Source organism: Malania oleifera, chromosome 7, assembly GCF_029873635.1.
Source record: "Malania oleifera isolate guangnan ecotype guangnan chromosome 7, ASM2987363v1, whole genome shotgun sequence".
Taxonomy (NCBI): Eukaryota; Viridiplantae; Streptophyta; class Magnoliopsida; order Santalales; family Ximeniaceae; genus Malania; species Malania oleifera.
The window spans coordinates 84,921,768-84,993,856 of NC_080423.1; the positions used below are offsets into that span (position 1 = coordinate 84,921,768).

At 36.0% G+C, this 72,089-nt stretch overlaps 2 protein-coding genes and 1 long non-coding RNA gene across 5 annotated transcripts; all 3 read left to right on the forward strand.

Annotated features, from left to right (window-relative positions):
- The first annotated feature begins 28,408 nt into the window (after window positions 1-28,408).
- LOC131159840 (tropinone reductase homolog) lies at window positions 28,409-35,599 on the forward strand. 2 transcript variants are annotated; one of them, XM_058115025.1, is made up of 7 exons: window positions 28,409-28,537; window positions 28,639-28,846; window positions 28,967-29,056; window position 32,533; window positions 34,322-34,447; window positions 34,540-34,652; window positions 35,218-35,599. In XM_058115025.1, the coding sequence occupies exons 1-7, from the start codon at window positions 28,449-28,451 to the stop codon at window positions 35,392-35,394; spliced, it is 804 nt and encodes a 267-aa protein (XP_057971008.1). In that variant the 5' UTR covers window positions 28,409-28,448; the 3' UTR covers window positions 35,395-35,599. The 2 variants fall into 2 exon arrangements, with proteins under 2 accessions (XP_057971008.1, XP_057971007.1); XM_058115024.1 differs by lacking the exons at window position 32,533; window positions 34,540-34,652; window positions 35,218-35,599 and having other exon boundaries at window positions 28,967-29,059.
- A 4,315-nt stretch (window positions 35,600-39,914) lies between these two features.
- LOC131159841 (uncharacterized) lies at window positions 39,915-41,794 on the forward strand. Its single transcript, XR_009137871.1, has 3 exons — window positions 39,915-40,034; window positions 40,146-40,188; window positions 41,598-41,794. It is a non-coding gene; the product is annotated as an uncharacterized LOC131159841 (long non-coding RNA).
- Window positions 41,795-62,054: 20,260 nt separating this feature from the next.
- LOC131159839 (tropinone reductase homolog) lies at window positions 62,055-71,995 on the forward strand. 2 transcript variants are annotated; one of them, XM_058115022.1, is made up of 5 exons: window positions 62,055-62,292; window positions 62,394-62,601; window positions 62,722-62,938; window positions 63,031-63,143; window positions 63,709-64,090. In XM_058115022.1, exons 1-5 carry the CDS (start codon window positions 62,204-62,206, stop codon window positions 63,883-63,885), a joined length of 804 nt encoding a protein of 267 aa, XP_057971005.1. In that variant the 5' UTR covers window positions 62,055-62,203; the 3' UTR covers window positions 63,886-64,090. The 2 variants fall into 2 exon arrangements, with proteins under 2 accessions (XP_057971005.1, XP_057971006.1); XM_058115023.1 differs by lacking the exons at window positions 63,031-63,143; window positions 63,709-64,090 and adding an exon at window positions 71,815-71,995 and having other exon boundaries at window positions 62,094-62,292.
- Window positions 71,996-72,089: the final 94 nt, after the last annotated feature.

The window sequence follows — 72,089 nt, forward strand, 5'->3', positions numbered from 1 at the left end:
TTTTACACACCAAAATGTAGGTTTAGGTATCTTGCAATGATGATGCAAGAACCACAACCCTTAAAGTCTTCCCACACAAGATTTATCAAATGAAATCAGTGGAAGAACTTTAATACTAAACTCTCAAATAAAATCAGTCAAACAAGAACATAGGTGAGAGTTCTAGCTAGTAAGATTAAGCACACTAAAGTTAGAGATACTCACAACACTTGAAAGATCAAGAAATATGAAGTTTTGAAGTGTATAAGAGTAATATAGGCTATAAAATGATTTTTGAATTTGAGAGAATTTTGGCCTTAATGATTTTGCTAATTATTCCAAATGAAGGGGTATTTATAGACTTCCCCAAAAATATAACCGTTAGGGACATAGGAGGAATAATTAGAAAACTTTTAATATTATTAAAATAAATTAACCCCGTTTAAAAAATATTAACTGCAGTAAAAACATGGGACAACCCGAGAGCACTGGTCGACCAGGGCAAGTTCGGTCAACCCAAGTTCTAGAGGTTTGGTCGACCGGGAGTAAGATGAACTATGAGTTCAGTCGACCAGACTTGTAAATCCGAAGTCTTTTTTGTGAGGTTTGGTCAACAAGGACTAAAATGAACTAACTCGGTCGGTTGACCGAACTTATAATTCCAAAGGCAATTTTTCCTTCTTGCAAGGTTCGGTCACCCAGACCGTTGAGTTCCCACACGTGGGAACTCGGCCGACCAGGTTGGTGGTATTCAAAATATGATTGGTCGATCAGGTGGTTAAAATGTTGACTCCTGGGGAGTTCGGTCGACCAGGGTCAAATGAACTATAAAAGTTTGGTCGACCGGGCTGTGGTCAACCTGTTGACCCGGTCCTGGTTCGGTCGACCGGGTGATATTGAATTGGAAGGTTTGATCGACTGAACATGCATGTTTTGTGCATTTTGGTTATATTTTAAGCATTCAATCACCCATTTCAAATGATCATTCATATACGTGCAAAAGTGAGTGTCCTAGGGTCATTTTAGGCGTTTTTGAGTGCACCGAAAAAATTTAGTGTTGGTCAACTAAGGGTATTCCCCAAGGTCTTTCTATGGTCTGTGTAGGTACCTAAAGTCCAACTAGGGTCGATTTGAGCTTACCTACCTACCATGCATTATGCAAATTATTACAAGCCATAGGGGTGCACAGTCCATAATTAATTTACATCCCAAAATAAAGAAATAAAATAATGAATACAAATACACAGCACAATTCTTCATTTTTTGGCATGAACACTGCACGCCATCATGATATGTCTTTTAGTTCGAAAGTGCGCACAAGGTGAATATGCATGCAAGTCTTAGTACAACCATCAGTAACAAGAGTATTTGTCATAATCAAAACTGGGTGTGACCAATCTGGTTAATACACATATCAACTAAAATATTACAAATGTCAAAATAAGTAACAAAATACCATAATACAATATATATATTAGGATACTAAAGACACCATAAAAGGTAGTACCATATGCATAATGTAACGCTATAATACTAAACATATAATATACTAGCATAATACTAAAATGCTAAACTTACCATAATAAACAACATCGTCTATATATTAAAATAATAAAAATACCCCAATAAGTTATATCATGCCTCGAACCCGCAAATGGGTCCCAGGTGTGAATATAGTAACCTATCCGGTCTCTGTATCAATTAAACATACATGATACAATAAAATAAAAGGGTCCGACCCCGTATGGTACACGGATGCCCTATAAACATACATATATACATCCATACTCATCAAATACACTGCGGAAAATGTTTCATCTATCCATATAACATACCATACCAGAGTCTATACAACACTAAGATATAAAAACCCACACCACACTAAGACATACAATTCCATAATTACAATACATACTCCGGGTGCCTACAAAAACCATCATGACAACCCGGTTACAGGCACTAAAAGTAACTAAACGACACCCCCGCTTCCGGATGCTAAGATGCTAGTTTCGGCTATCCAAAGGACCTAAAAACATTTGTATATACATTCAGGGTGAGACATCTCTCAGTAAGAAATAAAGCAGGTTATATCAATGTGTGGCATACCAGTGTTATTTTATGTAAATCATAACACCATACAATACGATACAATTCAAAACATTTCCATATAGTTCCATGCAGTTCTAGTATTTTCACAAATTCATTCCAGTACATACGATACCAAGCATACAGTCAATGTCGTCACACTAATACGCAACTACTCTATGAAACTCGAAACTTCATAGCGATTACGTAGCCAATACGGTGTAGATCACACCCATCGGTGACCAGCCGAAACACATTTGTGATATTTCACACCCTCGGATATAGAGCCGGACACTCTCGCCCATGTTAATGAACCGGTTCATGACACAGCATATGGTAATCAGCTGCCACATAGCTATTTCAGCGTACAGTAATTAGCCGCCACTAGCTGATTTCACAAAACCTAGAATCATTTTGGAGCTCACACTCCTATACATATCAACGTACGGTAATTAGCAGCCACATAACTATTTTACAAAATACTTGAAACAATTACATATAACCATACATTCCACACTTATTTGGTTTACGGCAAATCATATCATTTCCAATTAAAACATACAGTTTTATAAAAATATGGATAACAGTCATCTCAATAATACAGTTTAAACAAAACAAACGATTTTCCAACCAAGGCAAAGATCATACCTGAAATCCCCAAATTTTACCGAAAACTGTAACCCAAAAATCCCATATTTTACCCAATAGATTTTCCCAAATAAGCAGTCAAAACATACATACGATCGTAGCCTACAAGCTTACCGATCTCGATTTCGAAAATAAACTAATATAAATAGAATCCCCTTTCCTTAACCTAAATTCCAACTACGAATTCTACGGTCCCCAAAACTACGAACTGAGACTCCAAAACCTATAAACCATAGTATAATACATGCTTACAACTCATACTACCACACATATTTCGAATCAGAAAAGAAAATCAAGCCTTACCTCGATTTTGGTCCAAAACTCGAAACTGCTCAAAATGAGATTCCGAACCGCTAGAAATGTAGAGAATCCTTCCTTGATCCTCGCTGTAACGTCGGATTTATGAGTCAGGTGACGAATGATGAAGAAATCTAGAGAGAGAGAGTTCTTCCAATTCTAAAGAGAAAGGGAGAGGATATTCTTGAGATAACTTAGTGATTAAGTAAAGGAAAGTGATATTTATAGCCCTTGACTTGGCCACCCTTGTCCCTCGTTGACGAGCCTCTGAATTTCATCGATGAGGACAGAAGGGACTTCGTCAAAGAACCCTGGCCTCGTCAACGAACTCTACTCAATTTACTAATTTACCCTTCTTTTACATAATTAACCCATATATCACGGTTCGGGTTCTTACAACCTCCCCTCCTTACAAAAATTTCGTTCTTGAAATTTGCAATCTCTCATTACAAACTCAATTATACTACCGAATACATACATACTCTAAGAAGAACCGATGACCATTTATATGCAGTCTTGTTACAATACATACATACCTCCATACATTCCCTCACTTATGGTGGAGGAATACCGTGGTTACATACATACATGGTCTCGAGAGCTTACAATAATACAAAACTCTCCCAGAGACTAATCACACAATACTAATATGATAACAGAGTACTACATACATACATACATACCCATACCAACCCTGCTTTCTAACTACTACTCAGAACAACTGCGGATACTTTCGGCGTATTTATGTTTCTAATTCCCAAGAAACTTCCTCAACCGCGTGATTCAGCCACATTACCTTTACCAATAGTATTTCCTTGGTATGCAACTTCTGAACCTTCCAGGCCAAAATCTGAACAGGTACCTCTTCATATGCCAAAGTATCCCCAATCACCAAAGACTCGTAACTAATAACATGCGACAGATCCAACACGTACCTTCTCAACATGGATACATGAAATACATCATGGATCCTTGAGAGCACAGGGGGTAGTGCAATCCGATAAGCCACCAGACCCACTCGTTCTAGAATCTAGAATGGTCTGATATACCTTAGGCTCAGCTTGCCCTTCTTCCCGAATCTCATCACTCCTTTCATTAGAGTGACTCTCAAAAATATCTTACCCCCCACTTCGAACTCTAACTCGCAGCGATGAACATTTGCATAACTCTTCTGCCGACTCTAAGCTGATTTAATTATATCCCGAATCAAACTCACCTTCTCAGACGTCTGTTATATGAGTTCAGGTCCTAACACCTGACGTTCACCAACCTTATCCCAAATCAGAGGAGATCGACACCTCCGACCATACAAAGCCCTAAATGGTGCCATCCCAATATTAGCTTGGAAGATGTTGTTATAGGCAAACTCCACTAGTGGCAGAAACTGGATCCAACTACCACCTAAGTCTAATACACAAGCTCGTAACATATCCTCCAATATATGTATCGTCCTTTCCGACTATCCATTAGTATGGGGGTGGAATGTTATACTGAAAGTAAGCTTCATCCCCAGGGCTTCCTGCAAGCTTTTCTAGAATCGAGAAGTAAAGCTCGGATCCCGATTTGAAATGATAGGCACAGGTACACTGTGCATTCTAACTATTTCTTGCAAGTACAGGTCCGCTAGCCTACTCAAAGGGTAGCTAACCTTCATCGATACTAAGTGAGTAGATTTTGACAACCTGTTCATGATTACCTAGATAGCATTATGCCCGTGAAGTGCTAGTGACAGTCTGGTAACAAAGTCCATGGAAATATGCTCCCATTTCCATACCGGAATAGCTAAGGGCTGCAACAGCCCCGCCGGCCTCTGATGCTCATCTTTCACTTGCTGACACATCAGACACTGCTCCACGAACTGGGCAATCTCCCTCTTCATACCACTCCACTAGAAAGACTTGTGCAAATCCCGATACATCTTCGTACTACTCAGATGTACCAAATACAAAGAACGATGCGCTTCCTCCAGGATCGTCCTTCTGATCTCGTCGTCGTTTGAAACACACAGCCTGGTCCCAAACCTTAACACACCTCTCTCGGAGATGTTAAAATCTGTAGCTAACCCCTGCTGCACTTTTTCCACCATCTAATCTAACTCCGCATCATTAGCCTACACAGCTTTAATATGCTAAAACAAAGTCAGCTGGATTACCAAGCTAGCAATGAAAGCCTGATGGTCACCAAACACCAACTCCACGTCAAGGCTTTCTAGATCCTGTCTAATATAATGTTGAGCTACAACTACAGGTACTGCTGTATGCTTTGACTTCAGACTCAACGCATCTGCTACCGCATTAGTCTTCCCCGAGTGATAACTAATCGTGCAATTTTAGTCCTTGATCAACTCTAGCCACTGCCTCTGCCTTATATTCAGCTCCCTCTATGTGAAAAAGTACTTGAGGCTTTTGTGGTCAGTGAAAATTTCACACTAAACACCGTACAGGTAGTGTCACCAAATCTTTAGGGAATAAACAACAGCAATTAACTCTAGATCGTGCGTAGGGTAATTCTTCTTATACTCCTTAAATTGTCGAGAAACATAAGCTACTACCTTACCTTGTTGCATAAGCACACATCCCAAACCCTTCAGGGACGCGTCGCTGTAAATCACAAAACCGCCATCCCCCAAAGGAATGGTCAAAACTGGAGCAGTAACCAAATAGTGTTTCAACTCTTTAAAACACTGTTCGCAATCACTGGTCCAATCAAACTTCACCCCCTTCCTGGTTAATCGTGTAATAGGTCCAGACAATTTAGAGAAACCCTCTACGAACCGACGATAATAACCCGCTAGTCCTAGAAAATTCCAAACCTCCTGCACACTCTTCGGTCTCGTCAAGTCAACCATAACTTCAATCTTGCTAGGATAAACTGAGATACCTCCCTTAGACACCACATGGCCTAAGAACGCAACCTGATTCAACCAGAACCCACACTTTTTCAGCTTGGCATACATCTTCCTCTCTCACGGAATCTATAGTACCAACCTTAGATGGTTTTCATGCTCTTCCGAACTCCTTGAGCATACAAGAATGTCATCGATGAACACCACTACGAACTGATCCAGGAACTCATGGAAAACCTTACTCATCACATCCATGAATACTGCCAGAGCATTGGTCAAACCAAAGAGCATAACCAAGAACTCATAGTGGCCATATCTGGTTCAGAAAGTAGTCTTCGCTACATCCTCAGATCTAACCCTCACTTGATGATACCCTGACCATAGTTCGATCTTGGAAAAAACATGTGTTTCCTACAACTGGTCAAAGAGATCATCAATACGAGGCAACGAGTAACGGTTCTTCATAGTCACCTTATTGATCTCACGGTAATCAATGCACAAATGCATCGACCCGTCCTTCTTTTTCACAAAAAAAATTGGAGCTCCCTAGGGCAAAACACTCGGTCAAATAAAACCCTGATCCAGTAGTTCCTGCAACAGCTCCTTCAACTCTCGAAGTTCTGTTAGAGCCATTTGGTATGGAGCTTTAGAGATCGGTGCCTTACTAGGCAGCAACTCTATTGTGAACTCCACCTCACGATCCGGAGGTAAACTGGGTAAATCTTCAAGAAACACATCCGAAAACTCATTAACCACTCGAATATCCTCGAGCCTCAACTCCTCTCGTGGCAGTTCCTTCACGCAAGCTAAGTACCCCTGATATCCATCCAAGAGTAACCTCCTCGCCTATAATGCCAACAGAATCTGTGGCGTCGAACACACACATGATCCTACGATTTCATCCTCTTACTTCCCAGGAGGTCTGAACACTACTACCTTCCTACGACAATTAATCACCGCAAAAATGGAGAATAGCCGATCCATCCTCAGTATGACGTCAAAACCAGACATGTCGTATACTACAAGATTTGCTGGTAGCAGTCTCTCCTGAATTACAATTGGGTAGTTTCCTAACATCTTACCACAGATTGTTACACTCCCAGTCGGCGTAGCTACAGACAACCTCTCATCCATCGCTCGGGTTTCAACCCCACACAACTTCACAAAACTAGTAGATATAAATGAATGGGTTGCTCCCAAATCAAATAAAACAATAGCTCTATTCGAAAGCAATAACATGGTACCTGTCACCATGTTCCCAGCATGTTTCGCATCTGCTGGAGTAAGTGAATACACTCTCTCCAGAGTCATGGTTGCTTGGTAGTTTCCTCGAGGCATCTGATTACTCCCATGGTTTTGGCTCTCTCCGCGGTGCCTGACAGCTCTGTGACAGGTGGCTCAATTTGCCACAATTGTAGCAGTTACCCCAGAACGGCTAACATTCACCATCGTGTCATTTACGGCACTTGGTGCATGGTGCGGAGGATGGATCCCCCTAACAACCCTACCGCTCGGTGTTCTGCCGATAACCTGAGCTGTAGTTCTTCTTCTTCTTCCACAGTCCCTGCCAAGGACGATTTTGAGAACTAGAAGATACCAGCCTCTTCCTCTGATTTTGCACTAACTCATCTCCCCGAAGGTTGGTCTCAACTATGGTGGCTTTATCCACCAAAATAGAGAACTCAAAGATCTGCAACATTCCCACAAGACGGCGGATGTCTTTCCTCAGACCCCTCTCAAACCTCTGAGTTTTCTCATACTCGATCGAAACCAAGTACGCCGCAAATCGAGATAACTCAATAAATCTGGCAGCATAACTCTGCACCGTCAGGGCACCCTGTTTCAGGCCCAAAAACTCATCGGCCTTCGCATCGTGAGTGGAAATCGGAAAGTAACTCTTAAAGAATACCTCCTTGAAGTGGCCCCATGTCATACCCGATGGACCAACTCTCTACTTCTCAATCAGACTCACCGCAGTCCACCAGCGCCCAACCTCTCCAGACAGCTGGAAAGTAGCATAAAGGACTCTCTACCTATCTGTGCAGTGGAGGACTTCTAGAATCCTCTCGGTCTTCTCAACCAAGTCCTTCGCTAAAATCAGATCGAGTTCTCCTATAAATGTCGGAGGGTGCATGCATGTGAACCTCTCAATGGTACACCCCACATCAGTAAGAGAGCATTCGCGTCTCCTAACGCTTCGCCCGATCTCTTGCATTACTTGCCTTGTCAACCCATGAGGCACACAAGGAGTCTCATCACTTGCAGTTCCCTCGGAACCGCTTTCCAAGTTATTATCCTTGGGCTCCATTCTGAAAATAGAATAGGAATCAGTTAAAATTCCTATATCGTACACAGCTAACACAATCAATCACCTAATCATGTTAACTACCAATCCCCTGGGTCTAGGCCTATCCCATCACACTGACACGAATCCATCAATGGTTTGTCGTGCTCTTTTTGAAATTGTCATTCTAGGAAGGACACAGAACACCATCAATGAGTCACCGTCTAGCAACAACACAATCCTCGACCTACACTACCCATTTCCTATATCCTATACTCTGGTACGTACACATCAATACTCCTAACCAAGTCTACAAGACCTAACAACTTGGTTAGCTTTGATACCAAGCTATCACACCCCGAACCCGCAGATGGGTCCTAGGTGTGAATATAGTAACCTATTCTATCTCTGTATCAATTAAACATACATGATACAATACAATAAAAAGGGTCTGACCCCATAGGGTATACGAATGCCCAATACGCACACACATATACATCCAAACTCATCATATACACAGCGGAAAATGTTTCATCTGTCCATATAACATACCATACTAGAGTCTATACAACACTAGATATAAAAACCCATACCACACTAAGATATACAATTCCATAATTACAATACATACTTTGGGTGTCTACAAAAACCACACAACCCGATTACAAAACTCATACCTAATCAGGCACTAAAAGTACCTAAATGACACCCCCGCTTCTGGATGCTAGGATGCTAGTTTCGGCTAACCGAAGGACCTGGAAACATTTGTATATACATTCGGGGTGAGACACCTCTCAGTAAGGAAGAAAGCAGGTCATATCAATGTGTGGCATACCACTGTTATTTTACGTAAATCATAACACCATACAATACGATACAGTTTAAAACATTTCCATACAGTTCCATAAAATTCTAGTATTTTCACAAATCCATTCCAGTACATACGATACCAAACATACGGTCAGTGTCATTACACTAATATGCAACTACTTTATGAAACTCGAAACTTCATAACAATTATGTTGCCTATACGGTATAAATCACACCCATCAGTGACCAACTAGAACACACTGGTGATATTTCACACCCTCGGATATAGAGCCAGATACTCTCGCCAACGGTAATGAACCGGTACATGGCGCAGCATACGGTAATTAGCTGCCACATAACTGTTTCAGCATACGGTAATTAGCCGCTACTAGCTGATTTCACAAAACCTGGAATCATTTTGGAGCACACATTCCTACACATATCAGCATACGGTAATTAGCCGCCACATAGCTGTTTTACAAAATACCTAGAACAATTACATATAACCATACATTCCACACTTATTTGGTTTACGACAAATCATATCGTTTTCCAATTCAAGCATACAGTTTTATATAAATATGGATAGCAGTCATCTCAATAATACAGTTTAAACAAAACAAGTGGTTTTCCAAACAAGACAGAGATGATACCCAAAATCCCCAAATTTTATCGAAAACTATAACCTAAAAATCTCGTATTTTACTTGATAGATTTTTCCAAATAGGCAGTCAAAACATACATACAATCGTAGGCTTCAAGCTTACCAATCCCGATTTTGAAAATAAACTAATATAAACAGAATCCCTTTACCTTAACCTGAATTCCAACTACGAACTATACGGTCCCCAAAACTGCAAATCAAGACTCCAAAACCTATAAACCACAATACAATACATGCTTACAACTCATACTACCACACATATTTCAAATCAGAAAAGAAAACCGAGCCTTACTTCGATTTTGGTCCGAAACCTGAAACTGCTCGAAACAAGATTTCGAACCGCTAGAAACTTAGAGAATCCTTCCTTGATCCTCGCAGTAGTATCAGATTTATGAGTCAAGCGACGAACAGTGAAAAAATCTAGAGAGAGAGAGTTCTTCACGTTCTAAAGAGAGAGGGAGAGGATATTCTTAAGATAACTTAATGATTAAGTAAAGGAAAGTGATATTTATAGCCCTTGACTCGGCCACCCTCGTCGAATAAATGGCACCCTTGTCGACGAGATAGTGATCTCGTTGACGAGCCTGAGATTTCCGATTTCCCAAAATTGCTCAGCTTCTCCTCGTCGACGAGCCTCTGAATTTTGTCAACGAGGACAGAAGGAACTTCGTCGATGAAACTTGGCCTCGTTGACGAACTCTGCTCAATTTACCAATTTACCCTTCTTTTACATAATTAACCCATATATCACGGTTCGGGTTCTTACAAGTTATATATGCTAATATACTAAAGATACCATAATAAGTAATGCCCTATATAGTAAAATACTAAAAATAGCTTAATAAGGAACACTAAATATAAACATAGTAATCATATCACAATATATGCCATATATACTAAAGATACTATAATAAGTTATCTATATTAATATACTAAAGATATCATAATAAAGATAAACTAACAAAATACTAAGATAAACTACTAATAAACTAAAGCACTAAAATATCATAATAATAAACTAATAATATTGAACCATAACAATAATAATAATAATAATAATAATAATAATAATAATAATAATAATAATAATAATAATAGATATTTAATATCCCTCAAAATAAAAAAAATATATGAATATTATTGAAACAATAATTACAAAATAAAAAAAAAAAAAACTTACCATGATAATAAAAAAAACATGTGTATGTGTGTGTGTTCATCTGTTTGCTGGTGCGTGAGTGTGTGAGTGTGGTGTTGTGTTGTGCAACAGTGTGTGCAAAGTGTGTGTGTGCATGTGGCTCACCGTGGGTGCTAGAATGGTGAGGATGGTGGTGCATAGAGAGGGCTCGCGGCTGCCGGATGGACTGTAGGGAGCTGCTGCCGTGGTGGATATGGAGATGGTCGTGCAGTTCACGGCTGTGTGAGGCTTGAGGCAGCAGCCGAAGCCGGATCTTTGGCTGGAACTCTTGGGTGGCTTGCAGCAGTTGGAAGTCTGGGGGTTGTTGTGGCTGTGAGTTGCAGTAGCTAAAGTAGCAGGGTCGCTGGGGTTGGCCGGAATTGAACGTGGCCAGCTAGAGACGACGGAGGATGATCCGCTGCTGGTACGAAGAAGCCGGCCAGTGACGATGAGGGAAGGCTGTATTTGTTGGAGCTTTTGGCTTCAGGTGCTGTCGGCCGGTGTGGTGACGGCCGGTTCATGCTCGGCTGGTGCTAGAGCATGAGGTGTGCTTGGCTGCTGGAGAAGATGGCTGCTGCTGTGGTGGCCGAGGATGATGGCTGGAGTAGAGGCTTGCGAAGGAGGTGTCCTGGTCGGAGCAGAGAGGAGTGGCCAGTTGGCAACAGTGCTCCGACTGAAGGAAGTCTTTAGGTCTGTTGGTGGGAGTCACGGTGGCTGAAGGGGAGTTGCAGAGAGAGAGAGTAAGAGAGGGAAAGCAAAGAAGAGGGGGGGGGGGGGGGAGAGAGAGAGAGAGAGAGAGAGAAAACGAGAGGAAGAGATGGGACTGCCGGCTGTGGGGGTTTAGGTTTTTTTTTTCGTTCGTGCGCCCCCGCCCCCCTTTTTGTGTTGCTTACCCTACTATTTATTAAAAACAAAACCCTTAAGCTCCTTCTTTTCTTTTCTTTTTATTTTTTTTATTTTTTTATACTTTTATGGTAATAATAAATATGGTAATAATAATAATAATACTAATATTGCTAATGATAATAATATATTAATAGTAATAATAGTAATGTAATAATAATAATAATAATAAGGTTTGAAAATAATGATAATACCAATAAAAGTAAAAATAATTATAGTATAGTAATAATAAAATAGAAATAATAAGAAAAAAATTTTAAAAAAAATAATTTGTTATATTTGGCTCGGGCAAAAATAAGGTGCCTACAAGTTTTAGCGGAGTTGGATAATCTAACGGACTCTTGGATACTTGACTCGACATGTTCTTATCACATGACTCCGAACAAGGAGTAGTCCAAAACTTGCAAGTCAATAAATTTTGGATCAGTTCTTATGGGTAATGATGCTTCTTGCAAGATCGTTGGCATAGGAAATGTGAAGAAAAAAATGTTTGATGGTGTTGTAAGAACATTGTGTAATGTAATACAAATACCCGAGTTGAGAAAGAGTTTAATATCTCTTGGTACTTTGAATTGTAATGGCTTCAATTACAAGTCTAAAGGTGGAGTCTTGACAGTATGGAAAGCTAATCTAACTGTAATGAAAGGGCAAAAACTGGATGAGAATATTTACAAGTTGTAGGGAACTACCGTTGTAGGTAGAGTTGCAGCCATGGATGCTGAATCAAATGAGATCGTCTTGTGGCATATGCACCTTGGGCATATGGGAGAACATGGAATGAAGGAACTACACATGAGAAAACTCTTGAAGGGTTTGAAATCATGTCAGTTGGAATTTTACAAGATATGTGTTCTTGGAAAACAGAATAAGGCAAAGTTTAGACTAGTTATTCACAAGATGAAAGGAATTCTTGAGTATATGCATTAAGATGTTTGGGGCTCGATAAGAGTTGCATCAAAGGGTGGACATGTGTATTATGTAATTTGCATTAATGATTACTTACGAAAGGTTTGGGTTTACTTCTTGCATCACAAATCTACTACATTTTTCCAAGTTTAAGATTTGGAAGGGTGAAGTAGAAAACCTGATAGGGAGGAGAATCAAATGCTTAAGGTTGGATAATGGGACCGAGTACGCTAATTCTCGATTTATGAAGTTTTGTGCGAAGCAGGGCATCAAGAGACATTTTACAATTCGCCGGACACCTCAACAAAATGGTGTGGCAGAACGGATGAATCAGACTCTTTCCGAAAGGGCTCGATGTCTTAGATTGAATGCAGGGCTACTGAAGAACTTCTAAGTTGAGGTAGTTAGTATGACTTGTTTTTATGTAAACCGATCACCAAGGGCATCACTAGCGGGTAAAATGGCAGAAAAGGTTTAGACAGGAAATGCAGTAGACTACTCCGGATTGAAGGTATTCGAGTGTCCAGCCTATGTCCATGTGTCTAGTGAGGAGAGGTCTAAGCTTGATCCAAAGTCTCATCGTTGCATATTTTTGATATCCAGAAGGTATACAGGGGTATAAGCTATGGGACCCAGTGGTAAACAAGGTGGTGATCAATAGGGATGTAGCCTTTGATGAGAAGGCTCTAGTAAAGCATACTCAAGAATGTGATGAACATAAACAGGAGCCAGAAAGCTGGGACAATGGTGAACACATTGTGCGGGTGGAGTTGGAAGCTCAAGGCAACGAAAATGATCATGGTCATGTGGTTGCAAGGAGCTCTAACTTGGAAAGCCAGCAAGTGACGATATTTTGTTAAGAAGATCCAGACACATTATTTGGCCTCCACCAAAGAATGGGTTTGAAGAGTTAGTGTCTTATGTTTTTTTTACTAGTTGCAATGATCTAACTACATTTCAAGAGGCAGTGCACGGTTAGGAGAAAGATAGATGGATGAGAGCAATGATTGAGGAAATAAAGTCACTATGTAAAAATCAAACTTGGGAGTTGGTGGAGCTTCCAGATGGGAAAAGACCAATTAGGTGCAAATGGGTGTACAGGAAGAATGAGGCAATTTCAAAAAAGGAAGGTGAGAAGTTTAAGGTACGGTTGGTGGCAAAAGGATACTCATAGAAGAAGGGGGTAGATTATGATGAGATCTTTTCTCTAGTGGTCCGACATACTTCTATTAGAATTGTGTTGTGGTTAGTAGAGCTCATTACGATCTTCATTTAGAAAAAATGGATGTGAAGACGGCATTTCTTCATGGTGACTTGGAGGAACAAATCTACATTGTACAACCGGAGGGATTCATTGAACGGGGAAAAGGAAATTTTGTTTGCAGGTTGAAAAAATATCTTTATAGGCTGAAATAGTCTCTAAGGCAATCATATAAACGGTTTGATTCTTACATGATGAAATTGGCTACAAAAGATGTGAGTATGATTGTTGGGTATATGTGAACAAACTTGATGACAACTTACTTATTTTCTTGTTCTTGTATGTCGATGATATGTTGATAGCTGCAAAGAATTTAACTAAGGTGAATAAATTAAATGACCTATTGTATAAGGAATTTGACATGAAGAATCTTAGTTCAGCTAAGAAAATACTTTGGATGGAGATTCGCCAAGGTAGGATTGTAGGGAGATTATGGCTATCTTAGGGCGGTTATGTGTAGAAGGTGTTGGAGAGGTTTAGCATGGTTGATGCAAGACTGGTAAGTACACCTCTAGCGAATCATTTTAAGTTGTCTACTTCAGATTGCCTAAGTTTGAATGAGGAAATCCGGGACATGTCAACGATCCCCTATACTAGTGCTGTAAGGAGTTTAATGTATACTATGGTGTGTACGAGATCGGATTTGGCACATGTAGTGAGCGTGGTGAGCAAGTTCCTCTCTAATCTAGGAAGGCAGCATTGGGAAGCTGTAAAATGGATACCCAGATACTTGTGGGGAACATCGAGATATGGCATCATGTTCGGCAAGCAACAGGGTTGTCCTTCAATTATGGGGTTTGTTGATGCAAATTATGATGAAGATATGGATGACAAAAGGTCTACAACGGGATATGTGTTTAACCTTGTAGGAGGATCGGTATGTTGGAGATCCATGGTACAGTCTCTGATAGCATTATCCAAGACTGAGGCGGAATATATGACTGTTGCCAAAGCTGCAAAGGAAGCCTTATGGCTTATTGGTTTAGCTAGAAAGCTAGGGTTATAGCAAGATGGTGTGGTATTGCATTGTGATAGTCAAAGTGTCATTTATTCGGTGAAGAATCAGGTATACCATGCTAGAACCAAGCACATTGATGTGAGATTCCACAAGGTTCAGGAATTGATTGCTTCGGGTGAACTTGTGTTAGAGAAGGTTCACATTTCTGAAAATGTAGTGGATATTGTGACTAAATCAGTTACTTTAGAGAAGTTCAAGCATTTCTTTGACTTACACCATGTTTCCAAGTGATAAAAGGGAGACATACCCAACTAAGCGTTTTCAAGTTCAAGATGGAGCAACTCATGTTTTTCAGGATTCTCCTAAGGGGCGTATAATTGCCAAGGTGGAGATTGTTATTTGTGGCTCTTATACTTTGATTTTTGTAAGCAAAGAAGGAAGAGATAAAAACATGAACGGGCAGCATAGCAGAGATAGTCAACGAATGCCTTGTGTTTGTTGACAAGGGGACAACAACGGTTTGTTGATGAAAGCTCTAAAATTCGTTGACGAGAAAATATCAAGAGCTGGAAATCTCTAACTTCTGAATTCATCAACGAAAGCCTATTCTCGTCAACAAAGTGTCTTCTGTGGATCATCAGCGAAGCCCTGTACTCATCGATGAAAGACGCTTGGGTTGCGAGCAGTTTTTCTGAATTTTGAATTTTTGAACGTCGGGTGGTTAGGAAAACGGGAGGAAACCTCCGAGGAACTTCTATATATGTTATTTTGGGCATATATTGAATAGAGAGTGATCATTTGAGAAGCATATTGTGTACATTGTGATTTCCATAGTGAAATTTGTGTGTCATTACTTCCGTGGATGTAGGCTTTGTCGAACCATGTAAATCGTGTTGTTGTTCTTTTTTCTGATTGTGTTAATTACTTGTTGTGTGTTTTTCCACTGTGAATCTTCATTTTTCGATCCATATTACAACATTCTGTAATGCCATGTTCCCTCTGTTTTTTTTTTTTTTTTCCCCCTTAATCATTTTCATGTTGACTCAGTGGGATCATAGTGCCAACATCATTCATCTTATCTTTGGGAAATATGGATTTGTTTGAAATATAGGAAAAAATTAATAAAATTTTTATTTAAATTAATACATTCAATCCAAAAATTTCTAATCTATACTCCCAAATACTTCTTTTAAGTTTAAATTTGCTTTCTCATGGACTTTATTAAAGCCTCCTACCTTGTCCTAATTTTTAATTTCATATTAGCTGCAATAGTTTGAATAAACTTAGGATGTGTTTGGAAATGTGTTTAGTAGGAGGTGAATTTTAGTTTTTCATTTAGATTTTCATGAATTTATACACTTTCAATATAGTTTTGTGCTATATTTTATTCAGTTCATAAAAACTTAAATTTAAAGCTTGATTTCTAAGCTCCTAAACATCGTATTAGACTATTTAACTAAAATCTATCCTAAACAGATGTCCCCTTCTTATTATGACTTCGATTTCTTTCTTCAGCTGAATGCGTTCTTCTGTGTCGTGGCCGTGATCCCTATGGAATGCGCAGAACTTGGACATGTTCCGCTTATGTAGAGGCGTTCGCATAGGTTCGGGCCATGAGACGTAGTCCTTCTTTTTGATCTGCATCAGCAACTCTGAGCGCAGTACATTTAGAGGTGTGTAGGTGGAGAACTTGTTGTGCTGTCCTCTACTCTTTTGACCTGTTTGCAGCGCACTAGTTTCATGCCTTTTTATATGTCTATACGTGTCTCCAGATTCTCTGCCGTTGTTTCTCCTTTTCCACTCTAGATGATTTCCTCTCGTGTCCATCATCTCCTCCAGGTTTATGTATTTCTCTGCTCGAATCATTAACTCCCCCATATCCACTGGTGGTTTTTTCCCTAGGGAGTATAAGAAACTTCCGGGTTGGAGAGCCGTTGTCAGGGCGGCCAAGGCTACCCCCATATCCAAGTTGCGGATTTCTAGGGTCGCTATGTTGAAACGGTGCATAAAGTTCTTTAAAGTCTCCTGGTCCCCTTGCACCATACTTATTAGATGGCCTATTGTTTTGGCAATTCTCCGGCTACTAAGGAAGTGGCCGATGAACATTTGCTCCATCCCTTGGAAGGAACCAACAGATCCTGGTCGAAGAGTTCGATACCAGTCTCTGGCGGTACCCTTAAGGGTGGTAGCAAACGCTCGGCACGTGATGGCGTCAGGAGCCCCTTGCAGCTGCATTAACATTTTGAAATTTTCCAGGTGATCAATGGGGTCAGACAAACCTTCGTATCTCTCAAAGGTGGGCATCTTGAATCTGCTGGGCAATGGAGCTTCCATGATCTCTTTGCTGAACGGAGATTCTGCCCACTTTAGGGATGTTTCCCCATAGTAAGGCCTGATTCTGCCCTCTTTCATCATCTTCTCTATGTAATCTATCTTCTTTATTCTTTCCTCGAGCTCGGTGGATCTTTGTTGGTTGACGTCCACGCTATTTGCATCTTCTACCTTCTTGCTGGGTTGAGTTTTCTCTTCTTTCTCCCTTAGTTCGTCAGCTTGTTTGTCTGCGCTGGGTTTCTTTTGCGGTTGGGGAAGGACGTGCCCTTCTTGACTCTTCTGTTGTAAGAGTTGGTTGAGCATGTCCTTCATTTCCTTCTGGAAGGCAAGGAACTCCTCCCTACTGACACTAGATGAGTCAGATGTCCATTGGATGGATTGGGATGGTTCTTTGTTATCAGGGAAGGAGGTGGAATTGCGTGAGGTTGGCATTGCTTGAATGTTTGAAAGTCAAGAACAAGATAATATCGCCTCCTAAAAGTAACTTCCCACAGACGGCGCCAACTGTTGCGGGGTAAAAAAATAGTTGGGATGCTCCTTCGACTTTCGTTGACCTGAAAGAAGAAAAAAACAAAGGCTTGGAGGACCCGGGGTGTACTCCGGGGGATCACTCCGATGCCTAAGTAAGAGGAAGGCTTTTAGGAAGGCTAAATGCAGTAGTAGAATAGTGTTATGTCACTTACCTTTGCCTGTACTCCCAATCCCTTCTTATAGGGGCTTGAGTTGACCGCTGGTTGGCTCAGATTTATTGCGTGGGGGCGCGAATCGCTCTCCGGCCATAAATGCGCACGCCTATTACTCGGCTTTTAAGGGCGTCGGCGTGAATCTCTCCTCCTCTTCATTAGGTCGGAGCTAATCACTCGTCAGAAAGTCAGACCTGGAGAAAGTATGGGACAGGCGTTGACCTTCCCTTATTAGCGTGATTTGATATGGGCATATCACTCCTAAACATCGTATTAGACTATTTCACTAAAATCTATCCTAATACTTGGTGGAGACCGGACTTAAGAGAGACTCTGCGACCTAATAAATTAGTTTTGTGCCAAAAGAAATCAAACACAACCATCATTAGAAATTAGTTGTGTGGTGAAATAAATCAAACACTACCACCATTAAAAAAAATATACGCAATTGTACCACCATTGTATTTTGTCGGGACAAGAAAAACTCATATTTAAATTTGTTCACTTTCCGCAACATGATCCTCGTTCAAATGAAGAAATGGAAAGATTTATCTCAAGATCTCCCATCAAGCGTATTGGGGAAGCTAATAAGGTTTTGTCACTGGTAGCATTTATGTGTTTTCCAACTACTTCATACGTCACTAGACAAATTATTTGCATAGACGGTGGATATACAGTCAATGGGTTTTAATCAAATTTCTCAAATTTATAAATAATAATAAAATAAAATAAGAACTCTTCAAAGTTTTATTGCTGATCTTGAGTCAATCAATTGCTTTGATTTTCGCATTCAATCAAAATAAGATATTATTTTGTCAATCGAAAGTTCGTTATGTTGTCTCATGTTGATGAAAAGAAAATCATAGTTAATGGACTTGGGAAAGATTAGGTGAATATGGATATCTTTAAAACACGGGAAGAAGTTTTATTTGAGTTTTGTTTTACTAATGCATATGATGTCTTGTTCCTTAGCAAAGTTGAAATTATAATTTTAAAATAGAGAAAGCTCTTTTCAACTTGTAATCAATTCTTCGTGTAACAAACTTTAGCATGAAAGTCAATTACTCTAAAAAAGGAAAAGGAAAACAGAAAAGACAAATAGACCAAACAATGTCAAAGTAAATTATATATATATATATATATATATATATATATATATATATATATATATACCCGATTTGGCAAAAGACAATAACCTCCCTCCTAAGGTCCTAAAAATTTTAAAGATCTCTTATGAGGTTTTAAGAATTTCAAAATCATCTCTTGAGGTTTTAAGAATTTTAAAAACTTCCTCTGAAATTTGTTAAAAAAAAAAAATCACTTATAAGGAAAAGTTGTAATATTTTTAAATTTTCAGGAAATGTCTCTATCTTTTTATCAAACTTCAAGGGAGGTGAGTGTCTTTTGTCTTTTTTCTTTTAAGGTTGAAGGCTTCCATTATAAAGAAAGAAGAAAATAATTCTTCTCATTTAATTCACCATCTGGAAATTACAATGCTATTTATATAATACAATGGCAGAAATAAAAATAGAAAAAATAACAAAAAAAATATAACTAAATTCGTTTTAACAAATACAACTAAAAGTTAGTTTGTGAAACATATATTGAAAACTTCTTGAGTTGCTAGAGGTGTATTTCTACAAATGAACTGTGGCTCTGTAGAAAATACAGAGGAGAAGAAGTAGCTGATACGCCCCCTCAAGATGGCAGTGGGGAAAATACATTCAACACACCAAGCTTGTGTAGAAGAAAATGAAAAACATCAGAGCCCAAAGCCTTGGTAAAAATATCAGCTGTTTGATGATGCGTGGAAACATGAAGGAGATGTTAAAAACCATCCTGAACATTATCACGAACCAAGTGACAATCAATGTCAATGTGCTTAGTTCGTTCATGAAAAACGGGGTTGGAAGCAATGTGTATTGCAGCTTGATTATCACAAAACAATGAAATGGGCAAAGAAACCAAAACACCAAGATCACGAAGCAGATTAGTAAGCCAAGTCAGTTCGCAGGCAGTGGTGGCCATAGCATGATATTCAGCTTCAGTAGAAGATCGTGAAATAGTTGTCTGCTTCTTAGATCTCCGTGAAATAAGAGAATTGCCAAGAAATATACAAAACCCAATAACAGAGCGACGAGAATCAGGACAACTTGCCCAATCAGAATCAGTAAAACCAGTGAGCTTAAGAGTAGAATGAGCAGAAAAAAAATAAACCCTGTCCAGGAGAGGATTTCAAATATCTGAGCACACGATGAGCGGCATGAAGATGAGGTAAACGTGGTGCATCCATAAACTGAGAAAGAACTTGAACAGAAAAAGCAATATCAGGTCTCGTAATTGTTAAATAGAGTAATCTGCCAACGAGACGATGATACTGCAAAGGATCATTAAGCAATTCACCATCAGACCTGGAAAGCTTAAGAAATTGAGTCATGGGAAATGAAACTAGTTTTGAACGAAGAAAACCAGTATCCTGTAAAATATCCAAAACATATTTTCATTGACAAAGAAAGAACCCTTTAGAAGATCGAGCAACTTCAAGTCCTAAAAAATATCTTAAACAACCAAGATCTTTAATTTTGAAATTGGAATGTAGAAATTGCTTAATAGCAGTAATGGAGTCCATACTGGAATTGGCAAGAATGATATCATTAACGTAGACCAAAAGAACAGTAAAATGTGTAGCAGATTGTTGAGTAAAGAGACAAGAATCAGATTTAGACTGAATAAATCCGTAATCAATAAGAGTTTTGGCAAGCTTCGAAAACCATTGCCGGGATGCTTGCTTCAAACCGTAAAGACTCTTATGAAGTCGACAAACCAAATCATTTTTCCCTTGAAATGTATAACCAAGAGGTAATTTCATATAAACCTCTTCTGATAAATCACCATGAAGAAAAGCATTGTTTACATCAAGCTGATGAAAAAACTAGTGTTTTGTGGCAGCAACAGCAAGTAAACATCGAATTGAAACCATTTTTGCAACCGGAGAGAATGTTTCAAAATAGTCAATACCTTCCTGTTGAGTGTATCCCTGTGCTACTAAACGAGCTTTAAATCGCTGAATGGAACCATTTGAATTATATTTAATACGATACACCCATTTGCAGCCAATAGGTTTGTGACCATGAGGTAATGATGTAAGTGACCAAGTTTTGTTTTCTTCAAGTGCCTGTAGTTCAGCATTCATAGCTTCACACCATTCAGAAAATTGTATAGCTTGATGATAATATTGAGGTTCAAATTGCATAGAAACATTTAACACAAATGAATGATAAACTGGAGAAAGATGAGAATATGAAAAAACAGAGGATAAAGAATATGATTTACCTGAAACATTCTGAACTGAACTGTGAAGAGAAGAATGAACTGAGTTATTATTTCTGGCCAAAGAACAATGATAGTCACGAAGATAAGAAGGAGGATGTCTAGATCTCATTGAATGTCTAAGAGGAATGGCATGTGAAGTAGATGGAGTAGAAGATGAAGATAAGGGAATAACTGAAGATGGCAAATTAGAAGAAAAATTGAATTCAGTAGGAACAATATCTAATGACTGAATAGGTAAAGGTATATCACAATTTGAATGTTTTGTAAGATAATCAGGTGGTAATGTGGCAAAAGGAAAAATATTTTCATGGAAAATAACATCTCGAGAAACAAAAATCTGATGATTTTGTAGATCAAATAATTTGTATCCCTTGATGCCAAAAGGATAACCAAGAAAAATACAACGATGAGAACGAGCATCAAATTTATGACGATTAAAAGGAAGAGTGCAAGCAAAACACAATGCACCAATAACTCGCATGTGAGAGTATGAAGGAGACTTACCAAATAAAACTTCATAAGGAGTTCTATTTGACAAAAGAGGAGTTGGTGTTCTATTAATAATATAAGCAGCAGCTAAAATGCAGTTAGACCAGAAAACAAGAGGTAAATGAGCTTGAAAACGAAGGGATCTAGCAACATTAAGCAAATGCTGATGTTTTCTTTCCACAACTGAGTTTTGTTGTGGAGTTGCAACACAAGATCGTTGATGTATAATCCCATTTGAATTATAAAAGTCTGACATATGGAATTCAGAACCATTATCAGTTCGTATAATTTTAACTGTGGTCTGAAATTGATTTTGAATGAATGCAAAAAAAAAAGATCGAAGAAGTATACGAGTTTCAGATTTAGATTTCATAAGATATATCCATGTGCATCTTGAAAAATCATCAACAATGGATAAAAAATAACAAAAGCCTTATAATGAGGGAGTTGCAAAAGGACCCCAAATATCAGCATAAATTAACTGAAAATTAAAAGTTGAGACAGATTTACTAAGTGGGAAAGATAATCTGTGTTGTTTAGCAAGTGGACAAATATTACAAGGTCCATGATTACTTGATGGAGAAAAAGAAATACAATGATGTAACATATGTAATCGTTGAAAAGAAATATGTCCTAATCATTGATGCCATCGATCATACGATTGATTTACATTATTTGAAGAAAAAGAATTAATAGTTGATGAATCAGAACGAACTTTATTTGAGAAAGGAAGCAAGTAATAGAGGCCATTAAACAGTTGGCCTAGTCCAATTGTCTTCCACAACTTCAGGTCCTGAATATAACAGAAAGAGGAAGAAAAAATTAGACAACAAGCCAAAGAAGATGATAATTTGCTAGCAGAAATAAGATTGAAATTGAATGAAGGAATACAGAGAACATCATGTAAAATAAGAGATGATGATAGTGAAACAGTTCCTGTATGAGTTATAGGAACACGGGTACCATTTGGGAGATTAACAAACGACTGAGCTGAAGAAGTTATTGTAGTTAACAGAGAAATATCACCAACCATGTGATTAGAGGCACCCGTATTTATAATCCAGGAAGTGGAAGAAGATAAAAAAGAAGAATAATTAGAAGATATACCTGTCATAGACATTGAAGGTAAAGAAGAACTACCATTGGAATTTGTTGATGCAATGAGAGCTAAAGATGATGGAGGTGAAGGATGAAGTAGAACCAACAATTGATTATATTGTTCTTGAGTAAAAGGTAAAGTATGAACATCTGAAGTGACTTGATTTGCAGAAGATTCAATTCTTTTGGATTTTTTGAATTTAAAACCTGGTGAAAAACCATGAAGTCTATAACATTTATTAACTGTATGGCCTGAAATTCCACAATGAGAGCACACAGGTCTGTCTTTCTTAAAAGACTTAGAAATATGTGATGATGGTGAAAAAGCTGTAATCATAGCAGCAGAATCAAAAATTGGAGTTGAAACAGATGTAAGCTGCCGTTGTCCTTCATCTTGAAGAAGAAGAGAAAATGCCTTGTTAATGGTGGGAAGAGTATCCATCATTAACAATTGTCCTCGTATTACTGAAAAAGAATCGTTTAATCCCATGAGAAATTGAATAGTGTAATCAAATTGTTCACGATCAAAAATTTTCTGAAGTGCTCCACATGTACTTGACAGAGAACAAGAACAACATGGAGCTGGCCGATAACTTTGAAGCTCGTCCCATAGAGTTTTCACATTTACGTTGTTGCAGATCCAGCCAAATGTTTCTTGCATTATCAGAGAATAAGACACTGGATACAATGTCTTTAGATAATGAATTCGTAATCCATGCAACAACCATGGAATTACAGTGTCCCCAAGCAGATCTAAGAGGATCATTTACATCAGGTTGCAGAAGAGATCCATCGATGAATGAAAGCTTATTCTTGGCATGGAGAGAAGTGATCATGGAGCGACTCCATGTATGATAATTTGCTTCTGTAAGAGGTGAAGTTACGAGAGAGATTCCAGGATTATCTCCATGATGCAGATAATATGGATTTGTGAAATCATCTATGGTAGATAAATTTGTAAATGTGGAAGAATTTGCGGAAGCCATGAAAACAGAGACTCCAAAAAAACACAGCTATGCTCTGATACCATATAAAGAAAGAAGAAAATAATTCTTCTCATTCAATTCACCATCTGGAAATTACAATGCTATTTATATAATACAATGGCAGAAATAAAAACATAAAAAATAACAAAAAAAATATAACTGAATTCGTTTTAACAAATACAACTGAAAGTTAGTTTGTGAAATAGATATTGAAAACTTCTTGAGTTGCTGGAGGTGTATTTCTGTAGATGAACTATGGCTCTGTAGAAAATACAGAGGAGAATAAGTAGCTGATATCCATTTCAACTTAAATTACAAGAGATATCTTACATTTTATATCAATTTTCATATGAAGTTTGAACCCGAGACCTCTAACATAAAATCTTGGCAATTAAAATAATATATCTATATATATATATATATATATATATATATATATTAGGTTGAAAAGTTTACATTCCACTTAAATTATAATGGGAGATAGTCAATTTTCATTTCTTTTGAAGCTTGAACCCGAGACCTCCAACATAAAATATCGTTCATTGAATATATATATATATATATATCAGGTTGAAAAGTTTACATTCCACTCAAATTATAATCGGAGATAGTCAATTTTCATTTCTTTTGAAGCTTGAACCCGAGACCTCCAACATAAAATATCTTTCATTGAATATATATATATATATATATATATATATATATTCAATGAACGATATTTTATATATATATATATATATATTTGTTTAATTGAAATCTGCAGTAGGTGTAGGTTACCTGCTAATGATAGCCTATCTTCTCTTAGGGTTCCAAAATTCAAATGTGATACCTTTAATACAAAAATTTAACTCATTATTTTTTTCATTAAACAATTAATTATAGATAATTAATTTAATTATATATGTGCCCTAGAAAATACTTCGAAACTTTTGTTGCCTCTAACAAAACAATATAATAGTTAAAGTTTGAGACTTTTGAATTAAAATTTTAAAGATGTGAGTCATGCTTATCTTCTTTCTTCTTTTTCCACCCTATTTAAAAGTTTATAATTTGACTAAAATAAAAGTAGTTTGAACTCTAAATTTAAAATTGTTTAAATGCATAAAATTGATACAAAGTTATTTTTAAATAAAAGAAAACTCAACGCAAAAATTTACCATTTTTAACGAAATTGAAGAAAAAAAAACTAATCTAATATTTTTATTTTATTGTTTATTTTGGTGAAAGATGTAATGTTCTCGGGCAGCATCATAAAAAATCAAACCACTGCCCAACTTTCTCTCTCTCTCTCTCTCTCTCTCTCTCTCTCTCTCTCTCTCTCTCTCTCTCAAATAATAATTAATAATTCTTTTTTGTTAGTTTAGCCCTAGTTTGAAATTTTTTATTTTTTAATTATCGATTTGGCTCATTCAAAAATCACAATTATCCAAATTGAACTGATGTATTATAAATATGAAATTAAATAATAATTTAAACTAAAAAAATTGTATTGCACTAAGATTGATAATAAATATTAAAGATGAATATTTTAAATTTAAGACAAAAGACACTCACATTTCCTGAAATTTGAAAAATATGATAGATGTAGAGATCCGGGAAATTTATTTATGGAAACAATAAAGGAATGAAGAAAGGGAATATGTTTTTTTTTTTTAGAAAAAGAAACAGTAGGCTTTGTTGACGAATCTCCTGTTTTTGTCAACGAAGGTCCTTCTGTGGTTCATCGACGAAGTTCAAGCGTCGTTGACGAAAAGATCCCGAATGACAAAAAATTTCAGGTTTAGCGTTCGTCGTCGAAGTCCTTCTTTCATCAACGAACGTTCTTCTTCAACCACAAACGTGACTTGTTCCCTAGCAAAGTTGAAGATAATAATTTTAAAATAGAGAAATCTCATTTCAACTTGTAATCAATTCTTTGTGTAACAATCTTTAGCATGAAAGTCAAATACTCTGAAAAAAAAAAACAAAACAAAAAGTAAAAATAAGATATTATTTTGTTGAGTCAATCAATTGCTTTGATTTTTGCATTCAATCAAAATAAGATATTATTTTGTTAATCGAAAGTCATTGTGTTGATGAAAAGAAAATCATAATTAATGAACTCGCAAAAGATTAGGTGAATATGGATATCTTTATAACATGGGAATGGAAGTTTTATTTGAGTTTTTTTTTTTTTTTTATATCGCCGGGTGTCCTCAGCCGGCATCTACCAGATTACCCTGAGATGCAACACAGCCAAGACTATTCCCGTGCCCCGTGATACCGGCCCCACAGCACCACAAGGGTGTAAATTTAGGAATCCAGGGAAAACTTGAAGCCGGGAGGCACATAGGCTGACCTCGTGAGAGGCACACCCAGTAGATGAGTTTACCACCTGAGCCATGCCCTGGGGCCATAAGTTTTATTTGAGTTTTGTTATGATGTCTATTGGCTCCACCACAAACGTGACTTGTTCTTAGTAAAGGTGAAGATGATAATTTTAAAATAGAGCTCTTTTCAACTTGTAATCAATTCTTCAGAGGAAAACAGAAAAGACAAATACACCAAACAATGTCAAAGTAAATAATATATATATATATATATATATATATATATATATATATATATATATATATATATATATATATACACATACATACAAAAGTGAAACTAAACACTCCCGAGATTTGGCAAAAAATAATAACCTCCCTCCTAAGGTTTTAAAAATTCTAAAGATCTCTTATGAGGTTTTAAGAATTTCAAAATCAACCCTTAAGGTTTTAAGAATTTTAAAAACTTCTCCTGAGATTTGTTAAAAAAAAAAAAAAAAAATTTTCACTTGTAAAGAAAAGTTGTGATATTTTTAAAATTTCAGGAATTGTCTCTATCTTTTTATCAAACTTCAAGGGAGGTGAGTGTCTTTTATCTTTTTTTTTTTTTAAGGTTGAAGGCTCTTATTTCAGCTCAAATTACAAGAGATATCTTACATTTTATATCAATTTTCATCTGAAGCTTGAACCCGAGACCTCTAACATAAAATCTTGTTAATTAAAAAATATATATATATATATATATATATATATTTCATGTTGAAAAGTTCACATTCCACTTAAATTATATTGGGAGATAGTCAATTTTCATTTCTTTTGAAGTTTAAACCCAAGACCTCCAACATAAAATATCGTTCATTGAATATATATATATATATTTGTTCAATTGAAATCTGCAGTAGGGGTATAGGTTACATGCTAATGATAGCCTATCTTCTCTTAGTGTTCCAAAATTCAAATGTGATACCATTAATATAAAAATTTAACTTATTATTTTTTTCATTAAACAATTAATTATAGATAATTAATTTAATTATATATGTGTCCTAGAAAATGCTTCGAAACTTTTATTGTCTCTAACAAAACAATATAATAGTTAAAGTTTGAGACTTTTGAATTAAAATTTAAATTTAAATTAAAAAAAAACACTTGTTACCCGTCAACAATAAAAAGAAGATGTGAGTCATGCTTATCTTCTTTCTTCTTCTTTTTTTGGAATACGCACGGGGTATCTACGCATCCGTTTTACGGTCCACGTGACTAATCCTGCGCCCCTTGAAGTTGACCCTACAACTCCAAAAGGAGGGTAAATTCAAGAATCCAGGGGCGGAAACAAGTTCAGGAGGGTTTGAACACCTGACCTCGTGAGAGGCACTCCCGCAATCCGCACTACCACCTGAACCACACCCTGGGGGTTTTTTTCTTCTTCTTTCACCCTATTTAAAATTGTTTAAATGCTTACCATTTTTAATGAAATTGAAGAAAAAAAACTAATCTAATATTTTTATTTTTTTTATTTTGGTGAAGGATGTAAAGTTCTCAGGTTCTCGGGCGGCATCATAAAAAATCAAACCACCGCCCCACTCTCTCTCTCTCTCTCTCTCATAAGAAAACAATAGTTAATAATTTTTTTTAGTTTAACCCTAGTTTGAAATATTTTATTTTTTAATTATCGATTTGATTCATTCAAAAATCACAATTATCCAAATTGAACTGATGTATTATAAATATGAAATTAAATAATAATATAATAATTTAAACTAAAGAAATTTGTATTGCACTAAGATTGATAATTAAATATTAAAGATGAATATTTTAAATTTAGGACAAAAGACACTCACCTTTCTTGAAATTTGAAAAATATGATAGATGTAAAGATGCGGAAAATTTATTTATGGAAATAATAAAGGAATGAAAAAAAGGAAATTTTTTTTTTTAAAAAAAAGAAACTATAGGCTTTGTCCATGAATCTCCTATTTTCATCGACGAAAGTCCTTCTATGGTTCATCGATAAAATTCCGGCGTCGTCAACAAAGAGATCTCGAATGACAAAAAATTTCAGGTTTAGGATTCGTCGATGAAGTCCTTCTTTCATCGGTGAACTTCTTCTTCAACTCGTCGACGAGGACTTCATTTCACTAACGAGATTGGCAAGGATTTCTCATTTCTTACTGACACCTAAATTCCTCACTTTCTCTCTCTAAAAACGACTATAATTTCTCTAATATAACTGCTCACGCCTAAATTATAATTTCATCGACTGTGTCATTCCCATGTCACCTTCACGCAAGCATTTTTCTAAATTAAGGGATATGGCAGACCAAAACAGGGCAGCTGACTTCACTCTGTTTCTATATATATTTGAGCGGTGGCAGTGTATTTGGGCGGAGTAAGATCAAACAATGGCGGAAGCAGAGATGAGCTACAGAGAAAAGAGGTGGTCCCTGCAGGGGATGACCGCTCTTGTCACTGGCGGAACCCGTGGCATAGGGTTCGTGGCTCAACTCAACCTCCCCTGTTTCAATTTTTTCCTTTTCTTTTCTTTTCTGGGTTTTGATCATCATCATAAATTGGACTGGATTTCTGCAACAGGCGTGCAATTCTGGAAGAAATGGCTAGCTTTGGGGCAGCTGTCCATACTTGTTCCCGTAACCAAACAGAGCTCAATCAAAGCTTGGAAGAATGGAAGACGAAGGGCTATAGCGTGACAGGGTCAGTCTGCGACCTCAATTCTCCGCCCCAGAGAGGAAAGCTCATGGACGCCGTCTCCTCTGTTTTCCAGGGGAAGCTCAACATCCTCGTATGCTCTGCTTTGTTTGGACAGAAAGAAAAGAAAAGAAGAACACTAAAGTGATTGGTGTTTGAATTGCAAGAAGATCATTGATTTTGATTATTGATTCTGTGTTTTTTTTCGTTTTAGGTGAACAACGCAGGCACAGCCATACCCAAGGAAGCCATAGATTATACCGATGAAGATTACAGAACCATAATGGGGACTAATTTGGATTCTGTTGTGAAACTTGAGATTGTTCTACCTAACTTTATCACAGTTACAATTGTACAGGTAAATAGAGAATAAATAATTGTGCAAAATTACACCAGGTAAATTCCCAAGGAAGTGGGGGGTCACAACGGACCGCTTAAATCCCTCTTTCCTAGACAGAATTTTCCTTAGACATGTAATTAACACAATATATTACTACAACTATACCCGACAAAAGTTAACTACTGAATAGATAAAAGGAAGAACACCAGAATTAACGAGGTTCTGCTAAATGTGCCTACGTCCTCGGACACTATCAATCAATATTTCTCTATTGTAGAAATATTACAAAATGAGAGAGAGAAAAGAGAGAATGTGCCTAAGAGAGAAGTAGGCAAATTTGGGGATGAGAATACAAATGGAGGTGATGGGTTTATATAGGTTAGGAAAAACCACTATTACAACCACTAATCACCTACCTTTGAAAAATTAGCCCACCATTGAAGACTTCAATGGCAATTGTAGGCTTCTAGAATGAGCCATATTTCAACAAATCTCCACCTTGGCGAAATTCCATCTCTTAATCATCTCTCATAGATTCCATAATGTCTTCAAACGCGCTTGTAGCGCAAATATTTCAATTTTCAACAATGTTGATCAAGTTCAAGCAATGTTGAAACTTGACCACAGTTACCACTTTTGTCATCATATCAGCAGGATTCTCAGTGGTTCGAATCTTCTGGATTACTACTCCACCTTCTTCCAGAATTTCTCGAACAAAATGATATCGAACGTCGATGTGCTTGGTTCTTGAATGGTAGACTTGGTTCTTTGCTAGATGGATAGCACTTTGGCTATCACAATGCACCTTGATGTGCTTCTGTTCAATTCCCAAATCTTTTATCAATCCTTGAAGCCAAATTGCCTCCTTCACAACCTCTGTGACTGCCATATACTCTGCCTCTGTAGTGGACAAAGCAACTGTTGACTGTAAAGTAGACCTCCAACTAACTGGCGCTTTTGCAAGAGTAAAAACATAGCCAGTAGTTGACCGACGCTTATCCAAATCACCAGCGTAATCGGAATCACAGTATCCAACAATACTATGATCATCTTGCTTATCCTGCTCAAATATTAGGCCAACATCTACCGTATACAAAATGTATCGTAGAATCCATTTCACAGCTTGCCAATGTTCCTTTCCAGGATCATGCATATACCTGCTCACAACTCCAACGGCTTGTGAAATATCGGGCCTTGTACACACCATGGCATACATCAAGCTACCAACAGCACTTGAATACGGTACTTTTGACATGTATTCTCGTTCTGCTTCAGTTTTTGGAGACATAGATGCATTCAACTTGAAATGAGGAGCAAGCGGAGTACTAACAGGTTTTGACTTCTCATCCATACCAAAACGCTTCAGTACTTTCCTCAAATATTGTTTTTGAGTCAAACAAAACCTCCCCAATTTCCTTTCTCTACTTATCTCCATACCGAGAATTTTCTTTGCTTCGCCTAGATCTTTCATCTCAAACTCCCTATTCAATCGAGCCTTTAGTTTGTCAATTTCTGTCTGACTCTTGGAGGCTATCAATATATCATCAACATAAAGAAGAAGATATATGAAGGATCTATCTTGTAGCTTGCAAAAATACACACAGTGATCATATTTGCTTCTTCTGTACTTTTGCCCCATCATAAACTTGTCAAATCGTTTGTACCACTGCCTTGGGGATTGCTTTAATCCATACAACGATTTTTTCAAGTTTGCACACCATATTTTCTTTTCCAGCAACTTTGAAACCTCCTGGCTGAGTTATGTAGATTTCCTCTTCCAAGTCTCCATGTAAAAATGCAGTTTTTACATCTAATTGAACTAGTTCCATATCCAATTTTGCTACCAAAGCCAATAAGATTCTAATGGAGGAATGTTTTACTACTGGAGAAAATACCTCATTGTAATCAATTCCCTCCGTTTGTGCATAGCCTTTAGCCACCAACCTTGCTTTGTAGCGAACACTATTCTTGTCAGGAAATCCATCTTTCTTTGTATATACCCATTTACACCCAATTGCCTTCTTTCCCTTCGGAAGACTAACAAGCTTCCATGTTCGATTCTTATGAAGGGACTGCATTTCTTCATTCATGGCTTCCCTCCACTTTTCTTTTTCCGAACATTGGACTGCTTCATTGTAAGTAACAGGAGTATCATCGTTTGCAATTGGAGATGCGTAAGCCACCATGTCAACAAAGCGAGCAGGCTTTCTAATTTTTCTCTTTGGCTTACTCAATGCAATAGATTCATGTTGCTGTTGAGGTTCTTGGGTTGAAACCTCTTCTACAGGCGACTCTTCTTCTACCATAGGAGAGTCTTCATTTTCTGGGTAAACAATTCTTCTATCAAACTCCACCTGTTTTGGAGCACCATCTTTTTGCTCAACACTTTCTGTTGTCACCTTTCTTAAAAAAGTAGATTCATTAAAGGTAACATCCCTGCTGAAGATTATTTTCTTTGTTTCTGGACACCAAAGACGATATCCCTTTACTCCAGAGGTGATTCCCATAAAGATTGCTTTCTTAGCCCTCGGATCCAACTTTGATTCCTTGACATGATAGTAGGCAGTGGAACCGAATACATGTAAGGAATCATAATCTGTAGCAAGCATTCCAAACCATTTCTCCAATAGTGTTTTACCACAAATAGCAGTAGATGGTAGGCGGTTGATGAGGTGGCAGGCGTATGTTACAGCCTCAGCCCAAAATTCTCTACCCAACCCAGCATTGGATAGCATACACCGAACCTTCTCCAACAATGTTCGATTCATACGTTCTGCCACTCCATTCTGTTGTGGTGTACTTCTCACTGTGAAGTGTCGTATAATACCTTCATCTTCGCAGACTTTAAGAAATGGATCACTTCTATATTCTCCACCATTATCTGTACGGAGGCGCTTGATCCTTCTGCTTGTTTGAGTTTCCACCATATTTTTCCATTTGAGGAAGACTCCTAACACTTCATCCTTAGTTTTCATAGTATACACCCATACTCTTCGAGAAAAATCGTCAACAAAGGTCGCATAGTAGTGTTTTCCTCCCAGTGAAGTTGTCTTGGAAGGTCCCCACACATCAGAGTGAACATAATCCAAAATACCCTTGGTATTATGGATTGCAGTACCAAATTTCACTCTTGTTTGCTTCCCTTTGATGCAATGTTCACAGAAATCTAGCTTGCAGGTCTTTGCTCCATTTAATAATCCTTGATTTGTAAGAAGTCCCAAGGATTTTTCACCTGCATGCCCCAAGCGTATATGCCATAACCTAGTTGCTTCTATGGCTTTATCATCAGAAGAAACTGTTGCTGCCGTCCCAATAACTGTACGACCTTGATAGTGATACAAGTTATTGTTCTTCCGAATTCCCTTGATTACCACAAGTGCACCAGAGATGATCTTCATGACTCCGTTTTCTGCTGTTACTTTGAATCCCTTTGATTCAAGGGTTCCCACAGAAATAAGATTCTTCATCAAACTTGGTACATATCTAACGTCCGTCAATATTTTGATTGATCCATCTTGATTCCTCAAGCGGACTGAACCAATCCCATGTGTGGTAAAAGGGACATCATTTGCTGTGTAGACGACTCCACCTTCTAGTTCTTTAAAATCAAAGAACCAATCCCGATTGGGACACATATGATGGCTACACCCAGAATCGAGTAGCCATATACTCAAAGAACTAGTTGATGGCGTAGCAGCAAGCGAAAGATCTGAGCTCCCATCTTCATACTCAGCCACATTTGAGATAGTCTTTCCTTTATTAGGTTTGCCTTTATTCTTTAGCTTTGGACAGTCTTTCTTCCAGTGCCCCTTTTCCCGACAAAAGGCACATTCATCTTTGTTTGGTCTGGACCTTGACTTGGATCTCTCCTTCTTTCTTCTATTCTGGCTTTGTGAACGGCCTCGAACTACTAGAGCCTCGTTGGCTCCACTTGTGCTTTCAAGCTTGTCCTTCTTCCTCAATTCATAGCTGTACAAAGCAGCACAAACCTCGCCAAGAGACACTTTATCCTTTCCATGGAGCAGAGTAGTTTCAAGAAACTCAAATTCCTCAGGAAGGGATCCCAACAACATCAAAGCCAGGTCTTCATCTTTAAAAGTCTCATCCAGATTAACTAGATCAGTAACCAACCTATTAAAGTTGGTGATATGATCATTCATAGTGGTACCCGAGACATAACTGAAGCGAAATAGTCTCTTCTTCATATGGAGTTTATTTTGAGAGCTTTTCTTCAAAAACTTTTCCTCCAGTGCCTTCCACAACTTGTTTGCAGAAGTTTCCTTACAGAATACATACTTCTGCTCTCTTGAAAGACACGATCGAATTGTACCACATGCTAATCGATTGATGGTCCCCCATTCTTTCTTCTCAATATCTTCTGGTTTCTCTTCTTCAATGGCAATGTCTAGACCTTGCTGAAAGAGAGCGTCTAGAACCTCACTTTGCCACATACCAAAATGACCGGTGCCGTCAAAAATCTCCACTGCAAATCTGGCATTTGTCACAGTAGTTCTTGCCAAAATAGACGAGTTTGATGTGGATGCTTTTGCACTATCTGCCATCTCTGCCATAAATGCTATTCAATAGTTGCCGATGCGGAATGCCAATAGCCCAAGGAAAACTTTTCTGATGTGGAAGATTAGACTAAGCTGCAACCACAGAGCATACTAAGAATAACCTTGGCTCTGATACCAATTGTTGTGTAACTTGAGATTGTTCCACCTAACTTTATCACAGTTACAATTGTACAGGTAAATAGAGAGTAAATAATTGTGCAAAATTACACCAGGTAAATTCTCAGGGAAGTGGGGGGTCACAACGGACCGCTTAAATCCCTCTTTCCTAGACAGAATTTTCCTTAGACATGTAATTAACACAATATATTACTACAACTATACCCGACAAAAGTTAACTACTGAATAGATAAAAGGAAGAACACCAGAATTAACGAGGTTCGGCTAAATGTGCCTACGTCCTCGGACACTATCAATCAATATTTCTCTATTGTAGAAATATTACAAAATGAGAGAGAGAGAAGAGAGAATGTGCCTAAGAGAGAAGTAGGCAAATTTGGGGATGAGAATACAAATGGAGGTGATGGGTTTATATAGGTTAGGAAAAACCACTATTACAACCACTAATCACCTACCTTTGAAAAATTAGCCCACCATTGAAGACTTCAATGGCAATTGTAGGCTTCTAGAATGAGCCATATTTCAACAGATTCAGCATACCATATCTGCCAATTGACACACCCTCTTTTGAAGGCATCGGGAAATGGTAGCATTGTATTTATATCCTCTGTGGCTGGAGTGATTGGTATACCTCTTTCCTCCGTCTATGCAGCTTCGAAAGGTAAGTTTAAATTTTTCAAAATTAATTACATGTTTGTTATTCACCCTATAATCGTGTTTTTATATTTATTTTTTGCTGAATGATTTTTGAAGGAGCCATGAATCAATTGACGAAGAATTTGACATGCGAGTGGGCAAAAGACAACATTCGAGTAAATGCGGTGGCTCCATGGTTCATCAAAACCTCACTCCTGGATTCATTTTCTGTAATGCCCTGTTCCCTCTGCCTTAATCATTTTCATGTTGACTCAGTGGGATTATAGCGCCAATCCAAATATTTGTTTGAAATTTAGGAAAAAATTAATAAAATTTTTATTTAAATTAACACATTCAATCCAAAAATTTCTAATCTATGCTCCCAAATACTTCGTTTAAGTTTAAATTTGCTTTCTCATGGACTCTATTAAAGCCTACTACCTTGTCCTAATTTTTAATTGTATATTAGTTGCAATAGGTTGACTAAACTTAGGATGTGTTTAGTAGGAGGTGAATTTTAGTTTTTTCATTTAGATTTTTATGAATTTATACAAATTTTATATACTTTCGAGCAGTTCATAAAAATTTAAATTTAAAGTTTGATTTCTAAACTTCTAAATATTGCTTGGTGGAGGTCTACAAGCTAATAAATTAGTTTTGTGCTAAAAGAAATCAAACACCACCATCATTATAAATTAGTTGCGCGGTGAAAGGAGTCAGACACTGCAATTGCACGACCATTGTCTTTTGTCGGGACAAGAAAAACTCATATTTAAATTTGTTTACTCTCCACAGCAAGATCCTCTTGCACAGGAAAAAATGGAAAGATTGATCTCGAGAACTCCCATCAAGCGTATTGGGGAAGCTAATGAGGTTTCATCACTGGTAGCATTTTTATGTTTTCCAGCTGCTTCGTACATCACTGGACAAATTATTTGCGTAGACGGTGGATACACAGTCAATGGGTGTTAATCGAATTTTTCAAATTTTAAAATAATAAAGAAATAAAATAAGAACTCTTTAAAGTTTTATTGTTGATCGTGAGTGAATCAATTGCTTCGATTTTATTATTTTGTCAATGGAAAGTCGTTGTGTTGTCTCATGTTTCAACATTTTCGTGCTTGTAATCAATGCTTTGAATTATCAATAAAGACCTCTACATTGCCTTGTGCTTTTACATGCTTTCTCGATGCATTCTCTACTATTTTCTTTAATTTGCCTTTATGAGGATAGACTCCAAAGAGTTTAGTATATTTATTTCAAAAAGTATTGCTTGAATTACACTAGAGTAAGTACTTATTGCAAAATACTTTTTAAAACTACTTTTTTGAAGTAAAGATAAATAACTTTTAAAAAATAATCAGAACTTACTTCTGATCACTACTTATTCATAATTCACTACCGTTCATATATGTAATAAACTTGCAAATTTAAATAACTTATACTATGATCAATTTTTAATTAAAATTTAATAAAATATTATAAAAATATTATTAAAGTAATAATATTAGAGACATAGCTTAATAATAATATTGTTGTTCATTAGAATAATATTCATAGATTATTTTACTTAGTAGAAAATATTTAAGATGTCGATTAAAAATATTAAATTATCCTAAATTTAATTATTTTTTTAATATATAGTAATTTAATTTTTAAATTATAACTTTAAATTAATTTTAAATTAAAATTTTAAATTAATTTTTCATTAGAAAATATTAAAAATTCAATTAAAAATGCCGATGAACATAAATATGAACTAATTTATTAATTATAAATTTAAAATGTTAATTATAAATACTAATGATAAAATTTTAATCAAAAAGTAAATTAAATTTTAATTAAAAAATATTTGATATTTTTTATTAAAATGTTAACTAACATAAATATTAACTACATTTTTTATTTCAAAAATATTAGAAATGATGACTATAGATATTAATTAAGATATAAAAAATTTAAAAATAATTTAATGATTATAAAATATTTAAAATGGTATTTAAAAATATCTATTACTTTGCTAATTATTTAATATTAAAAAATTCAATTAAAATGTCAATCAACATAAATATTCATTAATTTTTATTTATAAAATATTTAAAAATTAATTATAAATATTAATTTAATATATTAGCATAATTTAATAGTTATATATTAATTTGTATTGCATTATAATTTGTTAGTTGCATGTTGAAACATAATAATATCATTCACACGATAATAACATATATTAACAAAATACTTATATAAAAGTAAGTATTCAAGCACTACTTATTTTATTTTATTTTATGACTTCTTTTAATTAGTACTTATTTAAATATAATCAAATAGTGCAAAGGACTTTCAATACTTCTACAATTTAATTATTCGTACTTTGTGAGCTAGCGAGGACCATGGATGGTGAGAGTTCGCTTTGTGAGCAAGTGGGAACCGTGGATTGTGAGAATTCTCTGTGAGCGAGCAGAGACTGTGGATGGTAATGGAGATGTGTTCCGGGTGTCGAGTTAGCCGAACGTCCAACTGATGCACAGAAACCATGTCCACATTCCGGACTTTACCTAATCAGCGAGACCTAGGGGGAGGACACTGATCCGTAAGTTTGGTGCCGCACCAAGGGGTCCAAAGGGCTTGTTAGTGGTTGGAATTCCTATGTAATAAAAAAAATATTCAAAATATATATCCACACTTCAACTAAGCAGCAATCTATATTAATTAAGTTCAACTAAGCCTAATTTCAAAAACTAACAACAAGAAGCAACAAATCAAACCTTAGGTCCTACTAGGTGGGAGTCTGATTCATGAATCCTTCTCCACCAACTAATACGATCTTTCATAATATCCTTCAACAATTTAAAAACTATTAAATTCTTCCTTACTATCTCATTACAAGTGTTAGTTTTGGGCTACCTTTACCCATTCTATGGCCAATAACACTAACTAAGCTCAATTTTCCTCCCCAGAGTACTACTTAGCCTACATTGTATAGGTCCAAACCATGTGACTATCCCTCCCTTATCTTATTTACTACAAATGCAATGCTTAGCATACTACAAATATGTTTATTCCTTAATTATTCCTTTAACATTACATCACCTGTTCACCTTAACATTCTTATTTCAACAATTTTTACTTTTGGATATATTATTTCTTAGGGGTATTTGATAAAATTTAGCAATTAGCATGTAATGGTGTATGGAATTCTGAATTTGTAAACTAGGTTTTAAATATAATTGGAATCAATTTTAGAATATGAATGTTGAATTATTTTAGTTGTTTGATAATTAACCTTCAAATATATGTATTTTTCCTATTTTAATCCTTTAAACTATCAAGAGAAAACTTGTTTTTTAAAATTAATAAATATATTTTTGAGATCATTTTTATATATTTTTTTTAAAAAAAAAAAAAACACACACACACACACACACACAGATATATATACTAATGTATCTCAAATATAAAACATAAAAACATTAATTAAAAATATTTTTTAATGTAAATACTTTAAAACATAAAATATTATTTATTGTGAAACATAATAAGAAATTATTTTTTCTAATTAATACTTCAGCTAAATACTTGCTTCTTCTCCATTTTTTTTAACCTTTCTTTTACAAAAATCTCAATTTTATAATTTCTACCAATAGATATAACATTTTGATCCTTTATATATATATAAAGAAAAATCTTTGTAAATTTTAACAAAGGGATTGGGAGGACTAAAAATATATTGCATTCTTAGTCTCTTTCTATTGTGGGCTTAGATTCACTACAGAGAAGAGTTCCTTTTAGTATGCGAAAGAATATTTGGGTCTTTCCAAAATTGAAAGTCGCACTAATTGGAGATAATTTAAGCAAAATGGGGCCTTGCCAAATCATATTTTATGATCTTGTGTAGCAATAGATAAAATCAAAGCATAACTAGCAAAATAAATAAATAAAAATAAATCAGAACATCAATGAAAAGGAAGAATAAGAAGGAGAAGGAAAAGGAGAACAAGGGAAAGAACATACCAGTGTCGGATGAGTAAGGAGAATGTTGAAAAAAGAAGATAACACTAAAGGTGCTCATTTAGCAATAGTGAGATCAAAGAGGTGAGAGCTTGGAGAGATAGGGCATGAGTCGTTTGGATGATTGTGAGAGAAGAGTTGAGGTTGTGTAATTTGCATTACTTTCTAGGTGTAAAACAAAATAAAAAAAAAAACTTTTAATTTGTGCTCTTACCGAATCAACACCAAAGAGATTAATGATTCTCTTAAATTAATGCAATCCAAAGCTATTTCATAGGCTAATCAAACTTCACTAGTTCACTGAATTTTGAACTGTTAAGAGCTCAAACTCTATTTAGAGAACATTAAGCACAAAAAAACAATCCTTTAGTTTCTTAACATTTTGATTTATTCAACTTAGCTCATGTTATGACTGCCCTATAAAACTTTCTTTTTAATTTTAATGGAATTTTATATTCACACAATACATCCAAAACACTTCTCCATTTTACTCAACTTACTTTAATTCTATATATAACATTTTCTTCTATTTCTCCTTCAATTTGCATAATGAATCCAAGACATTAAAAATCTAATTGTCTATTGCTTTCTTGACCATCAAGTTTAAACTTTTCTCCAACATTCCTCCAACCATAACTAAAATTATATTATATTGATTTTGTCTTATTTTTTTATTTATCCTAAATCTTTTAAATTTTGAAGTTTCCCATCATAATTCTAACTTAAATACTACTTATCCCTAGTTTCATCAATCAAGATAATATCCTTAACAAAAAGTATATTGAATTAAACTCAAAGCATCTAAATCAAAAACTCATTTAATCAATGGTTGAACAAGTCAACTGAAGCTTAATATAATCAAATTAATGTCTTTAGGACTAGCCAAAATGCTTATTTAATCAATGTCTGAACAAGTCAACTGAAGCTTAATATAATCAAATTAGTATCTTTAGGATTAGTCGAAAAAGATCCAAGTAAAATGTATACAGTTAGGCTCCTGGAAAGTGAATTAGATTAAGAGTCCAAGTGAATTAACAAAGCCCAAAATACTTTGCTAAGGCCCATCGTGTAACGACCTAGAAAATTTTAACTGTTTAAAATTATAAGAAGGATAATAAAGAAAAGGGGAAATAGGAAACAAGGGAAAAGAAATTGGAAAAGGAAATAAGCAGGCGCTCGTCGACGGGCTGGATTTTCTCGTCGACGAGAAATCTTCAAACCCTTGTCTTCGAGTATGCTTGTATCTTCGACAAGGGTTTACCAAGAGAGGGTTTTGAATACCTGAATTTCGTCGACGAGATCCCGGTCTTGTGCACAAGTGGTGTTCTCAGGCTCGTCGATGAGTCCTGACATCTCGTCGACAAGGCCACATGGCAAGTTGCTTATAAATAGGGAGAAATTAGTTTTCAGTAGAGGAAATTTTATTTTCTTCATTTTCTCTCTCTAAGCCATGGATTCTCTGCCTTCCCTCTTTGATTTCAGGTCGAATTTAGCTTGGTTCAACGATCGAAAGCTACCATAAGACTCTTGGGAAGATTCTTTGCAATATAGGTGGAGCGGATTTTCGATTTGAGAAGTTTGTGAAACATTCCAAAACTAGGGTAAGTGTGTTATTTTGGAACTTTCTTAACAAATATTGTTATTTGGAACTTAGGAAGTATTATATGGGTATTTTTTTTAGATTTGAGGAAGTTGAGATTTTTGGAATACAGGGTCTCGTTTTGTTTGGATTTGAGCAGGAATCTCGAGGAGCCGGTAAGGGGAAATATTTTATAATAGTTTTTTAATAATTTTAAATGACTAATTTTGGGTATAATTTCTACATATTCAAGTATAATTTTTCTGAACCGTATTAGTATTGAAAATACTATTTTTAAATATATATATATATAATATTGGCAAAAATAGTGTGGTTGAAACCATTATTATTAATTAAATGATTGTGAGCATTGATGAATGATGAATCATTGAGACTACGAATATTGTTTGACTGTAAATTCTGTCTGGTTGATTATACTAGTTGAATGCAGAAACTGATATTGTGTATACTGTGGTAGAACTGTGGATGTGTTGAATGATTGGTTGTTGTTGACTTGTGTTGTGGTTCATGTAAATTATGATATAGTGTTGGTAGTGGTATGAGGAGGTCGTTATATCGTACCTGGTATAACCGTCATATAACGTTGGCAGTGGTATGAGGAGGTCGTTATATGAGCTTTTGTATTGGGAGGTAAACATTGGAAGTGGTGTGAGGAGGTTGTTTAACTATTACCATGAAGGGAGTGTTTGTTTTGTAACCTGCGTGGTTTGATTAGTCCTGTGTGGACATGTATGCTGCGTGATTGGTTTGTCCTGTGTGGACATGTATGTTGTAATTGATTAGTCATCTGTAGACCAGTCATGTGTGGGCATGTATGCTGTGTGATTGGTTTGTCCTGTGTGGACCAGTCCTGTGTGGACAGGTATGTTGTAATTGGTTTGTCCTGTGTCGACCAGTCCTGTGTGGACCAGTCCTGTGTGGACATGTATGTTGTAATTGACAGTCCTATGTGGACGATTATATATTGTGTGAATGTAGACCCTGTGTGGGTATGATTGAAGACTGTATGTTTATTCTATGTGGATTGATTGTGATATGCGTATATGTGTGGAGTTCTGTGAAACGAATATGGTTGGATGCGTGTGACTTTAATTAATTAAGCATTTAAGGTAAGTGGATTATTCCACTCGAAGGCTTGCTGAGAAAGACAAGTACTCTAATAGTTATTTGTGGATACCAGAATAGAGGGAAGCCACTTGTATGGACGGGTGACCTTCCCTATTCTCGGTGACTTTACTTGAATACATAATTCGACAGTTCACTGAGAAAGGTGAGTGCCCTGATGTTAGCACTAGAGTAGAGGGAATCTACTTGTATGAATAGGTAGACTTCCCTATTCTCGAAAATTATCAGTAAAATATTTATGAATATGGGCATGTGATTGGGTGATAAAGGAATTGACTATGGTGTGTATATGAGCGTGTTATTTCGGCTACTATTGGATTATGAATGTGTTATATGGATATTTTAATTATATATTAAACACTTCGGCCACCCAACTGTTATAAATTATTTCTTCCTTACTGAAAGGTATCTCACCCCATCGATAATTTAATCTTTTCAGGTTATCCAGGTGATCGAACTTAGATAGCTCCAGGGCGGGATAGTTTTGTAAGTGGTACAGAACGATTATGTTTTTAGTTTTTATGTTTAATATATTTTGTTCAGGTTTGTAATATAAAGAAAGAGGCTGTAATTATTATGGATCAGCATATGTAAATATAGAACTCTAGTATATTATGTTCGAGATTATTTTTATTTTTTTTTCCGATATGTGCACGGTATCAGAGACGCGTGTTGGTCTCATAACACTCCGGGCCCCACATGACAGGTCCGGAGCGTTACACATCGAGACTACAAATGTTAATGATATTGATTGCAATATATTGCATAACCATTTTAGACTACTCCAAATCAATAGGTGTGGTTAGAATTGGAAAAAGGAAAAAAAAAAGGGTAGGATGAAATGCCCATAATGATAAAAATTTTATCTCGATTTCTGTGTACGAGGTCTAAATCTCTATTGAACCACACTTTAATGTTTTGACCATCCCGAATCAGCTGATAGAGTAAAAAATGGTAAAAAAAAAAGTGAAAAAGGAACAAATACAAGGTAAAAAAGGTAGAAAAAGCAAAAAGACTTAACAATCTCCATTTTAGTTTTTCATTTAGATTTTCATGAATTTATACTATTTCAATATATTTTTGTGCCATATTTTATTCAGTTCATAAAAATTTAATTTTAAAGTTTGATTTTTAAGCTCCTAAACATCGTATTAGACTATTTAATTAAAATTTGTCCTAATACTTGGTGGAGGTCGGACTTAAGAGACAATTTGCAACCTAATAAATTAGTTTTGTGCCAAAAGAAATCAAACACCACCATCATTAGTAATTAGTAATTTATTATGGATTATAGTTAGAATTAGTAAACTCTGGTATTATGTTATATGGAGATTATGATTATGTTTTCCGCTGCGTATGTTATGTTAATTATGGATGATCAGGTATAATGCGCTGAGCCCGGGTTTAAGGGTTTGGGGCATTTCACCTTCCCTATTCTCGGTGACTTTACTTGAATACATAATTCGAGAGCTTACAAAGAAAGGTGAGTGCCTTGATGTTAGCATTAGAGTAGAGGGAATCTACTTGTATGGATGGGTAGACTTCCCTATTCTCAGAAATTATCAGTAAAATATTTATGAATGTGTGCATGTGATTGGGTGATAGAGGAATTGACTATGGTGTGTATATGAGCATGTTATTTCGGCTACTATTGGATTATGAATGCGTTGTATGGATATTTTAATTATATATTAAACACTTCGGCCACACAATTGTTATAAATTATTTCTTCCTTACTGAGAGGTATCTCACCTCATCGATAATTTAATCTTTTCAGGTTATCCAGGTGATCGAACTTAGATAACTCCAGGGCGGGATAGTTTTGTAAGTGGTACAGAACGATTATGTTTTTAGTTTTTATGTTTAATATATTTTGTTCAGGTTTGTAATATAAAGAAAGAGACTATAATTATTATGGATCAGCATATGTAAATAAAGAACTCTAGTATATTATGTTCGAGATTATTTTTATTTTTTTTCCACTACGTGAATGGTATCAGAGACGCGTGTTGGTCTCATAACACTTCGGGCCCCACATGACAGGTCCAGAGCGTTACACATCGAGACTACAAATGTTAATGATATTGATTGCAATATATTGCATAACCATTTTAAACTACTCCAATCATCAGGAGTGGTCAAAATTGGAAAAAAAAAAAAAAGGGGTAGGAAGAAATGCCCATAATGATAAAGATTTTATCTCGATTTCTGTGTACAAGGTCTAAATCTCTATCGAACCACACTTTAATGTTTTGGAACATCCCGAATCAGCTAATAGAGTAAAAAATGGTAAAAAAAAAAAAAAGTGAAAAGGAAAAAATACAAGGTAAGAAAGGTAGAAAAAGCAAAAAGACTTAACAATCTCCATTTTAGTTTTTCATTTAGATTTTCATGAATTTATACTATTTCAATATACTTTTGTGCCATATTTTATTCAGTTCATAAAAATTTAATTTTAAAGTTTGATTTTTAAGCTCCTAAACATTGTATTAGACTATTTAATTAAAATTTGTCCTATTACTTGGTGGAGGTCAGACTTAAGAGACACTCTTCGACCTAATAAATTAGTTTAGTGCCAAAAGAAATCAAACACCACCATCATTATAAATTAGTTGTGCGGTGAAAGGAATCAAACACTACCACCATTAAAAAAAAAACGCAATTTTACCACCATTGTATTTTGTCGGGACAAGAAAATAAGATATTATTTTGTTGAGTCAATTAATTGCTTTGATTTTCGCATTCAATCAAAATAAGATATTATTTTGTCAATCGAAAGTCATTGTGGTGTCTCATGTTGATGAAAAGAAAATCATAATTAATGGACTCGCGAAAGATTCGGTGAATATGGATATCTTTATAACATGGGAATGGAAGTTTTATTTGAGTTTTGTTATGATGTCTATTGGCTCCACCATAAACGTGACTTGTTCCTTAGTAAAGTTGAAGATAATAATTTTAAAATAGAGCTCTTTTCAACTTATAATCAATTCTTCAAAGGAAAACAAAAAAGACAAATGCACCAAACAATGTCAAAGTAAATAATATATATATATACCCGATTTGGCGAAAAACAATAACCTCCCTCCTAAGGTTTTAAAAATTCTAAAGATTTCTTATGAGGTTTTAAGAATTTCAAAATCATCCCTTGAGGTTTTAAGAATTTTAAAAACTTCCCCTGAGATTTGTTTAAAAAAAAAAACAAATTTACACTTGTAAGGAAAAGTTGTGATATTTTTAAAATTCTAGTAATTGTCTCCATCTTTTAATCAAACTTCAAGGGAGGTGAGTGTCTTTTGTCTTTTTTTTTTTTAAGGTTGAAGGTTCTTATTTCAACTTAAATTACAAGAGATATCTTACATTTTATATCAATTTTCATCTGAAGCTTGAACCCGAGACCTCTAACATAAAATCTCGTTAATTAATATATATATATATATATATATATATATTTCATGTTGAAAAGTTCACATTCCACTTAAATTATATTGGGAGATAGTCAATTTTCATTTCTTTTAAAGTTTAAACCCAAGACCTCCAACATAAAATATCGTTCATTGAATATATATATATATATATATATATATATATATAATTGTTCAATTGAAATCTGTAGTAAAATGTATACAGTTAGGCTCCTGGCAAGTGAATTAGATTAAGAGTCCTAGTGAATTAACAAAGCCCAAAATACTTTGCTAAGGCCCATCGTGTAACGAACCGAATAAAAATGGTATTTAAATAATAAAGAAAGGGAAATGGAAGCCGGAAACAGAAGGAAGCAATCGACTTTGTCGACGACATTGAACTTTAGAAGGAATAACGGAAAGGGGATCAGCAGAGCTTCGTCGACAAATACATGGGATTCGTCGATGAAGGCTTAAGAAAATTTATCGATGAATACGGGGATTCGTCGACGAAGAAATACCGAGAGGGGGGTTTTGATCCGACTGAATTTCGTTGACGAGGACTGAATTTCGTTGACGAAATTAATGAAGGACTCGTCGATGAATGACGTGGCTCGTCGACGAAATCCCCTGTTCTATAAATATGGAAATCCAGATTTTTAACTTCCAAAAGAAGCCAACTCTCTTCTCTATCTCCCCTCTTTGATTCTCTCTCTCTCTCTCTCTCTCTCTCTCTCTCTCTCTCTCTTCGATTTTGGGCTCGTTTCTCGTCAGATCGAAGATTTGAGGCTACCATGATGCTCCTGGCGAAGTTCTCTCCAAATCTGCTGGAGCGGATCGTTGGTGAAAGCTAGGTGGAAACCATTCCAAATCCAGGGTAAGACTTTTTACTCAATATTTGGATTTGTGGCAGTTGAGAAAAGTGTTATATGCTTAGAACTACTGAACTTTAATACTGGGAGTTTTCATTTTCCATGGGTGTTGAATTGGGAACGTTGGAAAACATCCCTAACTTGAGGTAAGACTTTTTAAGCCGAATTTGACTTAACGGTAGTTATAAGAAGTGTTATGCACGTAGAAATATTGAAGTTTAATACTGGAGGTTTGCATTTTCAGGGTGTTGAGTTGGGGACCCTGTGGGTGCGGGGTAGAATTTTCTTAGGGGCTTTTCAAGAAATAGGTAAGGGGATAAACTAAGCTAGTTCTTTTTGAGAAAATGTATGTATATATTTAGCATTTGATTCTGGAAAGTAAATATGTTTATATATATATATATATATATATGAGTTATATTTGGGAAAATACTGTTTAAATAATGTTATGTTGAATATGTGGAAAATATGTTTTGTGTGGCATGAGTATAAAGCGTTGGAAATATTGTTTTTTGGAAATGTGAATGATACGGATTTTTATGATGGAAAATCAGCATACGGGCCGAGGTTTTATATATTTTCCGGCGTACGGGCCGTGCTATGTGACTGTGATTTGCCAGCGTACGGGCTGTGCTATGTTTGCCAGCGTACGGGCCATGCTATGTGATTGTGATTTGCCAGCGTACAGGTTAAGCTATGTTTACCGGCGTACCGGCCGTGCTATGTGACTGTGATTTGCCAGCGTATGGGATGTGCTATGTTTGCCGGCGTACGGGCCGTGCTATGTGACTATGATTTGCCAGCGTACGAGTTATGCTATGTTTTGCCGACGTACGAGCCGAGCTATGATAAAATATGTAATATCGGCGTACAGGCCAATGATTTTCATGATACACGTATATATGCAAAATGATATGATTGATGTGAAAATTAATGATATGAGATATCCATGTATCACCATTTTAGAATATGTTATATGATATCAGAACCTGGTTGGATTGGTCTAGGCTAGCACTTGCACGGTACTGTTGCTATGTGTCCATGGTATTCGTGATCATGATATTTGTGTTAACGCCGTTGTACAGAGTGGTGTGAGATTGGATGGTCGATGTGGTTATTAAAGAAGTGTGTTGTGATCGCCCCTGGTGTACGGACCAGGTCTAGCAGACCCATCAGACTTACAGACTACTGTTTGACTTGGCAGTGGTCCGCCAACCATTGTCAGGTCCCGCCTTCAGGCCACACAATCCAGTCATGTGGGGGTAATGCATGACAACAGCCAGCTAACCTACCAGGATTATTTTTATGTTATTATTATTGTATGAGATGAGATATGTTTATGAAAATGCAGTATGTTCTGCCATGTGTTGATATATATATATATATATATATGTTTTCCAAATTTGACGAAACAGTACTGAATATGTTATGTATGAGATATGTACAACACAGAATACTCATGTTGCCACACACTAGTATTAGTTTTTTTCCCTTACTGAGAAGTGTCTCACCCCTTAATCTTATAAATTTTTCAGGAGCCCCTAATAGGAGAGAGGGAAAAGCCTCGCTGACTTAGTACTGATATCTGCCCTTTTTGAAGGGTAAGTTTCTTTTGTAGGGATAGTTAGATTTGGTAGGAAATGTTCCTAGATTTATTTTGGGATGTATATATGGAAATACTGTGGACTATAGCAACTCTGGTATATTGTAATATATGGTATTGAGATGTACATTATTATATGTTTTCTGCTGCTAGGGCTTCTGCTGTATGTTCTGATATATCCCTGGTACCCATGGGTCCAAGTGGATTGTGACCTGCTGAACTGGAATATGGGAATGTGCTATTGATATTATCATTATAAATAAATAAAAAAGTGGAAAAATGAGCAAGTCGTGACAGTTTGGTATCAGAGCCTAGGTTGCTAGGTTCTCTAGACTTTAGAATGCAGCGGAAACAATACTAGAGTTTAGGAAATGATTTGAGGTTTTATTCTACAGTCTAGAGGCAGGACTTCCGTGGTAGTTTCTGTGTTTTTCCTGGGGTAACGATTTTAGGAAAACCATAGTAAGCTATTGTCGGGTTGTGTTCCTAGAGTGTAGGATTAGGGATTAGAAATGAGTTGGAAATGTTGAGATAAGTGGTGAGGATAGGTGGGTAAAATATAAGGATAGGATTTCTAAGTTGCTTCTATTGTTTTCAGGATGGATCTAGAAGGAAATAGTGCCTATGCCAGTGGCAGTGATGGAGGAGGACCATCAGGTGCAGCTGGGACTGACTCTGACGCGGTATTACGTAGCGTGGCTCAGCAGGTTATGGTTGAGATTGTTAGGAGTTCGAGGGAGCAGAGTGGTCCATCTACAGGCCATGGGTGCACCATAGAGAAGTTCACAAAGATGAATCCTCTAGCATTCTCAGGCGGAGTTGATCCTGTAGCCGCTGAGAACTAGATGCAGGAGATTGAGAAGATCTTGGCTGTACTACAGTATACTGAGGAACAGAGGGTCCTCTTTGCCACCTATAGACTGACAGGAGAGGCTGAGAGGTGGTGGACTACAGTGAGACTGCTGGAGCAGCAGAGGGTGACTCCAATAGCCATGACATGGGATTGGTTTAAAGAATTGTTCTTTGATAGGTATTTTCCAACTACTGTCAGAGAGGCTAAGGTAGAAGAGTTCCTGAGTCTGAAGTAGGGATAGCTATCCGTCCAGCACTATGCAACATGTTTTATCGAGCTCTCTCGTTTCGCCCCATATATTGTTCCTGATGAAGTGAAGAAGGCGAGGCAGTTTGAGAGAGGCTTGAGATAAAGCATATTCAAGCAGGTGGTGGTGCTGCGGATCCAGGACTTTACTGAGTTAGTCGACAGGGCGGCCTTAGCCGAGATTGGTGAGCGTTTTGATGCAGAGGAGCAGGGAAAGAGGAAGAGGTCTGCATCTACCGGCTACCAACAGGGTCATAGACCGGGCCAGTGGAGGAGAGGAAATCATGGTAGGGGACGAAGGCAGGAGATGGGAGGACGTGAGGTGCAGATAGGGCAGGGTCCTCCAATTTGTCAGACTTGTGGTAGGAGGCACTGGGGAGAGTGTCGAGCCGGTGGTGTGGTGTGCTATCGCTGCGATAGATCAGGGCATATGGTGCGATACTGTCCTACCCCACTGGATGTAATTCCAGTGTGCTATCGTTGCGGTAGATCAGGGCACACGGTGCGAGACTGTCCTACCCCATCGGATGCAATTCCAGTGTGCTATCGCTGCGGTAGATCAAGGTATATGGTGCGAGACTGTCCTACCCCACCAGATGCAGTTCCAACTCCTAGACCATACTAGGGAGGTTATCAGGCGCCACGTGGGGGCCAGCAGAGGAATACGGCTCCAGCTAGGGTGTTTACTCTGACGCCGGGTGAGACTGAGATGACGAGTGACGTGGTGACATGTATGGTTGTTATGTTTTCTTTTAAAGTCATTACATTATTTGATTCAGGAGCTACGCACTCGTTCGTGTCTTCGGGGTGTGTTAAATTATATGGGGCTGAAACACAGTTATTAGATGTTGAATTGTTGGTATCTACACCGACTGGGTTGGTAGTGGGATGTAGTAGGGTGCTCCGGGATTGTCCAGTTAATATTCAAGGAAAGATTTTGTCTGCTAATCTGATAGTGCTAGACATGCACGGGTTTGATGTTATATTTGGCATGGATTGTCTAGCATCTAATTTTACCAGCATAGATTGCCGAGCACGAGAAGTGATATTCAGATTTCTGGGGGAAACGGAATTCAAATTCGTAGGGTCGCTAGTGCAATCCCCGCCTCAGCTAGTTTCAGCTATTCAGGCTAGAAGATTATTGCTGAGTGGTTGTTAGGGATTTGTGGCAGTTGTAAAGGAAATGTCAGAGGGTGAATTGAAACTTGCTAGCACGCCTATAGTAAAGGAGTTTACAAATGTTTTCCCAGATGAGTTACCAAGCTTGCCAACTGACCGTGAGGTAGATTTCTCTATTGATCTACCTTCCGGTACGGCGCTGATTTCTAAAGTACCTTATCGGATGGCGCCAGTAGAATTGGCAGAATTGAAGAATCAGTTGCAAGATCTGCTTGATAAGGGCTTCATACGACCTAGTGTATCTCCGTGGGGAGCCCCAGTTTTATTTGTGAAGAAGAAAGACGGGGCTATGAGAATGTGTATAGACTATAGAGAGATTAATAAAGTGACAATCAAGAACAAGTATCCTTTACCCCGTATTGACAATTTGTTTGACCAGCTCCAAGGTACATGGGTGTATTCGAAGATTGACCTCAAATCCGGATACCATCAGGTGAAAGTGAAAGAAGAAGACGTCTCGAAGACGACCTTCAGGACCAGGTACGAGCATTACGAGTTTCTTGTTATGCCGTTTGGTTTGACGAATGCTCCTGCAGTATTTATGGACTTGATGAACAGAGTTTTCCACCAATATTTAGATCAGTTTGTTGTTGTGTTTATTGATGATGTACTGGTCTATTCGAGAAGCTATGAGGAGCATGAGACGCACTTAAGGCAGGTGTTGCAGACACTTCGTGAAAAGAAGTTGTACGCCAAGTTCAGTAAATGTGAATTTTGGCTTAAGAAGGTCGTGTTCTTGGGGCATGTTATATCTGGAGACAATATTTCTGTGGATCCTAGCAAGATTGAGGCAGTAGTGAATTGGGCTAGATCGAGAAATGTCTAGGAGATCAGGAGTTTCTTGGGGCTAGCTGGATATTACCGTCGTTTCGTTGAGGGATTCTTATCTTTGTCTAGACCTTTGACACAACTAACAAAGAAGAATGCCAGATTTGAGTGGGATGACAGCTGTGAGCAGAGTTTTCAGGAGCTGAAGCAGAGATTAGTCACAGCGCCTGTATTGATCATCCCATCTAGGGGTGAAGGTTATACTATCTACAGTGATGTGTCCTTGAAAGGACTTGCTTGTGTATTGATGCAGCATGGTAGGGTAGTGGCATATGCATCCAAGCAGTTGAAAGAATATGAGAAGAACTACCCTACACATGATCTTGAATTGGCTGCAGTGGTACACGCACTGAAAATTTGGAGGCATTATCTGTATGACGAGCAGTGTGAGATTTTCTCTAACCACAAGAGTCTAAAGTACTTCTTCACTCAGAAGGAACTAAATTTGAGGTAGAGAAGGTGGTTGGAGCTGATAAAGGATTTTGATTGTACCATCAGTTATCACCCAAGGAAAGCAAACGTGGTAGTTAATGTGTTGAGCAGGAAATCCAAAGAACCAGTGTTGGCAGCTATAGAGATCCAGCATCCGATCATGATGGATCTGGAGAGACTCGGCATAGAGTTGGTGGAGAGTGATCTCACAGTGTGTATTGCCAGCCTAGTAGTACAGCCTACTCTGCAAGAAAAAACTAAAGCCACCCAGAAGGAAGACCCAGAATTAGTAGAGGTGATAGATAGAGTACAGATGGGTCAGAGGGAGGATTTTAGTATTGCAGATGACGGAGCTTTGCGGTTCCGTTCCAGATTATGAATTCCTGCTAATACTGAGATCAGGAAGACTATTTTAGAGGAAGCTCACAAATCTTTGTATACAGTTCATCCTAGTAGTACAAAGATGTACAAAGATCTGTGAGAGTCGTACTGGTGGAGTGGTATGAAGAGAGAGATCGCCGATTATGTAGCCCAGTGTTTGATGTACTAGAAGATAAAGGCTGAGCACCAAAGGCCGGCAGGGCAGTTGCAGCCATTGTTTATCCCAGAGTGGAAGTGGGATCATATATCAATGGATTTCGTGTTAGGACTTTCGACGGCATTACATGGCCAGAATGCCATCTGGGTGATTGTTGACCGTTTGACGAAGACCGCCCACTTTATTCCTATTAAGATCAGCTACTCCCACAGCCGTTTAGTGGAGATTTACATTCAGGAGATAGTTCGTTCTCATGGGGTTCCTGTATCTATTGTGTCAGATCGAGACCCACGATTCACATCACAATTTTGGAGAAGTTTGCAGGAGGCTATGGGGTCTCAGTTATCGTTTAGTACAGCATTCCATCCTCAGTCAGATGGGCAGACTGAGAGGACTATACAGATACTAGAGGATATGCTCCAAGCGTGTGTATTAGATTTTGGGGGTAGCTGGACTCAGTTCATGCCACTGGTAGAGTTTGCGTATAATAAGAGTTATTAGTCTAGCATTAACATGGCACCATTTGAGGCTCTATATGGTAGGAGATGTCGTTCTCCTTTGTTTTGGGATGAAGTGGGTGAGCGGCGAGTAGTGGGGCCTGAGTTTGTGCAGCAAGCGTGTGATAAGGTTCGGCTTATCAGGGACAGGATCAGTACAACTCAAAGCCAACAGAAAAGTTATGCTGATAACCGCCGCAGGAATTTGGAATTTGATGTGGGTAATCATGTGTTTTTGAAGATAGCTCCGATGAAAGGAGTTATGCGATTGGGGAAGAAGGGTAAATTTAGTCCTAGGTTTATTGGTCCATTTGAGATTTTAGATAAAGTGGGACCAGTAGCCTATAGGCTAGCTTTGCCACCTATGTTGTCTAGGATCCACGATGTATTCCATGTTGTTATGTTGAGAAAATGCGTCCCAGACCCTTCTCTTGTCATCAGTTATAACGAAGTAGAGCTTAGTGATTCACTGATGTATGAGGAGGTGCCAGTACATATTCTGGATAGGAAAGTACAAGGACTACGTAATAAGAAGATTCCTTAGGTAAAATTTTTGTGGAGGAATCATGCGATAGAAGAGGCTTCTTGGGAGTCCGAGGAGCAAATGAAGCAGAGGTACCCGCATCTATTCCAAGAAGGTTGATTGGATGAAATGTAAGTGGTTAGGTAGTTTCTTTTGCAGGTACATGTAATGGTTAATTAGAGTAGCATTTTAGTTTTGGGAGACGCTTTCTTTTGTATATGTAATCTCCCAGGACTTGGAATGTAACCACGGTATTCCTCCGCCATAAGTGAGGGTAAGCAATAAAATAAGTAGACCCTTTTCTTGTTAAGGGATGATGAGCTTGGTGAACGGTAAATTTCGAGGACGAAATTTTTATAAGGAGGGGAGGATGTAACGACCTCAATAAAAATGGTATTTAAATAATAAAGAAAGAGAAATGGAAGCCAGAAATAGAAGGAAACAGTCGACTTCATCAACGACATTGAACTTTGGAAGGAATAACGGAAAGGGGATCAGCAGAGTTTCGTCGACGAATACAGGGATTCGTCGATGAAGAAATACCGAGAGGGGGGTTTTGAGCTGACTAAATTTCGTCAACAAGGACTGAATTTCGTCGATGAAATTAATGAAGGACTCATCAACGAATGACGTGGCTCGTCAACGAAATCCCTTATTCTATAAATATGGAAATCCGGATTTTTAACTTCTAAAAGAAGCCAACTCTCTTCTCTCTCCCCTCTTCGGTTTTCTCTCTCTCTCTCTCTCTCTCTCTCTCTCTCTTTGATTTTGGGTTCGTTTCTCACCAGATCGAAGATTTGAGGCTACCACGATGCTCCTGACAAAGTTCTCTCCAAATCTGTCGGAGTGGATCGTTGGTGAAAGTTAGGTGGAAACCATTCCAAATCCAGGGTAAGACTTTTTACTCAATATTTGGATTTGTGATAGTTGAGAAAAGTGTTATACGCTTAGAAATACTGAACTTTAATATTGGGAGTTTTCATTTCCAGGGGTGTTGAATTGGGAACGTCGGAAAACATCCCTAAGTTGAGGTAAGGCTTTTTAAGCCGAATTTGACTTAACGGTAGTTATAAGAAGTGTTATGCACGTAAAAATATTGAAGTTTAATATTGGGGGTTTGCATTTTTAGGGTGTTGAGTTGGGGACCCTGCGGGTGAGGGGTAGAATTTTCTTAGGGGCTTTTCAAGAAACAGGTAAGGGGATAAATTAAGCTAGTTCTTTTTGAGAAAATGTATGTATATATATAGTATTTGATTCTGGAAAGTAAATATGTTTATATATATATATATATGAGTTATATTTGGGAAAATATTGTTTAAATAATGTTACGTTGAATATGTGGAAAATATGTTTAGTGTGGCATGGGTATAAAACAATGGAAATACTGTTTTCTGGAAATGTGAATGATACGAATTTTTATGATGGAAAATCGGCGTACGGGCCGAGGTTTAATATATTTTCCGGTGTACGGGTCGTGCTATGTGACTGTGATTTGCCAGCGTACGGGCTGTGCTATGTTTGCTGGCGTACAGGCAGTGCTATGTGACTGTGATTTGCCAACGTACGGGCTGTGCTATGTTTGCCGGCGTATGGGCCGTGCTATGTAACTGTGATTTGCCAGCGTACAGGTTGTGCTATGTTTGCCGGCGTACGGGCCGTGCTATGTGACTATGATTTGCCAGCGTACGGCTGTGCTATGTTTTACCGGCGTATGGGTCAATAATTTTCATGATACACGTATATATGCAAAATGATATGATTGATGTGAAAATTAATGATATGAGATATACATGTATCACCGTTTTAAAATATGTTATATGATATCAGAACCTAGTTGGCTTGGTTTAGGCTAGCACTTGCACGGTACCGTTGCTATGTGTCCATGGTCTTCGTAATCATGATATTTGTGTTAACGTTACTGTATAGAGTGGTGTGAGATTGAATGGTTGATGTGGTTATTGAAGAAGTGTGTTGTGATCACCCCTGGTGTACGAACCAAGTCTGGCAGACCCATTGGACCTACATACTATTGTTTGACTTGGCAGTGGTCGGCCAACCATTGTCAGGTCCCGCCTTCGGGCCACACAACCCAATCATGTGGGGGTAATACATGACAACAACCAGCTAACCTACCAGGATTGTTTTTATGTTATTATTATTGTATGAGATGAGATATGTTTATGAAAATACAGTATGTTCTGCCATGTGTTGATATATATATATGTTTTCCAGATTTGACGAAACAGTACTGAATATGTTATGTATGGAATATGTACAACACAGAATACTCATGTTGCAACACACTAGTATTAGTTTATTTCCCTTACTGAGAGGTGTCTCACCCCTTAATCTTATAAACTTTTTAGGAGCCCCTGATAGGAGAGCGGGAAAAGCCCCACTGACCTTGTACTGATATCTGCCCTTTTTGAAGGGTAAGTTTCTTTTGTAGGGATAGTTAGATTTGGTAGGAAATGTTCCTAGATTTATTTTGGGATGTATATATGGAAATATTGTGGACTATAGCAACTCTGGTATATTGTAATATATGGTATTGAGATGTACATTATTGAATGTTTTCTGCTGCTAGGGCTTCTGCTATATGTTCTGATATATCCCTGGTACCCACGGGTCCAGGTGGATTCCACGGGTCCAGGTGGATTGTGACCTGCTGAACTGGAATATGGGAATGTGCTATTAATATTATCATTATAAAAAAAAAAAGTGGAAAAATGAGCAGGTTGTGACACATCGTATAACGACCCAGAAAATTTTAACTGTTTAAAATTATAAGAAGGATAATAAAGAAAAGGGGAAATAGGAAAAAAGGGAAAATAAATTGGAAAAGGAAATAAGCAAGCGCTCATCGACGGGCTGGATTTTCTCATCGACGAGAAATCTTCAAACCCTCGTCATTGAGTATGCTTGTCTCTTCGACAAGGGTTTACCAAGAGAGGGTTTTGAATACCTGAATTTCATCGACGAGATCCCGGTCTTGTCCACAAGTGGTGTTCTCAAGCTCATCGATGAGCCCTAACATCTCGTCGACAAGGCCACGTGGCAAGTTGCTTATAAATAGGGAGAAATTAGTTTTCAGTAGAGGAAATTTTATTTTCTTCACTTTCTCTCTCTAAGCCATGGATCCTCTGCCTTCCCTCTTTGATTTCGGGCCAGATTTAGTTCGGTTCGACGATCGAAAGCTACCAGGAGACTCTTGGGAAGATTCTTTGTAATATAGGTGGAGCGGATTTTCAATTTGAGAAGTTTGTGAAACATCCCAAAACTAGGGTAAGTGTGTTATTTTGGAACTTTCTTAACAAATAGTGTTAGTTGGAGTTTAGGAAGTATTATATGGGTATTTTTTTTTTTTAGATTTGAGGAAGTTGAGATTTTTGGAATACAGGGTCTCGTTTTGTTTGGATTTGAGCAGGAATTTCGAGGAGCCGGTAAGGGGAAATATTTTATAATAGTTTTTTAATAATTTTAAACGACTAATTTTGGGTATAATTTCTACATATTCAAGTATAATTTTTCTAAACCGTACTGGTATTGAAAATACTGTTTTAAAAAATATATATATATTATTGGGAAAAATCGTGTGGTTGAAACCATTATTATTAATTAAATGATTGTGACCATTGATGAATGATGAATGATGAATCATTGAGACTACGAATATTATTTGACTGTGACTTCTGCCTGGTTGATTATACTGGTTGAATGTAGAAACTGATGTTATGTATACTGTGGTAGAACTGTGGATGCGTTGAATGATTGGTTGTTGTTGACTTGTGCTGTAGTTCATGTAAATTATGATATAGTGTTGGCAGTGATATGAGGAGGTCGTTATATCGTACCTGGTATAACCGTCATATAATGTTGGCAGTGGTATGAGGAGGTCGTTATATGAGCTTTTGTATTGGGAGGTAAACATTGGCAGTGGTGTGAGGAGGTTGTTTACTTATTTACCATGAAGGGAGTGTTTGTTTTGTAACCTACGTGGTTTGATTAGTCTTGTGTGGACCAGTCCTGTGTGGACATGTATGCTGTGTGATTGGTTTGTCCTGTGTGGATCAGTCCTGTGTGGACATGTATGTTGTAATTGATTAGTCATTTGTGGATCAGTCATGTGTGAGCATGTATGCTGTGTGATTGGTTTGTCCTGTGTGGACCATTCCTGTGTGGACATGTATGTTGTAATTGACAGTCCTATGTGGACGATTATATATTGTGTGAATGTAGACCCTGTGTGGGTATGATTGAAGACTGTATGTTTATTCTATGTGGATTGATTGTGATATGCGTATATGTGTGAAGTTCTATGAAACGAATATGGTTGGATGCGTGTGACTTTAATTAATTAAGCATTTAAGGTAAGTAGATTATTCCACCCAAAGGCTTGCTGAAAAAGGCGAGTACTCTAATAATTATTTGTGGATACCAGAATAGAGGGAAGCCACTTGTATGGGCGGGTGACCTTCTGTAAAGACTTGAAAATTTGAAAGATTAAAATAATTTTAAAAATAAATAAATAAATAAATAACAGATAAATAAATAAAAGGAATGACGTGGGAAAAGAAAAAAAATTAAAATTAAAGAAATTAAATTAAATTAAGATAAATTAAATAATTAAATAATTAGTTATTAAATTAAATATTTTTACATTGGATTTAAAAAAAAACTAATTGAAATAAGAGAAATATATATATATATATATATATATATATATATATATATATATATATATAAAGTAGCTGACAGAAGATAAAAGAAGAAAGAAGAAGAAGAAAATCAGCATGCGCCCCCTCCCCCCTGAATTTTTTTTTATTCTTTCCTGCATCAGTCTCCGTCTCTTTCCTTCTCTCAATTACTCAGCGAGTTTGCGACGGATCGGGAAACAGAAGGTGCCATTGGAATCCTGGTTCCGCTGCCGATATTTCTACTGGAGCAGATTTTTCATGAGAAAAGCTTAGGCACTGCTCTTGGGGAAAGGTAATTTTTCCCCATTTTCTCAATTTTGCCGTTAATACGTGGTTAAATCGACGAACGAACACCACCACGGGGTCCTAGTCGTCATCATCGTCATTTTGACGTAGGTAATTTTTCAATTGGGGTTTTATAGACCCTACTCCAAAGCCAGAGTGAGATTTGAGAATTTGGCTAAATTTAAGGAGATAATTATTTATTGGGTATTTAAGGGTCTAGGAAGTATTAAATAATATTTTATTCAGGAATAATTTATTGGAATTAGGAATTTAATTTCAAGGTCCGGGTGAGCACCACATGTATTTTTCGGAGTCCCTGTTGGCATAGTTCAAGAAATTAGGTAAGGGGAAAAATGTATATTAAATCAAAATTTTTATGAATTTAATGGAAAAATAAATTGTGTTATATGTACGTGTATATGTTTTGATATGAGTAAAATGCCAACTGTTTAAATTATATTTTTTCGAGTTTAGGATTGTTTATTAGATATGTATATGCGAAAATGAACTGATGAAAGTGGTAAAATATTTTCAGAATATTTATGTAAGACATGAAAGGTATTTTTAGTATATAAACATTAAATGTTGGTTGACTTATTTTACAAGTAATGTATGAATTTTACTGTTAAATTGTGTGGCATGAGAATTTGTGCAAATATATGTTAAATGTATGAGATGCAGGTTAAGTAAAACAGTGAGAATAAAATATGATATGAACAATGTTGTCTATGTATGTTAAATGCAACCATGTAAATGTAAGAAAGCTGAAAGACAGTCATGTTAGCAGATCTAGCACACTTCTATGTAGACTAACTGATGACAGCTAAAAGGAGCTGTGTTAGCAGATCTAGCACGTTTCTACGTAGACTAACTGATGATGGCTAAAGACCAGTTGTAGTACGAAGTAATGAAATGAAATGTTATGCAATGAAATGACGATGAAATGACAATAAAATGAAATGACAAAGGTAAATGATGTAAATGGGAAAGAGTCACTTAAAATGAAACGAAATGCAAAGTTAAGTTATGAACAGGAATGAATGTGCATGAATGTATAATGATAGAAAAGAATGATGTATTATGATAATAGAAGTATGTGTGTACATAGAACATGTTACGATTGGGCGAGGCGTACCTTTCACCAGAGGGCTTGCTGAGTAAGGCGAGTGCACTAATAGCTACAGATGTGGCAGTAGCCACATAACGTACTAGGGCAGAGGGAACCTACTTGTATGGGCGGGTAGAATTCCCTATCCTTAGGGCCTTTGCCGATAAACTATTGTTGAATGCGTGAGTACAAGATTAATTTATCACTTGAGGGCTTACCGAGTAAGGTGAGTGCCCTGGTATGCTTAAATTGTGACCTTCGGGTTGCTAAATGTATCAAGGCAGATGGGTGCTACTTGTATGGGCGGGTAATCACCCCTATCCTCAGGTAATCTCGTGAGTTAAACATTTGCATGTGTTTGATTAGGATCAGGGAATGATTTCAGAAATTATGTTAAGAATTTTCAAATGTTAAATATTATGATATATATAAACTCATGTTGGCCATATACTATTTTAATATATGGTTTCTTCCCGTACTGAGATGTGTCTCACCCGAATATGAATTTATCTTTTTTTCAGGATTTCCTCGAGATCGAGCTTTGACAGCTCGAGGTTTTTATAGCATTATTGGGAAATAGAAAAAGAAAATGGTATATTTCTATGTTAATTTTGGGGAATGTAAATATTTAAGTTTTATGCCTTTATGTTTTAAGGCTATTGAGTAAGGAATGATTGTGAAAATACTGAATTGTTTTGGAGATATATGTAATTATGGAAATGCAGGTGATTGATAATTTATTATGGATTATAGTTAGAATTAGTAAACTCTGGTATTATGTTATATGGAGATTATGATTATATTTTCCGCTGCGTATGTTATGTTAATTATGGATGATCAGGTATAACGCGCCGAGCCCGGGTTTAAGGGTTTGGGGCATTTCACCTTCCCTATTCTCGGTGACTTTACTTGAATACATAATCCGAGGGCTTACAAAGAAAGGTGAGTGCCCTGATGTTAGCATTAAAGTAGAGGGAATCTACTTGTATGGATGTGTAGACTTCCCTATTCTCAGAAATTATCAGTAAAATATTTATGAATGTGGGCATGTGATTGGGTGATAGAGGAATTGACTATGGTGTGTATATGAGCATGTTATTTCGGCTACTATTGGATTATGAATGCGTTGTATGGATATTTTAATTATATATTAAACACTTCGGCCACACAATTGTTATAAATTATTTCTTCCTTTCTGAGAGGTATCTCACCTCATCGATAATTTAATCTTTTCAGGTTATCCAGGTGATCGAACTTAGATAGCTCCAAGGCGGGATAGTTTTGTAAGTGGTACAGAACGATTATGTTTTTAGTTTTTATGTTTAATATATTTTGTTCAGGTTTGTAATATAAAGAAAGAGGCTATAATTATTATGGATCAGCATATGTAAATAAAGAACTCTAGTATATTATGTTTGAAATTATTTTTATTTTTTTTCCACTACGTGAATGGTATCAGAGACGCGTATTGGTCTCATAACACTCCGGGCCCCACATGACAGGTCCGGAGCGTTACACATCGAGACTACAAATGTTAATGATATTGATTGCAATATATTGCATAACCATTTTAAACTACTCCAATCATCAGGAGTGGTCAAAATTGGAAAAAGAAAAAAAAAATGGGGGTAGGAAGAAATGCCCATAATGATAAAGATTTTATCTCGATTTCTGTGTATGAGGTCTAAATCTCTATCGAACCACACTTTAATGTTTTGGAACATCCCGAATCAGCCGATAGAGTAAAAAATGATAAAAAAAAAAAAGAAGTGAAAAGGAAAAAATACAAGGTAAGAAAGGTAGAAAAAGCAAAAAGACTTAACAATCTCCATTTTAGTTTTTCATGAATTTATACTATTTCAATATACTTTTGTGCCATATTTTATTCAGTTCATAAAAATTTAATTTTAAAGTTTGATTTTTAAGCTCCTAAACATTGTATTAGACTATTTAATTAAAATTTGTCCTATTACTTGGTGGAGGTCAGACTTAAGAGACACTCTTCGACCTAATAAATTAGTTTAGTGCCAAAAGAAATCAAACACCACCATCATTAGAAATTAGTTGTGCGGTGAAAGGAATCAAACACTACCACCATTAAAAAAAAAAAAAAAAAAAACGCAATTTTACCCCCATTGTATTTTGTCGGGACAAGAAAATAAGATATTATTTTGTTGAGTCAATCAATTGCTTTGATTTTCGCATTCAATCAAAATAAGATATTATTTTGTCAATCGAAAGTCATTGTGTTGTCTCATGTTGATGAAAAGAAAATCATAATTAATGGACTCGTGAAAGATTAGGTGAATATGGATATCTTTATAACATGGGAAAGGAAGTTTTATTTGAGTTTTGTTATGATGTCTATTGGCTCCACCACAAAGGTGACTTGTTCCTTAGTAAAGTTGAAGATAACAACTTTAAAATAGAGCTAAATACAAAAGTGAAACTAAACACCCCCCAGATTTGGCAAAAAATAATAACCTCCCTCCTAAGGTTTTAAAAATTCTAAAGATCTCTTATGAGGTTTTAAGAATTTCAAAATCATCCCTTGAGGTTTTAGGAATTTTAAAAATTTCCCCTGAGATTTGTTTAAAACAAAAAAACAAATTTTCATTTGTAAGGAAAAGTTGTGATATTTTTAAAATTCCAGGAATTGTCTCTATCTTTTTATCGAACTTCAAGGAAGGTGAGTGTCTTTTGTCTTTTTTTTTCTTTTTTTTAAGGTTGAAGGCTCTTATTTCAACTCAAATTACAAGAGATATCTTACATTTTATATCAATTTTCATCTGAAGCTTGAACCCGAGACCTCTAACATAAAATCTCGTTAATTAAAATATATATATATATTTGTTCAATTGAAATCTGCAGTAAATATAGGTTACATGCTAATGATAGCCTATCTTCTCTTAGTGTTCCAAAATTCAAATAAAATTAAGAAGATGTGAGTCATGCTTATCTTCTTTCTTCTTTTTCCACCCTATCTTAAAAGTTTGTAATTTGAACTCTAAATTTAAATTTGTTTAAATGCTTACCATTTTTAACGAAATTGAAGAAAAAAAACTAATCTAATATTTTTATTTTGGTGAAAGATGTAAATTTCTCAGGCAGCATCATAAAAAATCACACACCGCCCCACTCTCTCTCTCTCTCTCTCTCTTAAGAAAACAATAATTAATAATTCTTTTTTCAGTTTAGCTCTAGTTTGAAATTTTTTATTTTTTAATTATTGATTTAGCTCATTCAAAAATCACAATTATCCAAATTGAACTGATGTATTATAAATATGAAATTAAATAATAATTTAATAATTTAAACAAAAAAAATTTATTGCACTAAGATTGATAATTAAATATTAAAGTTGAATATTTTAAATTTAAGACAAAAGACACTCATCTTTCTTGAAATTTGAAAAATATAACAGATGTAAAGATTCAAAAAATTTATTTATGGAAATAATAAAGGAATGAAGAGAGGGAAATTTTTTTTAAAAAAAAGAAACTGTAGGCTTTGTCGATTAATCCCCTATTTTTGTTGACGAAATTCCTTCTGTGGTTCATCGATAAAGTTCAGACGTTGTCGATTAAGAGATCCCGAATGACAAAAAATTTCAGGTTTACAGTTCATCGACGAAGTCCTTCTTTCGTCAATAAACTTCTTTTTCAACTCTTCGACCAGGACTTCATTTCATCGACGAGGTTGGCCGAGTCATCAACGACTTATAAAAAGGATTTCCATTTCTTACTCATTATGACACCAAATTCCTCACTTTCTCTCTCTAAAAACGACTATAATTTCTCTAATATAACTGCTCACGCCTAAATTAAAATATTATCAACTGTGTCATTCCCATGTCACCTTCACGCAAGCATTTTTCTGAATTAAGGGATATGGCAGACCAAAACAGAGCAGCTGACTTCACTCTGTTTCTATATATATTTGAGCGGTGGCAGTGTATTTGGGCGGAGTAAGATCAAACAATGGCAGAAGCAGAGATGAGCTACAGAGAAAAGAGGTGGTCCCTGCAGGGGATGACCGCTCTTGTCACTGGCGGAACCCGTGGCATAGGGTTCGTGGCTCAACTCAACCTCCCCTGTTTCAATTTTTTCCTTTTCTTTTCTTTTCTGGGTTTTGATCATCATCATAAATTGGACTGGATTTCTGCAACAGGCGTGCAATTCTGGAAGAAATGGCTAGCTTTGGGGCAGCTGTCCATACTTGTTCCCGTAACCAAACAGAGCTCAATCGAAGCTTGGAAGAATGGAAGACGAAGGGCTATAGCGTGACAGGGTCAGTCTGCGACCTCACCTCTCCGCCCCAGAGAGAAAAGCTCATGGACGCCGTCTCCTCTGTTTTCCAGGGGAAGCTCAACATCCTCGTATGCTCTGCTTCGTTTGGACAGAAAGAAAAGAAAAGAAGAACACTAAAGTGATTGGTGTTTGAATTGCAAGAAGATCATTGATTTTGATTATTGATTCTGTGTTTTTTTTCGTTTTAGGTGAACAACGCAGGCACAACCATACCCAAGGAAGCCATAGATTATACCGATGAAGATTACAGAACCATAATGGGGACTAATTTGGATTCAGCATACCATATCTGCCAGTTGACACACCCTCTTTTGAAGGCATCGGGAAATGGTAGCATTGTATTTATATCCTCTGTGGCTGGAGTGATTGGTATACCTCTTTCCTCCGTCTATGCAGCTTCGAAAGGTAAGTTTAAATTTTTCAAAATTAATTACATGTTTGTTATTCACCCTATAATCATGTTTTTATATTTATTTTTTGCTGAATGATTTTTGAAGGAGCCATGAATCAATTGACGAAGAATTTGACATGCGAGTGGGCAAAAGACAACATTCGAGTAAATGCGGTGGCTCCATGGTTCATCAAAACCTCACTCCTGGATTCATTTTCTGTAATGCCCTGTTCCCTCTGCCTTAATCATTTTCATGTTGACTCAGTGGGATTATAGCGCCAATCCAAATATTTGTTTGAAATTTAGGAAAAAATTAATAAAATTTTTATTTAAATTAACACATTCAATCCAAAAATTTCTAATCTATGCTCCCAAATACTTCGTTTAAGTTTAAATTTGCTTTCTCATGGACTCTATTAAAGCCTACTACCTTGTCCTAATTTTTAATTGTATATTAGTTGCAATAGGTTGACTAAACTTAGGATGTGTTTAGTAGGAGGTGAATTTTAGTTTTTTCATTTAGATTTTTATGAATTTATACAAATTTTATATACTTTCGAGCAGTTCATAAAAATTTAAATTTAAAATTTGATTTCTAAACTTCTAAATATTGCTTGGTGGAGGTCTGCAAGCTAATAAATTAGTTTTGTGCTAAAAGAAATCAAACACCACCATCATTATAAATTAGTTGCGCGGTGAAAGGAGTCAGACACTGCAATTGCACGACCATTGTCTTTTGTCGGGACAAGAAAAACTCATATTTAAATTTGTTTACTCTCCACAGCAAGATCCTCTTGCACAGGAAAAAATGGAAAGATTGATCTCGAGAACTCCCATCAAGCGTATTGGGGAAGCTAATGAGGTTTCATCACTGGTAGCATTTTTATGTTTTCCAGCTGCTTCGTACATCACTGGACAAATTATTTGCGTAGACGGTGGATACACAGTCAATGGGTGTTAATCGAATTTTTCAAATTTTAAAATAATAATGAAATAAAATAAGAACTCTTTAAAGTTTTATTGTTGATCGTGAGTGAATCAATTGCTTCGATTTTATTATTTTGTCAATGGAAAGTCGTTGTGTTGTCTCATGTTTCAACATTTTCGTGCTTGTAATCAATGCTTTGAATTATCAATAAAGACCTCTACATTGCCTTGTGCTTTTACATGCTTTCTCGATGCATTCTCTATTATTTTCTTTAATTTGCCTTTATGAGGATAGACTCCAAAGAGTTTAGTATATTTATTTCAAAAAGTATTGCTTGAATTACACTAGAGTAAGTACTTATTGCAAAATACTTTTTAAAACTACTTTTTTGAAGTAAAGATAAATAACTTTTAAAAAATAATCAGAACTTACTTCTGATCACTACTTATTCATAATTCACTACCGTTCATATATGTAATAAGCTTGCAAATTTAAATAACTTATACTATGATCAATTTTTAATTAAAATTTAATAAAACATTATAAAAATATTATTAAAGTAATAATATTAGAGACATAGCTTAATAATAGAATTGTTGTTCATTAGAATAATATTCATATATTATTTTACTTAGTCGAAAATATTTAAGATGTCGATTAAAAATATTAAATTATCCTAAATTTAATTATTTTTTTAATATACAGTAATTTAATTTTTAAATTATAACTTTAAATTAATTTTTAAATTAAAATTTTAAATTAATTTTTAATTAGAAAATATTAAAAATTCAATTAAAAATGCCGATGAACATAAATATGAACTAATTTATTAATTATAAATTTAAAATGTTAATTATAAATACTAATGATAAAATTTTAATCAAAAAGTAAATTAAATTTTAATTAAAAAATATTTGATATTTTTTATTAAAATGTTAACTAACATAAATATCAACTACATTTTTTATTTCAAAAATATTAGAAATGATGACTATAGATATTAATTAAGATATAAAAAATTTAAAAATAATTTAATGATTATAAAATATTTAAAATGGTATTTAAAAATATCTATTACTTTGCTAATTATTTAATATTAAAAAATTCAATTAAAATGTCAATCAACATAAATATTTATTAATTTTTATTTATAAAATATTTAAAAATTAATTATAAATATTAATTTAATATATTAGCATAATTTAATAGTTATATATTAATTTGTATTGCATTATAATTTGTTAGTTGCATGTTGAAACATAATAATATCATTCACACGATAATAACATATATTAACAAAATACTTATATAAAAGTAAGTATTCAAGCACTATTTATTTTATTTTATTTTATGAATGCTTTTAATTAGTACTTATTTGAATATAATCAAATAGTGCAAAGGACTTTCAATACTTCTACAATTTAATTATTAGTACTTTGTGAGCCAGCGAGGACCGTGGATGGTGAGAGTTTGCTTTATGAGCCAGTGGGAACCGTGGATTGTGAGAATTCTCTGTGAGCCAGCAGGGACTGTGGATGGTAATGGAGATGTGTCCCGGGTGTCGGGTTAGCCGAACGTCCAACTGATGCACGGAAACCATGTCCACATTCCGGACTTTACCTAATCAGCGAGACCTAAGGGGAGGACACTGATCTGTAAGTTTGGTGTTGCACTCCGAAGGGCTTGTTAGTGGTTGGAATTCTTATGTAATCAAAAAAAAATATTCAAAATATATATCCACACTTCAACTAAGCAGCAATCTATATTAATTAAGTTCAACTAAGCCTAATTTCAAAAACTAACAACAAGAAGCAACAAATCAAACCTTAGGTCCTACTAGGTGGGGGTCTGATTCGTGAATCCTTCTCCACCAACTAATACGATCTTTCATAATATCCTTCAACAATTTAAAAATTATTAAATTCTTCTTTACTATCTCATTACAAGTGTTAGTTTTGGGCTACCTTTACCCATTCTATGGCCAATAACACTAACTAAGCTCAATTTTCCTCCCCAGAGTACTACTTAGCCTACATTGTACAGGTCCAAACCATGTGACTATCCCTCCCTTATCTTATTTACTACAAATGCAATGCTTAGCATACCACAAATATGTTTATTCCTTAATTATTCCTTTAACATTACATCACCTGTTCACCTTAACATTCTTATTTCGACAACTTTAACTTTTGGATATATTATTTCTTAGGGGTATTTGATAAAATTTAGCAATTAGCATGTAATGGTGTATGGAATTCTGAATTTGTAAACTAGGTTTAAAATATAATTGGAATCAATTTTAGAATATGAATGTTGAATTATTTTAGTTGTTTGATAATTAACCTTCAAATATATGTATTTTTCCTATTTTAATCCTTTAAACTATCAAGAGAAAACTTGTTTGTTAAAATTAATAAATATATTTTTTAGATCATTTTTATTTTTAAAAAACACACACACACACACACACATAGATATATATATATATATATATATATATATATATATACACACACACTAATGTATCTCAAATATAAAACATAAAAACATTAATTAAAAATATTTTTTAATGTAAATACTTTAAAAGATAAAATATTATTTATTGTGAAACATAATAAGAAATTATTTTTTCTAATTAATACTTCAACTAAATACTTGCTTCTTCTCCATTTTTTTTAACCTTTCTTTTACAAAAATCTCAATTTTATAATTTCTATCAATAGATATAACATTTTGATCCTTTATATATATATAAAGAATATTCTTTGTAAATTTTCACAAAGGAAGTGGGAGGACTAAAAATATATTGCATTCTTAGTCTCTTTCTATTGTGGGCTTAGATTCACTAGAGAGAAGAGTTCGTTTTAGTATGCGAAAGAATATTTGAGTCTTTCCAAAATTGAAAGTCACACTAATTAGAGATAATTTAAGCAAAATGGGGCCTTGCCAAATCATATTTTATGATCTTGTGTAGCAATAGATAAAATCAAAGCATAACTAGCAAAATAAATAAATAAAAATAAATTAGAACATCAATGAAAAGGAAGAATAAGAAGGAGAAGGAAAAGGAGAAGAAGGGAAAGAACATACCAATGTCGGATGAGTAAGGAGAATGTTGAAAAAAGAAGATAACACTAAAGGTGCTCATTTAGCAATAGTGAGATCAAAGAGGTGAGAGCTTGGAGAGATAGGGCATGAGTCGTTTGGATGATTGTGAGAGAAGAGTTAAGGTTGTGTAATTTGCGTTACTTTCTAGGTGTAAAACAAAATCAAAAAAAACTTTTAATTTGTGCTCTTACCGAATCAACACCAAAGAGATTAATGATTCTCTTAAATTAATGCAATCCAAAGCTATTTCATAGGCTAATCAAACTTCACTAGTTCACTGAATTTTGGACCATTAAGAGCCCAAACTCTATTTAGAGAACATTAAGCACAAAAAAACAATCCCTTAGTTTCTTAACATTTTGATTTATTCAACTTAGCTCATGTTATGACTGCCCTATAAAACTTTCTTTTTAATTTTAATGGAATTTTATATTCACACAATACATCCAAAACACTTCTCCATTTTACCCAACTTATTTTAATTCTATATATAACATTGTTTTCTATTTCTCCTTCAATTTGCATAATGAATCCAAGACATTAAAAATCTAATTGTCTATTGCTTTCTTGACCATCAAGTTTAAACTTTTCTCCAACATTCCTCCAACCATAACTAAAATTATATTATATTGATTTTGTCTTATTTTTTATTTATCCTAAATCTTTAAATTTTGAAGTTTCCCATCATAATTCTAACTTAAATACTACTTATCCCTAGTTTCATCAATCAAGATAATATCATTAACAAAGAGTATATTGAATTAAACTCAAAGCATCTAAATCAAAAACTCATTTAATCAATGGTTGAACAAGTCAACTGAAGCTTAATATAATCAAATTAATGTCTTTAGGATTAGCAAAAATGCTCGTTTAATCAATTTCTGAACAAGTCAACTGAAGCTTAATATAATCAAATTAGTATATTTAGGATTAGTCGAAAAAGATCAAAGTAAAATGTATACAGTTAGGCTCCTGGCAAGTGAATTAGATTAAGAGTCCAAGTGAATTAACAAAGCCCAAAATACTTTGCTAAGGTCCATCATATAACGACCCAGAAAATTTTAACTGTTTAAAATTATAAGAAGGATAATAAAGAAAAGGGGAAATAGAAAAAAAGGGAAAAGAAATTGGAAAAGGAAATAAGCAGGCGCTCGTCGACGGGCTGGATTTTCTCGTCGACGAGAAATCTTCAAACCCTCGTCATCGAGTATGCTTGTCTCTTCGACAAGGGTTTACCGAGAGAGGGTTTTGAATACCTGAATTTCGTCAAAGAGATCCCGGTCTTGTCCACAAGTGGTGTTCTCAAGCTTGTCGATGAGTCCTGACATTTTGTCGACAAGGCCACATGGCAAGTTGCTTATAAATAGGGAGAAATCAGTTTTCAGTAGAGGAAATTTTATTTTCTTCACTTTCTCTCTCTAAGCCATGGATCCTCTACCTTCCCTCTTCAATTTCGGGTTGGATTTAGCTCGGTTCGACGATCGGAAGCTACCGCGAGACTCTTGGGAAGATTCTTTGCAATATAGGTGGAGCGGATTTTCGATTTTAGAAATTTGTGAAACATCCCAAAACTAGGGTAAGTGTGTTATTTTGGAACTTTCTTTACAAATATTGTTATTTGGAGTTTAGGAAGTATTATATGGGTATTTTTTTTAGATTTGAGGTGTTGTGATTTTTGGAATACAGGGTCTCATTTTGTTTGGATTTGAGCAGGAATCTCGAGGAGCCGGTAAGGGAAAATATTTTATAATAGTTTTTAAATAATTTTATACGACTAATTTTGGGTATAATTTCTACATATTCAAGTATAATTTTTCTGAACCGTACCGGTATTGAAAATACTGTTTTTAAATATATATATATATATATATATATATTACATTGGAAAAAATCTTGTATTAATTAAATGATTATGAGCATTGATGAATGATGAATCATTGAGACTACGAATATTGTTTGACTGTGAATTCTGCTTGGTTGATTATACTGGTTGAATGCAGAAACTGATGTTGTGTATACTGTGGTAGAACTGTGGATGTGTTGAATGATTGGTTGTTGTTGACTTGTGTTGTGGTTCATGTAAATTATGATATAGCGTTGGTAGTGGTATGAGGAGGTCGTTATATCGTACCTGGTATAACTGCCATATAACATTGGTAGTGGTATGAGGAGGTTGTTATATGAGCATTTATATTGGGAGGTAAACATTGACAGTGGTGTGAGGAGGTTGTTTACCTATTTACCATGAAGGAGTTTTTTTTTTTTTTTGTAACCTGCGTGGTTTGATTAGTCCTATGTGGACCTGTAGTGACCCAAAGAATAATAGCATTTTAATAATAAGAGGGAGAGAAGATAGACACAGAAACAGAAGGAGTCCGCGTTCATCGACGACATTGCATTTTGGGACTAATTTTAATTTTAGAAAATTGCCAGAACTCGTCGACGAATACAGGGCTTCGTCGACGAGTGGTTAAGGAATTTCATCGACGAATTCAGGATTTCGTCGATGAGAAAATACCGAGAGACGGTTCGGGCTGTTTTGAATTTCATAAATGAATACAGGGCTTCGTCGACGAATTTTATGAAAGACTCGTCGACAAGGTGACGTGTCTCGTCGACGAATCTGACCCTATAAATAGCCAAAAATTTGATATTTATTCACTTTCACCGTCTCTCTCTCTCTCTCTCTCTATCCTCTCTTTCTCCCTACGTCTCCTCTCCCTTCTCTCTTCTTTTTCGGGCCCGTTACTCGCTGGATCGAAGATCTGTAGCCTCCATGACGCTCCTGGCGTAGTTTTCTACAAATCTGCCAGAGCGGATCGTTGGGGAAATGAAGTCGGATTTCATCACAAATATAGGGTAAGGCCTTTTAGTCCCTTTTTGGCCTTATGGCAGTTATAGGAAATCATGTAGGCGGAGAAATATTGATATTATGTTTTAACATATGTTGGTTTCAGGGTGTTGTGTAGGAGGCCCTGCGGGTGTTAGGCTTGTATTCCCTAGGGGCTTTCCAGTAGTCAGGTAAGGAAAATATGCTATGCTAGGTATTTTTAGAAACATTATACAGTTTATTTAATTATGAAAATTATATATTTAGTATGGTGTGGCTTGTGAATATGAATATGGTACAAATATAAGTTTTACGAATTTAGTTTCATGATTTTACGAATTTCAGTACCACAATTATGTGAGTTTTAGTACTATGATTTTATGGATTTTAGTACCATGATTATACGGATTTCAGTACCATATTACACGAATATTAGTATTATGATTATGCAGCTTCAGTATTATGATTATGCAGTTCTCAGTATTATGTATGAACTACAGTTACAGTTTATGCAACATCATGGTTATTTCAGTACTTTAGAAACATGGTAAATCAGATAGATATATATATATATATATATATATATTATATGATATCAGACCTTGTTAAACTTGCAGCTACAGAGCACGGTACCATTGCTACAGATATTATGTTACTTTATGAGTGCAACCACCTATTCAGATAATACGTGGTAAGGTCAACCACCTAGGCCCTTGAAGAGGTTAGGTTCCCCATCCAGATATGGGTTTAGGTGGGCAGGTCGACTGATGGAGTTCAGTGATTTATTCCTGGTTGACCAGCCAGGATAAATCCAGCCTACGAGCCGCACAACCTTATCATGAGGGGGCATGTCATGACACACAGATAGCCACAGGGAACAGTTTCAGTTACTATTACTTATGTACGGATTTACAGAAATAGGGACCCTACTGTACTTTTGCATTCAGTTATTCATGTTTATATGAAAACAGATTTCATGATATATAGTAGCTCATTTGCCACACACTAGTAATAACATATTTCTTCTTACTGAACGTTGGCTCATCCTAGTGTTGAAACATTTTTCAAGTGATCCAGGTAGGTGAGCAGACCAGGCTTGTAGATAGAGGGACTTCCATACTGCCCTGCCAGTGGAGAGTGAGTGCATTTTGAGAGTATTTTTGTATACCCTAGCTAGTTAAGGGTATTTTGGGGAACAGAAGGTATGTATATATTTTGGAAAACATGTAATGCTCTAGTATTGTATGGTATGGTTATGTTTATATGATTTTCGCTTCTTGTCGCTTAGGTTTATGATTAGGTATTCTCAGCATGGTATCAGAGCATGTAGAATATTAGTGGAAAAAAAAAATCAGTTAATTAAGCAGGTCGTTACAGGACCAATCCTATATGGACATGTATGTTGTGTGATTGGTTTGTCCTGTGTGGATCAGTTCTGTGTGGACATGTATGTTGTAATTGATTAGTTATTTGTGGACCAGTCATGTGTGGGCATGTATGTTGTGTGATTGGTTTGTCCTGTGTGGACCAGTCTTGTATGGACATGTATGTTGTAATTGGTTTGTCTTGTGTGGACCAATCCTATGTGGACATGTATGTTGTAATTGACAGTCCTATGTGGACAATTACATATTGTGTGAATGTAGACCCTGTGTGGGTATGATTGAAGACTATATGTTTATTCTATGTGGATTGATTGTGATATGCGTATATGTGTGGAGTTCTGTGAAACGAATATGGTTGGATGCGTGTGACTTTAATTAATTAAGCATTTAAGGTAAGTAGATTATTCCACCCGAAGGCTTGTTGAGAAAGGCGAGTACTCTAATAATTATTTGTGATTGGGTGATAGAGGAATTGACTATGGTGTGTATATGAGCGTGTTATTTCGGCTACTATTGGATTATGAATGCATTGTATGAATATTTTAATTATATTTTAAACACCTTAGCCACACAACTGTTATAAATTATTTCTTCCTTACTGAGAGGTATCTCACCCCATCGATAATTTAATCTTTTTAGGTTATCCAGGTGATCGAACTTAGATAGCTCCAGGGCGGAATAGTTTTGTAAGTGGTACATAACGATTATGTTTTTAGTTTTTATGTTTAATATATTTTGTTCAGGTTTGTAATCTAAAGAAAGAGACTGTAATTATTATGGATCAGCATATGTAAATATAGAACTCTAGTATATTATGTTCGGGGTTTTTTTTTTATTTTTTTTCTGCTACATGAATGGTATTAGAGACGCGTGTTGGTCTCATAACACTCCGGACCCCACATGAATGGTTCGAA

Coding starts and splice junctions, on each gene's coding strand:
- LOC131159839 (XM_058115022.1), top strand. CDS start 62,204: ATGGCAGAAGCAGAGATGAGCTACAGAGAAAAGAGGTGGTCCCTGCAG. Junction 62,602..62,721: donor AGGGGAAGCTCAACATCCTC/GTATGCTCTGCT, acceptor TTTTCGTTTTAG/GTGAACAACGCAGGCACAAC. Junction 62,939..63,030: donor CGTCTATGCAGCTTCGAAAG/GTAAGTTTAAAT, acceptor TGATTTTTGAAG/GAGCCATGAATCAATTGACG.
- LOC131159840 (XM_058115025.1), top strand. CDS start 28,449: ATGGCGGAAGCAGAGATGAGCTACAGAGAAAAGAGGTGGTCCCTGCAG. Junction 28,847..28,966: donor AGGGGAAGCTCAACATCCTC/GTATGCTCTGCT, acceptor TTTTCGTTTTAG/GTGAACAACGCAGGCACAGC. Junction 34,448..34,539: donor CGTCTATGCAGCTTCGAAAG/GTAAGTTTAAAT, acceptor TGATTTTTGAAG/GAGCCATGAATCAATTGACG.